At 40.4% G+C, this 72,089-nt stretch overlaps 1 protein-coding gene across 1 annotated transcript; it reads left to right on the forward strand.

The window, feature by feature from the left end:
* The first annotated feature begins 36,500 nt into the window (after positions 1–36,500).
* On the forward strand, positions 36,501–57,137 carry LOC118834276 (wee1-like protein kinase). Its single transcript, XM_036741735.1, is given in 10 exon segments — positions 36,501–36,655; positions 37,453–37,519; positions 37,613–37,789; positions 39,533–39,650; positions 43,485–43,631; positions 45,567–45,659; positions 45,743–45,828; positions 47,337–47,509; positions 54,477–54,620; positions 56,984–57,137. Coding segments are annotated over 10 exon segments (1,299 nt in total). The 5' UTR covers positions 36,501–36,515.
* The last annotated feature ends 14,952 nt before the right edge of the window (positions 57,138–72,089 follow it).

The following is a 72,089-nucleotide window of genomic DNA, read 5'->3' on the forward strand; positions in this document are numbered from 1 at the left end:
TGTTTAATCTGGAGAAGGGAATAGTTTTTTAGGGGTAAAAGAGTTGATAACAGTTTTCAAAAATTCAAAAGGCTGACACATGGAAGAAGGATTAGAATTGCTTCGGTTGGCATTAGAGGATGGGAGTGTGGAAGTTTTGCAGGCACAGATATCCTCTTGGCAGGAATGCATTCCAGTTTTGTTAGCTTTAACGGACAGATTTTTTGTTTTGTTTTGTTTTGTTCTTGAGCTCACAAATACTGAAATGTTGGCAAGCTCTAATCACCTCTGAGGGTAGGAAAACTATATTTGGAAAAAGAGTCCAAATGACATAGGATGCTTCTCCTCTCTGCACTGAATCCCCATGGCTACCTCCTACTGCTTAAGCCCAACATTCTTTCCAGACCTGCCTGTGCCCAGCAGCATCTCCAAACTTGCATCCGGGGACAATCACAGGGTTCACAGTTTGTAGATTTCAGAGGCTATCTGGTCTGGTTCCCTCATTTGGATGGGCCCTGATAGACAGTGACATACCCATGGTCTCAAATGAATGATCTCAAATGTAGCAAGTAGGGAGGAAGAGGGAAAGAATAAGTATTTATATATAACACTTACTATGCTAAATACTTTACAAATATTATCTAATTTGATCCTCACAACAACCCTGAAAGGTAAGTACTGGTGTTATCTTCATTTTACAATTGGGTAAATTGAGGCAAAAGGTTACGTGACTTACTCAGGTTTACACAGCTAATAATTTTTTGGGGCCAGATATGAACTCAGTTCTTGACTCCAGATCCTGTGCTCTATCTACTGCACCACACAGCTGTCTCGGAGTCACCTAGAGCTACATTTGAAAGAGCATTGAAACTGACCTGAGAAGACCTCAGTTCAAATCTCAGTTCTACCACATATCAACTGTGGGGCATGGGATGAGTCACTTCCTTCTCTGGACTTCAACGCGAAAATGATAGAGGTGGATAATTATCTGATCTCTAAGATCTGTTCCAGCTCTAAATCTATGTCCCAGTGACCTTACCCTAGATTCTCTGAATCCCAATTCTTCCCTCTTTCCATTTTGCTATGCAGTGAAATGGAAGCTCTCAAATAGGATTTTAATTTAGATGGGTCTAATGGGGAACCGTGAAGGTTTGTAATAATCAAAGGTATAGAATGTTGACTAAATTACTCTTTGGCCCAAAGTGACAAGTAATACATTACTTTTCTTTGCATGGTTGCCTTTTTGGAGCTGATTCTCTCAGTTTGGGCACTCTCAAGTCCTGAGAAATAGAATTGTACCCCTGGAACATGAAGTATGAACTATCGCAGGGTGGGGGCCAGAGAGAATGTCCAAAGTCAGAGAATTCTAGACTATCAGAGATCTAAGAGACCTTAGAGAACATCTAATCTAGGCTTCACTTTTTATGGAAAACTGAAGACCAGAAAATGGAAGAGGCAGCCCCTCCCCCTGCAAGGTCACACAGCTTGCCAATGGCAGAGCTGGGACCAGGATCATAGAATCTCAACATTAGCAGGGACCTCAATGACCACCCAGCACAATCCCTGCCTTGAAAAGAATCACTGGTATGACCTGCCCCACAAGCGAACATCCAACTTTTGCTTGAAGACCTCCAGGAAAGAGAAATCCATTCACTGCTGGACAATCTACTTTTTATAACCCTCCTTGTTGGGAAGGTCTTCCTTGTATCAAGCCCAAGTCTGCCTTTCAACTTCCTAGTTCTACCTTCAGAGGCCAAGAAAAAGATGTCATAGGGTTAGAGACCTAAAGCTAAAGAGGACCTCAGAGGTCATATATAGCCCAACTCATATGTTTTACAGATAATGAAACAGATGCTCAGAAAGCAGAAATGAATTACTCAAGGTCGCTTCACACAAGTAGTAAACATCAGGTGTAGAATTTGAACCCAGGTCCTCTAAATTTAGAGCCAGTGTCCATTCCACTATTAGTACAGTAATATGCCTAATCCCTCCTCCAGATTTTAATCATTTTTCAGTCGCATTTCTTTGTGATACTATTTGGGGTTTTCTTAGCAAAGATACTGGAATGGTTTGCCATTTCCTTCTCCAGCTTACTTTACAGATGAAGAAACTGATGGTTAAATGACTTTTCCATGGTAACACAGCTAACAAGTGTCTGAGCCTGGATTTGAACTAAAGCAGATGAGTCTTTCTGATTCCCAGTCCAGTGTCCCATCCATTGTGCTACCTAGCTGCCCTTTAAATCCTTGAAGATGGCTATCGTTGCTCCCTTAAATTTCATCTCCAGGCTGAATGTCATCATCATCATCATCATGTGACCACCATCATCATCATATCACCATCATCATCATCAATATTACTAGCATTTATCTAGCACTCTAAGGTTTGCAAAGATTATATATGTTATCTTATTTGATCCTCAGGTAGGTCCTATTATTCTCCCCATTTTATAGATGAAGACACTGAGGCTGAGAGTTAAGTGATTTGCCCAGAGTCACACAACTAGTAAGATTCTGAGGTACAATTTATACTCATTTATTTCTGACTCCATGTGCACTGCTGCACCTGCTGTGGCCTCAATCCCCATCTGCTTTCATTGATCTTGTGGCACAGTCTCAGGACCCTTTACCTGTTTGACCCCCCTTGGGACAATGAAGAGCCCTAAATGGAACCCAGTTATCTCAGTTTCTTTAATCCTTTCTTTAATCCCACACTGCTTCCCTCCACTAAGGAAAAACTGAGAGATCTTTCCCTGCCTTAGCTCTTAGAAGATTTAATCATATTAGTTAATTACTCCTAATAAACTCCTTCCTACCACACACCTGAAATTAGAATGTAGGTTCCCTGAGGACAAGAAACTGCCATTTGTGCCTCTTTTCATTCCCATCAGTTAGCACGCTGCAGCCCACGCAATAGGCACTTAATGATGTTTGAGAAACTGAACTGAATAATTTCCCATCTAACTGGAAATCTAAAGTGCAAGATTGAATCCACTGGGCCAGAGATATTGAACTGGTGGGGGTGAGTGCTGAGCCACTGATGGTGCTATCTGAAAAGTTATAGAGATGAGAGAGATACCACAGGATTGGAGAAGGGCAAACATCCTGATTTTCCAAAGGGAGAAGAGAATAGAATCTGCTAGTGAGCTCGACATAGATTAATGGCAAAGTTTTAGGATATACTTTTTTTTCCAGGAATAGTTAATGAATATCTAGAAAAGCAATCAATGGTTAGAAAGAGCCCTTATGGTTTCAGCAAGAACAGGATAACTCAATTTCATTTTTAGGCAGAGTTTGTAAGCTACTAGACCAGGAGAATGCCTTAGATACAATTTATCCAGATTTTAGCAAATGCTTTTCATCCGTTTTGTGGAGAAGTGGGAAAGAGGTGGGCTAGATAATAGTCCAAATGAATAAACTGGGAATTGGTTGACTCCAAAGAATTGACAGTGGTTGAGGAGAATACTCTGTGTCACTCCCTTCTCCCTTCTCCTCCCCATCTGTACTAAACCTTGTGATGAATAAGAAGGTAAGGGAACAAGCATTTATGTAGTGCCTACTGTATGGCAGGCACTATGCTAAGTGCTTTACAAGTATTCTTTCATTTGATCCTCACAATAATCTTGCAGGGGAAGTATTGCTATTATCCCCATTTTACAACTCAGAACATTGAGGCAGACAGAGGTGACCAGCTTAGGGGCATATAGCTAATAAGCATCTGAGGCTGGATTTGAACTCTAGTCTTCTTGACTCCAGACCTAATGTTCTATCCACTGCACTATCTAGCTGCCTCTAAATAATATTTTTACCAATGACTTGGATAAAAACACAGATTTAGTTCAATTGAATAGCACTTATTGAGTGCCTACTGTTTTCTAGGCGCTATGCTAACTGCTAGGGAGGCAAAGAAAAAAATCAATATAGTCCTTGCCCTCAAAGAGCTTACATCCTATCAGTCATGTTAATAACATTTTGAAGATCATACACAACTTGGAGAAATCATGGATGCATCATATAACAAAGCTGGCATCCAGAAGGAGTTTTTCATGCAAGAACAATGGATTGAAATTAATAAATAAGATTCAGCAGCCAAGAAAGTCATGTGATCTAGGTCTGTGTTGAAAAAGGCGTTAGTTCTAGGAATAAGTAGGTGATAATTCCATTGTGCCTCTGCCCCGGTTAGCACATCTTGGTATGGTGCTCATTTCTGGGCTCCATATTTTAGGAAGTTCTCTGATAAGATGTTGGGCATCCCCCAGATCTAGCTGGGATGGTGAAAGGACTTGAGTTCCTGCTATATGATGATTGGAGGGATTGAGAATGGTTGGCCTGGAGAAAAGGGATGAAGATTCATGGAACTGGAAATGTTTAGATTAGAGAAGACTTAAAGATGACAATGTAGCTGGCTTCAAGTCCTGAAAGCCTACTATGTGAAAGAGGAATCAGCTCTGTTCTGCTTGGTCCCAAAGGACAGAACTGGGGGCTTTGGGCAAAAATTGTCAAGATAGATATTTAGGTTTGATGTTAAGGGAAAAAAAAACCCAACAACTTTCTGACAGCTGGTAGTACCCATTAGTGGAATGAGCTGTCTCAGGACGGGAACAGTTTTTTTAAAAAAAATTAAATTTTAAACTTAAATACAAAATAAGAAAAGAAAAAAGAAACAAACTTAAATACTAAAACTAAAATAATACAAAATAAGAAAAGAACAAAAAAGTATTGCCATGAACACAGCAGAACATGAGAGAGGATTCAAAAGGTACAGCAATAAATTTCCATTTCAAGAAAGCCTGTATAATAAATACTATACTTTGTATTGAGAGCTATCCATCATTTCTTTGATTCCTTGTAAGTTTTCTTTTGTCCTCTGCTGTGTACCTTTTACTTTGTTCTTTTTCCTGTCTACCTCCCCTCCTCTCACCCCGCAGGTTCTTTCTTACTGGAAGTTATCACAGAAAGTCTAAATGACCATCGAATGGGTGTAATCTAAAGACAGTAGAGCTAAATGGTCTCTGGGGTCCTTCCCAACCCTGACATTCTGTGATTCCATGTTCTATCGGAAAAGGAGAATGACTTCTTGGAACAGTACATCAGAAAGATTGATTGAGCATCACTCTAAAGGTTGAGAAGAAGGAAGAAACCTTCATTTAAAGATACCCTATGCTGAATTTTGTAATGTAAAAAAGTGCTTCCTCCCCCAATTTCACTGTTTCATCTGTTCAAATTTTCATACAATATTATTAGTAGCTTATTATGTAATATTAATACCTGATTTCATATAATGGTAAAATTCAGTATATTGAGTTTTCTGCCCCCTATCTCAATTACTTCTAGGTTGTTGATTTTTTTTGAATTTTCTTAAAGTGCAGTCTTAATGTAGTTGGAAAAAAAAACCCTTGCTACTATCTATCTATCTGTCTATCTATCTATCTATCTATCTATCTATCTATCTATCTACCTATCTATCTAAACTCTATGGAGGCATAAATATGTAAGTGGGGTTTCTGGGCAAAAGACTGGGAGTCTATGGATGGTGCTTATAAGGGGATTATGAGAGCATTAAGGAAATACTTGAATACCAATATCCAACCTTTAATAACTAATGCAGTGAACTATTCTGGGACCAGCTAAACACAGCACACCTATGGGGCTGTTTCATTGATATGTAATTCCATCTTTTTTCCATAAATTTTGCATTCTGCTACAGCTGTGAGGTTTAAGCCCCTGGTGGCTGGCTGAAGAGAAATGTGTCTCTGTTCATGGAAGTTCATTTAATTCATAAGCTCCTTATGTCTGCACTGGGAAACCAGGAGTGTAGCATAGGAAAGATGGAGGAGGAGGGGAGAAATCATGTTTAGAATTGAGAAATCAGGTGATTTGTGCAATTCAGATTTCCACTGCACAAAAGGACTGATAATCCCATTAGCATTAGAAAACTTTCCCAAGTATGCCTTTGGGATAATCACACTTTGCCAATTCTCTCCCATCTATCCCTATTCTCTATCCTCATGGCCAGATCCCTATTATAGAAGACCTGGGTTTGAATACCTACCTGGACTGCTGTTCATCCTTTGTTGAAGAGGATCTATGACATCATGGGGTGATGTCTTGACTTGCAGGTGAATTGGATTTAAGGGAGACAGAGTTGCACAAAGACCTCTACTTCATTCTCTCTTCCAGAGTCATTGAAGTCCAGCGGCAAGACAAAAGTCAAGGTGACTGGTGATGGCCTGAGATGCAGTAGATGACTTTGGTGTCTTCACTAAGTGTCAATGTCTGATTAAGCTCTAAACACTCTACCATGCCAGCTTTAGCTGCTTTCATGGCTTTGGAACAAATTGTTCTCATTAACCCATTCCACTGGGAGAAATCTTCATAGGCTTGGGGTAGAAATCCCTCTAACTCACTGATGGTTTGAGGCCCATCAGTTACCCTTAACCCAATTTAGCTCAAATGCTGAGAAGGTTTTTTACCAGGATGTGGCTGCTGCCCATGGAGTCACAGGTAAGAGTTGGGTGGACACCAACGGTGGAAGAGCAGCCCTGAAAATGGCTCAGTAAGCCCTTATCCCAGAGGTGCTAGTTCTCCCTGAACACCCCATACACTCCTATTTTTGGACTATTACAGCAACCTCTCCCTCCTCCACATCATCCCCCCTCCCCGTAATTCCAATGTATCATTCATAACTTCCTTTGTCTCAGTTTCCCTATCCACAAAATACAGATAACAATAAACACTAATAGTAATCTTATAAAAACCTATTGGACTTTGAAGTTTGCAAAGCATAGATAACCTTATGAGGTTTACATATAGTCTCTCATTTATAGCAACCCCACATACTAGGTTCTATTATTATCTTTATTTTACAGATGACGAAATTGAGATTGAGACACGTTAAGTAGCTTGATTAGCACCACAGAGTACGTGCCTGAGGCAGGAAAATTGTATTTAAACTATTGATTGATTTCCTGGGAATATTTCATGAAAAAAACCAACTTTGTAAACCTTAAATCATTGGCTTTGGGTTGGGGAGGGAAGGTTGGATGGGGAACTCTTCAGAGAAACTCCCTCCATGGATACATATCAATCAGGTAATCTATAGCTAATTATCTGTAAGTAATTTGTAATTAATAGATGATTGGAGGAAGTAAGAGGTTAATCAACTTGACCACAGTCATATAAACAGTATGTATCAGAGGCCGGCATGAACCTAGATTTTGAAGACTCCAAGGAAGCACTCTATCCACTAGTCCAAGCTGCTTCTTAAATGTGAGTTCTGATTATTGTGCCTCTGATATCTTCCGTATGGATCTGTTCACACCACTCCTTTGCTCAAAAATCCTTAATGACTTCCCATTGCCTAGAAAATAAAGTTAAGCATTCTCAGAATGGTGGACAAGGCCCTCCAAAACCTCATATACCTTACCTTTCTGTTCCCAGACAATCATATTGCTTTCCACAAAATGCTAACCAACACGGACTACTCTGTCACCTAAGTGTACCCCCTACTTTTCTGACTCTCTACTTTTGATTATCCTATTCTGTATATATTGCCTAGTATAAGAGGTGGACATCTATAGTACCATCTTATACCCTTTTTATCATCATGTGGACATTTACTTTCTACGCTGTTTTGCTCACTCTAACCTGTTCTCGCAGTGACAAAGATTAGGTTCTCAGAAAAAGATCACCACCATGTGGTTATAGTGAAGTTATCTCAGGGTCCTAGTGGTAACTCTGTTGTAGAAGAATGCATTACTCTTTCTTACCGTTTCAGCTCTCTAGTCTCAACAGATGAGTCTCTATTTATACAGACCAGCCACTCACAATGTCTCCACTTTTAAATCTTAAAGTCTCTGCTGACTGCTATCTGCTTGTCCTCACTATTCTCTAGCTAGACAAATCCTATGTTCTGTTCTTAAAGCACTGTAGCATTTCTAAGCTTTTTCAATTTACAGTCAACTTTAAAATAGTGTTGAGAAAGTAGTACACTAATGAATTGGCTGGCATTTACCTTCAAATAAGAGGACAGCCAAGTTCACCTGTCTAGCTCTCTATTATCAATACAGACTAAATTCAGGCAGTTATGAACTTTCTAGGATACTGAGTCATCCTAGTTGATCATCAAGTTGATAGGAAACAGAATTCACAACAAAACATTTCGGGTTGAATCTTGGAATTTCCAGATCTTTACTCACCCAGATTCTGTGTTGTCCAACTCAATGTCAGTGCTTCTTCGAATAGAACAAAGCAGCTGCATAACCTATCTTTCCCCTTTCTGCCTCTACCTCTCAAGCCAGAGAGGAAAAGAAAAGAATAATAAGCACTAGTTCTAAGAGGATTCACAACTTTTAAGCTCTAGAAAGTAATAAGGGAAATATCTGAAACCGAAGCTTTTTATCAGATGAGGGCAAGCCTTTCTCACATCAAACAAGAATAAGGTAGGTAAAGCCTTTTCAAAGTAGAATACTCTAAAATCCCCTTTTCACACACACACACACACACACACACACATTTATGACAGAGATACTTTTTGACCCTTTGCTATTTATTCAATTTTCATTTGACAGGTTCTTTCACTCTTCATCACCAGCCTTGGACTCTCATATCTTTTATTGGCTTAAATAAGAGTCTTCTAGGACTCACTGACTCATTTGTCCCTTTAAAGGTAACAGGTCATCAAATTTCTTCTACACAATGAGCAGTCTTTATTTAATCATAGCTCAGTGTTCAAATGGTTATATAATTTGTCTTTTTTTTTGAAGTTGAAAAGAGTTATAAGCAAATGAGCTAAGGGACCATAACACCCTGCGGTTCTAAATTCTCAACACTGTCCATCTTTTCATTTTACATCCTTGAAACCACATTTCTTCAAACTTACATTTTTCTAGTTTTTAATAAGTAAAAGTTATTTCTCTGCCCTTTTAAGCAATTAAACTATTCATATCCAAATGAGGTATCACCCTCCATTTTTACAAGGTGATATAAGTCTTTATATTTACGCTATAGTTCATTTTCTGTCCCAAACTTCTCATATACCATCTGTTTTTTCTTCACACATATTTTAGCAATTTTTATTAAACCAAAGTTCTTTTCCTGAAGGAATCAAAATGTTCAGCTATGACAGAGGCAATATCTTACATTCTTTCCCAGTAGATATAACTTTTTCTTTACACAAAAGTTTTTTTTAAACTCCTTTTTACCAGTATACGCATCTATATGAAAAGGGCAATGCCTTCAGGGAATAGTACCCGGCACATGCTTTGGATGCCCTCAAAACCATAAAATTTTGAGACTTGGAAGGCAACTCAGCAACCATCCAGTCCAACCTATACATAAAAGGAAACCCAACTATACCTGACAAATTATCATCCAGATTCTACTTGAAGGACTCTAAAAAGGGGAAACCCACAAATCTTGAGGTAGAACATTCCACTGTGGGATAGCTCTAATTTTTAAGAATTTTCCCCTGAACTTAAACCCAAATTTGCCTCTGCATGTTTTTTTTTCCTGTGGGGCCAAGTAGAACAATCATAAACTTTCTTCCACATAACAACCCTTCAAATACTTTAAGACAGAAATTATATCTTTTCTCCAGCCTATTCTCATATGGACCCAAAGCCCTGTACTGCCCTGGTTGTTTTCTCTGGATACTCTCTCAAACGCAATATTTCCAAAGCAAAACTCACTGCATTCTCCTATTAAACACCCTCTTCTTCCATACTCCTCTATTACTGTTGAGGACATCACCATCCTCCCAACACCCAGGTTTATGATCTCACTATTTTCTCAACTCCTCACTTGCACTAATCCTATATATTAAATTCATTGCTCAGTCCTTGTCATTTCTACCTTCATAATATCTCTCATTGCCCTTCTGTCCACACCACATAGATGCCACCCTAGTATATACACTTATTCCACTGTAGTAGTCCATAGTTGGTCTCCTTGCCTTGAATCTCTCTCCACTGTAGTCCATACTCCACTTAGTTTTCAATATGTTCTTCCCAAAGTACAGGTCTGAACATGTGTAGCAACAATTTAGCTAGCAGCTGCTAGCCAACAACAAGACCAACAACAGAAGCTGCCAGCACAGGTTCTTTTGATCTGCTTTACTAAGGAAAGTAACTTTAAGGGGTTAACAGTCTCACTTTAATCACACATACAAATATCATTTACTTAGTTCAGGAGGAAAAGCCAGCAACCTGAACTTCAGACCAAATACAAATAAATTACAAGCATCAACAGACAGACATTGTCTGATTCAAATCTCAATGCATAGTTACCAAGGTTTAACAAAGTCCCAACATCCAGGTTTACAAGCCGGAGGACTCTTAACAGCTGCCCACAGTCTCTTCAAGTCACACACCACTCTTCTAGTGAGTGAGAGCCCCAAGGGAAAACACCAACCCCTGGGTTTTTATATTCTGTTCAGGGTCAAAGAGCATCACAACTTGCAACTCACCCATGTGTCAAAAACATATGACTCAAACCCATGCAAACCAGGCTTTCTGTTGAGGCAAGGAGGTCATCAAAGACTCCTGATCCAATCAAAGAAACAAAGGCCAGACTCTTCAAGGGAACTTGATTAAATAAGTGCTAAAAGACAAAACAGTAAAAGAAAGTCCCACCTTAATCACTGATAGACCATATCACATCCATACTCCATAAACTCTGATGTCAGTCAGTCATCAGTCACCAAGGATTTATCAGATTCCTACTCTATGCTAGGCACTATGCTAAGTCATCCAGTGTCTCCCATTATCTCCAGGATCCAATAAAAATACTTCATCTGGCTTGTAAAGACGTCCACAACCTGACCCCTTCCTGCCTTTCTAGTTTTGTATTTTCCTCCCACATATGTCCTCTACAATGCATCAACATTGACCTTCCACTGTCCCTTACATATATCACCCCCTTTCCTTGTTCTGTGCATTTGTGCGGCCTATCCTCCATGCTAATAATGCCCTCCCTCCACACCCATGACTCCTGCCTTTCTTGGCTTCCACATATCCTGCATTCAGCAGGAGATCTTTCTTTGGGTCCCCCCTCACTTCTCTCTGAGTATCTTTCCTCTGAGTTGACCTCCTATTTAATATATATTTATACCTATAAATATAATTTTTATCTTTATAAAAATAACATAAATCTGTATCTATAAATATATCTATATCTATATAGAGAAGACACACACATATGCATACACATACATACACACATGCATATATGTGTAGGTATATGTATATATATGTACACATATACATTTGAACTCCATTTGTGACCTTTCATTTACTTTATATGTGTATATATATACATACACATTTGACCTCTACACATGACCTCCCATTAATTATATGTGTAAATGAATACACACATATACATGCACACATTTATGTGCACACACATATAGTATGTATATATGTACACACATTATATATACATACATACACACATGCATCTTGTGTGTATAGAATTATTTGGGGGGGGGGAGCCAAGATGGTGGCTGCAAAGCAGGGACTTGCTTAAGGTCTGCACCAGGTCCCTCCAAACACCTATAAAAATGGCTCTGAACAAATTCTAGAGCTGCAAAACCCATGAAAAAGCAAAGGGAAGCAGGGCTCCAGCCCAGGACAGCCTGGATGGTTGCTGGGAAGGATCTATCACATGGAGCTTGGAGCAGAGTGGAGCAGAGCCCAGCAAGGGCCACGCCTAGACCAACCAGACTGGGAGCCAGGTGGAACAGGCATAGCACCCTGAATCAGTGAGCTGTGGCAGTTACCAGACTTCTCAACCCACAAACGCCAAAGACAACAGAGAAGGTTAGTGGGAAAAGCTGCTGGGACAGAGTGAAAGGAGTTCGCGGTTGGCCACCACCCCCGAGGCAGTGGAGGTGGTGCAGCTCTGAGACTGCTTCCAGAGCTACAGCTGCAGTTGCTTGCGGCCCCAGGCCCACCTGGTAGGACGAATTAAGTGGTGGATTAGAGCAGGAGTGCAGAGCCTGCTTGGATTTAAGTCACAGGTCTGGGTTGGCGGTTCTTGGGGGAGGAGGAGCACTGGTGTGGCAGAGCTTGCTGTGTAGAAAAAGCTCTGCAAATAGCAGCACAGCCCCTCAGGGTTAGGACAAAGTACTCTCTACTGGACAAGCAGTCATACCCTGACAAAAAACTCAAGGGCCAAGTAGTTGGCTGGGAACATGAACAGGCAGCGAAAATGGTCTCAGATTCAGACTCAGACCTTGGAATTTTTTTTTTGGTGACAAATAAGACCAAAACATACAGCCAGAAGAAGTCAACAAAGTGAAAGAGCCTACATCAAAAGCCTCCAAGAAAAATATCAATTGGTCTCAGGCCATGGAAGAGCTCAAAAAGGATTTGGAAAAGCAAGTAAGAGAAGTAGAGGAAAAATTGGGAAGAGAAATGACAGTGATGTGAGAAAACCATGAAAAACAAGTCAATGACTTGCTAAAGGAGACCCAAAAAATACTGAAGAAAATAACACCTTAAAAATAGACTAACTCAAATGGCAAAAGAGCCCCAAAAAGCCAATGAGAAGAAGAATTCCTTGAAAGGCAGAATTAGCCAAATGGAAAAGGAGGTCCAAAGGACCACTGAAGAAAATACTACTTTAAAAATTAGATTGGAGCAAGTGGAAGCTAGTGACTTTATGAGAAATCAAGATATTATAAAACAGAACCAAAGGAATGAAAAAATGGAAGACAATGTAAAATATCTCATTGGAAAAACCACTGATCTGGAAAATAGATCCAGGAGAGATAATTTAAAAATTATTGGACTACCTGAAAGCCATGATCAAAAAAAGATCCTAGATATCATCTTTCAAGAAATTACCAAGGAGAACTGCCCTGATATTCTAGAGCCACAGGGCAAAATAGAAATTGAAAGAATCCACCAATCTCTTCCTGAAAAAGATTTCCCCCAAAAAACTCCTAGAAATATTGTTGCCAAATTCCAGAGCTCCCAGATCAAGGAGAAAATATTGCAAGCAGCCAGAAAGAAACAATTTGAGTATTGTGGAAACATAATGAGGATAACAGAAGATCTAGCAGCTTCTACATTAAGGGATAGAAGGGCTTGGAATATGATATTCCAGAGGTCAATGGAGATAAGATTAAGACCAAGAATCACCTACCCAGCAAAACTGAGTATAATGCTCCAAGGCAAAATATGGATTTTCAATAAAATAGAGGACTTTCAAGCTTTCTCAGTGAAAAGACCAGAGCTGAATAGAAAATTTGACTTTCAAATACAAGAATCAAGAGAAGCATGAAAAGGTAAACAAGAAAGAGAAATCACATACTAAAATTGAACTGTTTTGTTTACAATCTTACATGGAGAGATACCGTAATACTGAGACCTCAGTATTACGGTAACTGAAGGGAATATACGTGTGTGTGTGTGTGTGTGTGTGTGTGTGTATGTGTGTGTGTACATATATATATATATATATATATATATATATATATATATATATATAGAGAGAGAGAGAGAGAGAGAGAGAGAGAGAGAGACAGAGGGCACAGGGTGAGTTGAATATGAAGGGATGATATCTAAAAAAATAAAATCAAATTAAGGGATGAGAGGGGAATATATTGAGAGAGGGAGAAAGGGAGAGATAGAATGGGGTAAATTATGTCACATAAAAGTGGCAAGAAAAAGCAATTTGTTGGAAGGGAAGAGGGGCCAGGTGAAGGAGAATGAGTGAATCTTGCTCTCATCAGATTTGACTAGAGGAGGGAATAACATACACACTCAATTGGGTATCTTACCCTACAGGAAAGAAGTAGGAAGTGGATAAAAAAGGGGGTACAATAGAAGGGAGGGCAGATGGGGGAGGAGGTAATCAAAAGCAAACACTCTCAAAAAGGGACAGGGTCAAGGGAGAGAACTGAATAAAGGGGAACTAGATAGGAGGGAGCAAAATATAGTTAGTCTTTCACAACATGAGCATTGTGGAAGGGTTTTACATGATGATACATGTGTGACCTATGTTGAATTGCTTGTCTTCTTAGGGAGGGTGGGTGGGGAGAGAAGAGGGGAAAGAATTTGGAACTCAAAGTTTTAAAAGCAGATGTTAAAAAAAAAGCTGTTTTAGCATGCAACTGGAGAATAAGATATACAGGCAAAGGGGAATAGAAATCTATTTTGCCCTACAAGAAAGTAAGGGAAAAGGAGAATGGGGGGGATTGGGGGGACAGAAGGGAGGGCTGATTGGGGAATGGGGCAACCAGAATATATGCCATCTTGGAGTGGTGGGGGAGGGTAGAAATGGGGAGAAAATTTGTAATTCAAAATCTTGGGGAAATCAATGCTGAAAACTAAAAATATTAAATAAATAATACTAATCAAAAAAAAAGAATTATTTGTATGCTGTCTCCACCTTAGACTGTGAGAGCTCATTGAAGGCAAAACCTGTCTTTTGTCTTCCTTGGTATCTTCATTGTTTAGTTCAGTAAGTGGCACTTAATAAGTGCTTAATAAATTCTTGCTGACCAAGTGTCTGTCCTTAGACTGTAGGACATAGTGTTACAGATGAGGTCTGACAAGAGTAGTATATAGTGTGGCTATCACCTCCCTGTTACTGGAAGCTATACCACTCTTAATCTGGCACAAGATGGCAGGGACTCTCTTTTGCTTTTCTTTATATTCACGGCACTTATCACTGTACCTGGCACATAGTAGGTGTTCAATAGGTATTTGTTGACTGACTGACAGTGCCAAATCATATATAGCTCACTAACCACTACAATCCCTAGATTTTTTTGTCATATCAGCTCTTGTTCAACATGTTGTGCTTGTTATATTTGTGAAGGTGGTTTTTAGACCTAAGTAGAAGACTTTGCTTTTATCCTTACTAATGTAAAATTACTGGATTCACTCCAGTACTCTAGCTTGCCAAGATCCTTTAGGATCCTGGCTCAATTATTCAAAAGGGTGATAGCTCACCCTTCCCTCTAAGTGTCATCTGCATATTTGATAAGTATATCTTCCATGCCTTTATCTAAGGCATGGCGCCAAGCACTGATGCCTGGGACCCTCCACTGGAGATCTGCCACACTGATATTGAACCTTTGAGTATGGTCATCCCAATGGTTCTGAATCCTTCAAATTGTACTATCATCATCTAATCCTCATCTCTCCATGTTGTCAACAAAATAGGACGTGATCCTTTACCAAAAACTTGACTAAAATCTAGGCTGACCATATCCATGTCATTACCCTCCTCTATAATTTTAATGATCCAGTTGAAAAGGGGAATGAGCTTAGTATGGCATGATTATTCTTGCTGAAAAACAAAAACTGGCTATTTTAAATCATTCCCTTCTCTTTATGGATGTTTGGCAACTATTTTCTCCCAATGTTATTTTAGAATTTTTCCAGGAATCAAAGTAAAGCTAATTGATCTATAATGTTCACACTCTGTTCTTTTTCCTGTCATGAAAATTGAGGAATTTGTCCTCCTCTGATCTTGTGCTTATTCTTCCATTCTTCATGATCTTTCAAATATCCCTGACAGTGGCTCAGCAATCACATCTACTTGTTCTTTCAGGACTGGAGGAAATTGTTAATCTGGGTCAGGTGATTTGAATTTATGAAGGGCTGTCATGTATATTCTTATTATCTCCTTACCTGCCTTGGTATCTCCTTGTTAGTTACTTTTTATTTTGTCATTTCCAGGGTAAAGGTCATTCTCCTTTTCAAAAAAAGAGAAACAAAATGAATTAAGCAGCTCTGTCTCTTCTCTCTTGTCAGTTAATATCATCCCATCTACTCTAAGCAAAGGTCCCATCTACTCTTTGATCTTCCTTTACTCCCAATGTAACTAAAATATTCTTTTATTGCCTTTTGTTTTCCTTGCCAGACTCAGTTAACTCTGATTTTCCTTGCCAGAGTCAATTAATTCTGAACTTTCCATTCCTAAAACTATTTTCAAAAGACCAGGATACATTCATATATTTACTTTCTGTCACCTGGCTTTGCTTTCATCTTTGGTACATTTCTTTTCAAAATTTAAGTTAGTGACTTCTCTGTATACGCACACCAGTCTCTTCAGCAAATCTCATATTTCCTCCTCATTGGAATGATTTCTTCTTGTGTCTTTAGTACTTTATTCTTGAGTATCCCCTTGCCTTTCTAAGTTTTTTTTCTCCAAGCAATCCACAGGACTTGCCTCTCTTTTCTCTGAATCTAGTGAAATCAGTGTTCCTACAATTTATACTGTATATCAGGAAATGTCACAGATTTACTCCTCTTCATGAAATGCTGTAGGATGGAGGGGTCACTTCCCTTCCTAGTGGCCATCATTGCCACCCAAGCAACCAGTTTTTTGTGAGAATAATACACAGAATATAATCTATAAACTGTTTTGCTTGTTTTTTAGGGGGGGAGGGGGTTGGAAGAGACAAAGAGACAGAAAGAGACAGAGACAGAGAGACAGAGAGATCACTTTCAGCTGCGGTGATCAGGGAAGGATATATTTAACAAGCTAATGCCTGAGATTGTCCATGTAATTGGTATTTTAAAGAGAACTTTGGATAGAAAAGGTTCATTATCTTGAGTCACATGGTATTATGGAAAGAATACTGGTTTGGAGTCAGAGGACCCTGGTGCATATCCTAGTTTTGCTAGTTACTATAGATGTGATTTGGGACAAATGACCATGCTCCATGGTCCTCAGTTTCCACATATGCAAAATGAGAGGAGTCAGACTAGATGATTTCTAAGATTTCAAACCACATACCATATATATTACAGTGGAGTGCCTTTAATGTACAGGTTGAATTGGCTAATAAGGATCTTCCAACCCTCAAAATGTTTGATTCTGTGGTCTCTTCCAGCTTTAATTCCTATGGTTAGTTTTAAAACATCATGATGAGATCAGATCTTTCCAAAATACATCATTCCATTCTCTGTGTTCTTACATAGAAAACAGTGAATATAATGCAAAAAGCTTTTTAAGGATCGGCTGTGTACAGAGCACAAAATTAAATCGAACCTTTCCTGGTTGAGTCAGGTTCATTGAATAATACAACTGGGAGGACCATATGAGATCATCTAATCAATAAATTAATAAACATTTATTAAGCATCTACTATGTGCCAGGCATTCCTCTAAGCACCAGGAACAAAAAAAGACAATCCCTGCCCTCAAGGGGATTACAATATAATCTAGTCCAGGAGTGCTAAACAGGGATCCATGAACTTGTTTTTTAAAATACTTTGATAAATGTATTTTGTTATAATTTCTTTCCTTTGTAATCCTAAGTATTTTATTTTATGCATCTAAAAATATTTTTCTAAGGAGGAGTCCATAGACTTCACCACACTACCAATGAGAGAGGACCATGACACAAAAAGATTAAGAACCCATAATCTAGTCTAATCTCCTATTATATAGATGGGGAAACCGAGTCCCAGAGAGGCCAAATGACTGGTCCAAAGTCGCAAAGGCAGACCTTTGATGTGGAGCCTGGCAAAGATCGTAGAGTAAGAGGCAGCAAGACAGCCCAGCTCTCTCACACAATTCAATTCCTCTAATAGAGATTGAGGAAGAGCACTAAACAGAGGTTTTATATGCAAATTCAAGGAAAAACTCTAGTAAGTACCATTTTCCAGCACAAGACTGTGTAGAAAGATAGTCAGAGGTCTGAGGACACTGAAAATGAGGGTCCTGCTAGGAAGGCCCACACTCAGTCTAGCTCTGGGGTCTATAATCTTATATGGGGGCAGGGAGCTTGAATTGGATTTAAGCATGTAGTTCTGATGGTCTGATCCCAGGGATCCTTACAGAAAGCTGCCGGGGGCTGGGGCTAGCCATTGTCTAATAGAGCCAGGGGTGTGCAGGAGCCAGCTCATATTGAGAGTCAATTATTACATTTTCATTGTGAGCATTTATACCTCCAAAATCTGCATGTACTACCTATCAATGCTTGGTTTGTTTATGTATTTTACTTCAAGACTTAAGGAAGTGATGAAGAGAATGTTAATGATGCAGATGAAACTCAAAAGTGTGACTTGAATACATTTTTTTCCCCAGAGAGCCTGTCATGAAACATTTACCAGCTCCTTGATGACTGCCACTCTTAGAAGCAACTCTTCAGCTGGGCCAGGCAGACCCCAAACCACCGTTGGGAGACTGAAAAGTTCTGACTAGAAAGGTGGTGATCAGATTGCACCCTAGGGCAAAGTTTGCAGCTCATTGGTCTGAGACTTTTCTAAGGTTCTTGATGAATTCAGCACTCCATACCTACAAGAACCAGAAGTAGGGCTCCAGGTAATACAGATCAAAGCCAAACAAGGCTTCATCATTTCCCTCTAGAACTGCAAAAAAGCCCGGTCCCAACATAAAGTGCCAGTTCAGGAAGTAAAACTAAAAAAATAAATTAAGAAAATATAAAGAAACATTATATATCCAAGGATCTTAAAATAAATAATATTCAATTTGGGAGGGACCTAAGAACACAGAATGTCAGAGCTGGGAGAATCCTTAGAACATGGAAAGTCAGAACTGGAAAGGGCTTAGAACATGTAACGTCAGAGCTAGGAGAATTCTTAGAACATGGAATGTCAGAGCTAGGAGGGTCCTTATTAGAACATGGAACATCAGAGCTGGGAGGGGGCATAGAACAGAGGATGATAGATTTTAAGATTTTAAGAGCTGGTAGAGCTCCTAAAATAAAGAATGTAAGAATGTGTAATATAATTGCTTGAAGAAACCTTTGACATCATCTATTCCAAACTCCCAGTTTTACAGAAGAAGAAAATAAGGCCCAAAGTGAATAAGTTTTTCCAGCGTCACACAGTAGTTGGGCTGGGGTTTTAATTTTAAATTTAGTACTCTCTCCCTCTATATCTTGTTCAACTTCCCTCAGTTTAGTTTTGGATGTTGGTATGGAATATTTGGCACCATATCAGACAAACTAGTGAGCCGTCCATCCTGGACAGTCAACAGGCTTTCGACTGTCTGTGCCAATGGAGAAATACTACTGGTTAATAGATTTCCCAATGACCCATAGTGTCATAGTATTAGAGCTAATATGATCTTAGAGATCATCTAACCTTATCTCATTTTGCTGATGGAGAAAATGAGGCCTAAGTACATTAAATTACTTGCCCAAGCTCATACAGGCAACATATACCAGAGCTAAGATTCAAATGGAGGTCTTCTGACCCCAAATCTAGGGTTCCTTCTACCACACTTTAACCCCCAATTCACTACTACTTCTTCTACAAACACTATTTTTATTATGTCAGTTCTCTTCTCAAAAACCTCCTCTGGTTCCCTATTATTGCTAGGATAAAGTTTAACCTCTTCCCTTCCTTTATCTGAGTCACAATATGAACATCCATCTTGTGTTGGACTGTGATCCAGTGATGACCTCCTGGCACATCGTAAGTACTCAACATTGACTTAACCTCAGGGTAAGTGTGCTGGTGTTTGTCTTTGTTTTGTTTTGTTTTTGAGGGAGGAAGGCAGGGCAATTGGGGTTAAGTGACTTGCCCAAGGTCCCACAGCTAGTAAGGGTGTCAAGTGTCTGAGGCTGGATTTGAACTCAGGTCCTCCTGACTCCAGGGCCAGTGCTCTAAGGTGTTTGTCTCTAGACTAGATCCAAAGGTGCTGCTGGCTTTTTAAGTTCTTTTCTCTACTCGATAATTGGTCTGTGTCCTCCCTTGCTGCCATTTGGCACCTCTCTCTATCAGTGCCTGCCTGTAACAACCCCAGTTCCTTTTAATTTGTGGCAACAAACCTTCTTGGACTCAGGAAACTGGGTCACCAACCTTGGAACTATGTACAGAATAAAAGAAGCTGTGCTCTGAGATAGGGCCTGAGGGGATCTCTGGTAAGTAAAGTGCTCCAGAGGCAGGCTAGTAGGAAATGGAATGTAGGTGGGTCAGGTTAGAGTGCACATGGTGTACCAGCATCCTCTTCTCCATCAGAGTGCTGATGCTGTACCAGCCTCCTTTGTTCCTTCTTAGGGCTGCCCACAGTCAGAACTTTAACATAGGAGTTGAGCTTTTGTTTTTCTTTTTCATTAGGAACTTAACCAACAACAAACAACATTTCTCTACACAAAGTGCAAAAGGGATTATGTGGGAACCCATGAACATCTGTTACATTTAGTATGTGTTTTTAAAATGTGGATTGAATTTATCCAGGTAGTAGCTAAAGTGCCTCGCTTAATTGCATGTTTTCTTTTATTTGGAAAATATTTAATAGATGTCCTTTCTTTCTTTTTTTCTTTTTATGTGTGTACCCTCTCATCTTACAAATATGAATAGGAAAGCAAATACGTTAATGTGTCGATCATGTCTGAAAAATGTATGCATCATTCTGTACTTCTAATCTATCACCTTTCTGCCAAGATACAGGAGGCATTAAGCTGGGTCTTCCTTGTTGGTTTGTTCAAATGGGCCCATATATCATTGTTATTGTAGCAGGAGATTTAGGGAGAGAGTACCATGGGCAGGATCCAGGTTGGACTCTTGGGAGAAGTACAGATGGTATGGTTTGACACTCATGGCTGTTTCTTCATACCATGTGTACAAACAGATTGAGGCAGGATTGGGGGTTGGGTCTGGTAGTGCATGCCTGTAATCCCTACTACTGAGGCTGAGGCCTGTAGAACACTTAAGCTCTGGAATTCTGTGCTATAGAACACAATGTCAGAGCTGGAAACGACCTTAGAAAACAGAATGTCAGACCTGGAAGAGGACTTAGAATAGGAAATGTCAGAGCTTGGAGGGTGCTTAGAACATAGAATAACAAATTTGGAAGGGTCCTTAGAATAGAGAATGTCAGAGCTGGGGGAGTCCTTAGAACAGGGACTGTCAGAGTTGGGAGGGCCAATAGGGCATCAATATGGTGGGCCTCCAGAAGCAGGGAACTACCAACCTGCATAAGGAGGAGCAAACTGGCCCTTGTCAGAGGGTGAGCATTTCAAAGCTTCAGTGAAAATAAGAAGTGGGATTTGCCCCTCAATGGCTGATGTACCTGCATCAAAATAATCAACAAAACAAACAAATAAACAAGCAAGCAAACAGACAAACAAAACAGATAGTGTTGGTCTTTAATCCTTAGAAAGGAGGCTGGGAGCATACCAGGTGTTTATGTCCATTTGGTTTTCTATGACCATGCAGAGAGTGACAGAGATACCATTTATGGAAGAGCTAGAAGCTGGGGAATTCTACCCCAAGTTCAACTCAGAATTTTTCCCTGGACTTTTCCAGCAGAGTTCACTCCATCAATCTTAAGAAGGAAGCCCTTCTCAGGCATAATTAGATTTAATAGATTTTTAAACAAAGGCTGGTGGAGAAGGAAGAGTCTAGATGTGAGATCTGAAAACCTAGTTTCTAATTAGGGTTCTGCTACTTATTAGAATAACAGTGCAGCACCTCCTGCAATTGTTGCTAACAAGATGACTTTGGACAACTCATCTAAGCACCTAGGACTCAGTTTCCTCATCTGTAAAATAAGGGGGCTGAAATAGGTAGCATCTGAGGTCTCTTCTAGGTCTATATCTCTAGTCTTATAGGTGATAGGGAGCCCCCGGTGATTATTGAATGGGTACATTCATGTGTGCATGCATGCAAGTGTGTATGTGTGTGTGTGTGTGTGTGTGTGACATGGTCACACCTGCACTTTGAGATGATCAATTTGACAGCTGAGTGGAAGATAACCTGAAGTGCCAAGAAATTTGAAGAAGGGAGACTAGGCAGGAGGTTATTTCCACTTTCTGGGTATGAAATAATAATAATCTGAACCAAGATGGTGGCATTGTCAGAAGGGATAAGGGGATGAAAAGATGTTACAAAGGTAATATTAACAGGACTTGACAAAAGATTGGATATGAGGAGTGAGAGAGAGTAAGAAGTCAAGAATGACACCTGGGTTGTGAGTTCGGGTGGCTAGGAGGACAGTAGGGCCCCAGAAACACTAACGGGGAAGTTCAGGAGTGTAGACTGCTAGGAGGGAAAGACAGCGAGTTCAGTTTGGGACATAGTTTGAGCTTGAGATGTCTATGGCACATCCAGTTTGAGATGTCTAATATGCAGTTGGAGATACATGTCTGGAGATTTGGGCTAGATAAATAAATCTGAGACTCATCTGTACAGAAGCAATGATTGAAACCATAGGGACTGATGGGATCACCAAGTGAAATGGTATAGAGAGAGGAGAGAAGAGAGCCTAGGGTGCGCCCTGGAGGACATCCAGAATTAGTGGGCAAGACTTAGATGAAGATCCAGCAAAGAAGATTGAGAAGGAACAGACAGACAGGTAGGTAAACTAAGATGGTTTCACAGAAACCTAGGGATGATAAGGTATCAAAAAGAAGAGGGTGATCAAAGGTGTTGAAGGCTGCAAAGAGGTCAAAAAAGGAAGAGTATCAAAAAAAAGGATCAGAAAACTGAATCAGAGAGAGGTTAAGTGAATTGCCTGAGTCACATAGCTAATAAATGCCTGAAGTCAGATTTGAACTCTGGTCTTCTCAGCTTGAAGACTGGTGCTCTATACACTATGCTATCTACCTGTCCAAGTTCCTTCCATGATCTTTGTGTATCACAAAGGGATACTTCTATACCCTGGTTGCTCCTCTCTAGATCCTCTCCAATGTCCTTCATAAAATAGCCAGAATTGAACAGAACATTCTAGTTGTCATCTGACTAGAGCAGGGGATCTCTTTGTATGGAAACTAGGCTTGACTAAAGGCAAGCAATCCCTTCCCCTCTGGAGTGTGGCTAAAGGGCCCAAATGGGAGCCTCTCCCTGGTCAGTGTGACAGAGTAAAAGATGAGAAGACAAATAGCATTGCTACAACCATCCGCTGATCCTAGCCAGGCAAGTCTCTTTCCCTCTCTGGGTCTCAGTGTTTTCTGTAAAATTAGGAATACACAACATAAATTCCCACATTGTCTACAATTGTAAACATATGTCTTATTCTTCACTGAGCCCATTGCCTCTTTGATCAGAGGTGGGTAGCTTTCTTCATCGTTGGTTCTCAAGAATCACGACGGGCCATTGAATTGATCTGAGATCTTAAGTCTTTCAGAGTTGTTTTGTATTAACAAAATTGTATTATTTTGGGTAGTAAATAGCTACAAAGAGAAAAAGGACTCCTACTGAAAATCCTTCCACTCACTGACTTGTGACTCTTTATTGTCATATTGTGTATCAATAAAAAAAATCTTAAAAGCAAATAAAATAAAACCAAACCTTCAAAACAAAATACACTAAATGATCATAGAGTTATCGACTTAAAGCTGGAGGGAAATCTAGAGAGCATCTCTTCTATTTCTCCTTTTTACCGATGAGGAAATAGGTCTAGAAAGAGGGAAAGAGGCTACAGTGATTTGCCCAAGATCACCCAGTTAGTATGTGGCAATTCTGGGACTTCTAAGCTCTTGTCTAGCTTTGCCACTCCACAGCTATGGTAATTTGATTCCTCAAAGGGCTTTTTGGCTTGTGTTCTGATTCTCAAGAAATATCTAAGTATAGTGTACACACATAGCCATCCTTGGGGATCAGGACCCTTTCTCTGAAACATTGTTTATGTGACCTTGGGCAAGTCAATATCAGTTTCAAAGAAGATGACCTGCACTGGTAGAGGGAGCTTCCATATTGAAGAATCCTCTACCTCCATGAAATCATAGGTCCAATCTCTCTTCCCCTTGACTTCTTCCTCCTTCCCTTTTTTGTTCCTCTTGCTTTTTTGGAATGTCCTATCTAGGTGAGGTGGCCATGTAAGTGAGCCATTGCAATAAAAGGACCTTAGGTCTTTTTTTGGATGTATTTGGGTTTGCTGGGGGCAGCAGGAGGATGGAGTAGGGGTTCCCAGAGTATGCTTTCCTTCAAAACTGCATGGATATCTTGAACAGTGAGAAGCCTCCCAAAGCATGGAGCCCATCTTCACTTAAGAAGGCTTTGTCAATGTCAAAGTGCAAGTGGTTTCAAAGGCCTAAAAAGAAGGTAGAACATAGACCTTTACTTGTAAAAGCTAGAAAGTCATTTATATACACAAAGCTTTTGGAGGCGAAGACACCTAGTTGTCCTAGGCAAATTACCACCCAAGGAGAGGAAAGAGAGAAGCTTTGTGGTTGTCGTTAAGTTGTTTCAGTCTTGTCCAACTCTTTGTGACCCCATTTGGGGTTTTCTTGGCAAAGATACTAGAGTGGTTTGCCATTTCCTTCTGCAAAGAGAGAAGCAAACTTCGTAATTCACATTTCCCACTTCCCTTGGTCAGGCTGAACTTGAAAGGAATGTAGTTTTGACTGGTCAATATCCCCGGGTTCTCATTCTCTGGCCTTTGAACAAGCTGACACTTTTTTCCATGAGAATGTCTCGATTCTGGCAGGAGAAGAGTAAAGAGGTATAATATATTTAGAATGTCATAGAGGTGGTGCATATGTGCTTGTGTGTGTGTGTGTGTGTGTGTGTGTATGTGTGTGTGTGTATGTGTGTGTGTATGTGTGTGTGTGTGTATGTGTGTGTGTGTGTTACTTTCCAATGACTGAGCTTTGCCAAACACAGCAAAAGGAAGCAATGCCTGCCTACCACAAACTTGCTTGATGGGAAAGGGGAAACAAAAAACAGTGGGTTCAGACCATTAGAAATGTCCTCCAGGGTCAGATACAGCTTTTTTTCCAATCTAAGATTCTGACCCAGTTGAGGGCATCAGGGGAAAGTCTGAGATAATCTACTGACTCAAAGCTCTCCCAAAAGACCAGCTTTCCTTAACAGATAACTGGATTTGTTACTCATAAATTTATCTAATCTCTTTAATTTGTCTTTTTTTGGGGGTGGTGGTGGTGTGGGGTGAGTACTGAATTTCTAAACTGAATTCTAGCCTTGCTCACTGCCTTCTGGACATTTCCACCTGGATGTCCCATACATATACCGAATTCAACACGTCCAAAACAGAACTCACTGCAACCTCCTCCAGTAAGCATAAGCTCCTTATGGGCAGGGTCTGTTTCATTCGTTGTCTTTATATGCCCAAATCCTAGCACAGTGCTGGCACATAGTACGAACTATCTATTTAAATGCTCATTTATTGGTTATCTTTCTCCTGAAATTCCTAACTTCATAATTTGTGTTTTCCAAATGGAACGACAAGTTTTGGGGATAAAAATCCTGATAAAAATTGTTGGGAAAACTGAAGAGCAGTCTGGCAGAAACTAGGCATAGACCAATATCTTTCCTGCTCCCTTGTTTCTTTCAAGTCACCCATATCTGCAACTTTAGAGACATTCTCATCTCTTCGGTCTCACTCAATATGCATCCATTCCCAAGTCTTCTTGATTCTATTCCACCAATGATTTGCATAATTTCTTCCTTCTGCCCATTCACACAATCAGCGCCCTAATTTATGGCCTCATCAACCCTCACTAGAATTGCTGCAATAGCTTCCTATTTAGTCTCCTCATATCCAGCCTCTTCCTTGTCCTTTCTCTGCACAGCTGTCACTCCCTGCTTAAGGAGTTTCAGTGACTCCCTGTCATCTCTGCTGTGTGCAAAGTTTTGGCATCAGCGTTAGAGTCCCAAAGCCAAAAGCAAAACAGTTCCTCTCCTCAAGAAACTGACATTCTAGAAGGGGAAGGGGAAAAAACATGGAAACAGAGAAGTAAGTGGGATCAAATACTAATTCCTCTTTTTGGCACTGAAAGTCTTCCATATTCTGACTCCAGCCTATCTCTTCTGGCTAAGAGATAGCCACCCTATACTCCATGTTCATATATACACACACACACACACACACACACACACACATATAGATACACACATACATACATATGTGCATATGTATATACGTGTATGTGTGTATATATACATATACATACACATATGTGTGTATGTATATTCCAGCTATAGAGGCCAATTTGCTGTTCCCCATAATCCCACCTTCATGCCTTTGCACAGGATGTCCTGACTGCCTGGAATGCTCTCCTTCCTCAAACTGGTAACTTAGAATGCCTGGGTCTCAGTTTCCCCATCTACAAAATGACCTGGAGAAGGAAATGGTTGCTAAGAAAACCCCAAATGGAATCCCAAAGAGTTGGGCATGACTGAAAAATGACTGGACACGATGAAATAACAGATCCAGAGGGAGAAAACAAAATCACATGTATTTATGTGTCCATGTTGATCCTCCCTAGTTTGCTAGAATGTAAGCTTCTTGAGGGCAGGGTGTATTTAATTTTGGTCTTTGAATCTCCAGTCCTAAGTAAGAAGCCTACAACACAGGAGGTACTTAAATGCTTGATGAACCGAATGAACTTTTCTGCCTCCATCTTGGTAGGAATGTAATAATTGAAACTCCTTCGTTTTAGTTGCCCTGCAATGGTATTATAGAATGACAGTATGTCAGAACTGAGTGGGACTGACTTTAGACTGAGTGAGGAACATCCTCAAAACAGGGCTTGTAGACTTAAAAAGACTGGGGTCTGTGGACTTAAAAGTTTTTTTGGTAACTATATTTTAATATAATTGGTTTCTTTTATAATCCTATGTATTTTATGCACTTAAGAACATGATTCTGAGAAGGGGTCCATAGGCTTTACAAGCCTGCCAAAGGGTTCCAAGATGGTTAAGAATTCCAGCCTTAGAATACAGAAAATATACAAGGTACCCAGAAGTCTTTTGCAGTCAGCCTCACAAGTATGAGTATACATTTGTCTTTTCTAACTCTCTCAAGGTTGTTAACTTTGTCTCTTTGACTAGTGACTCTCAGGTTTCCTCAAGAGCAGGGACAAGATTCTATGCTTCTTTGTATGACCCTTCCTTCCCGCCACTACCTCTTTGATGACTCAGTGGCAGCAATCCTGGGTCCTTGAAGGCTATGTCAGCTAAGAACAAACTTGGTCTGCTGCTATCATGGTGGGCACACTTTGATTATGGCCCTGGAAAACAAAATTGCTACTGGTTTCTGAGGATACCCCTAAGTATGGAGGGGCTTATCACAAATGGATGGGTCATCTGGGGATGAATTCTGTGGTCAGGATCACTCATGAAACAAAGAAAAAACACAGTAAGCCCCAAAGTGGTTTTGCATTGAATAGGTTTAAATAAATGCATATTGAATAAATAACTAATTAGTGAGAAAGTTAGGGGTGTAGTGGATAGAGCATTGGACCTGGATTCAGGAAATTCTGAATTTGAATCCAGCCTCAGACACTTACTAGTTGTGTGACCCTGGTCAAGTCATTTACTCTCTTTGAGCCTGGCTTTCCTCATTTATAAAATAGGCTATAGGGGCGGAGCCAAGATGGCAGCTGGCAGCAGGGAATAGTGTGAGCTCTGTACCGAGTCCCTCTAAAACCTTATAAAAAATGGCTCTGAACCAATTCTAGAACGGCAGAACCCACAAAACAGCAGAGGGAAGCAGGGCTCCAGCCCAGGACAGCCTGGATGGTCTCTGGGTGAGGTCTATCCCACACGGAGCTGGGAGCTGGGAACGGAGTGGAGCAGAGCCCAGCCTGAGCAGCATGGGCCATCCAGACCAGAAGCCGGGCGGAGGGGGCCCTAGCGCCCTGAATCAGTGAGCTGCGGCAATTACGAGACTTCTCAACCCACAAACACCAAAGACTGCTGAGAAGGTTAGTGGGAAAAGCTGCGGGAGTGGAAGGAGTTCGCGGTTCGGCTTCCAGCCCCGGGGGCAGCGGAGGTGGGGCAGCTAGAGCTGTTGCTGCTTCTGGCTCCAGGCCCACCTGGTGGGAGGAATTAAGTGGCGGATCAGAGCAGGGGTGCACAGCCTGCCAAGGATCCAAGCCCAGTTCGGGTTGGGGGCTCTTGGGGAAGGAGCAGTGCTGGTGTGGCAGAGCTGGCACCTCCCCCCCAAACGTGGAACATTGAACTCTGTAGTCTACAAGCAGTCATACCCCACTGAAAAACTCAAAGGTCAAGTTAGTTGGTTGGGAATATGGCCAGGCAGTGAAAACGCACCCAGATTCAGTCTCAGACTTTGCATTCTTTCTTTGCTGACAAAGAAGACCAAAACGTACAGACAGAAGAAAATAATAAAGTCAAAGAGCCTACAACAGAAACCTCCAAGAAAAACATGAACTGGTCCCAGGCCATGGAAGAGCTCAAAAAGGATTTGGAAAAGCAAGTTAGAGAAGTAGAGGAAAAATTGGGAAGAGAAATGAGAAGGATGAGAGAAAACCATGAAAAACAAGCCAATGACTTGCTAAAGGAGACCCCAAAAGATACGGAAAAATACACTGAAGAAAACAACACCCTAAAAAATAGACTAGCTCAAATGGCAAAAGAGCTCCAAGAAGCCAATGAGGAGAAGAATGCCTTGAAAGGCAGAATTGCCAAATGGAAAAGGAGGTCCAAAAGACCACTGAAGAAAATACTACTTTAAAAATTAGATTGGAGCAAGTGGAAGCTAGTGACTTTATGAGAAATCAAGATATTGTAAAACAGAACCAAAGGAATGAAAAAATGGAAGACAATGTGAAATATCTCATTGGAAAAACCACTGACCTGGAAAACAGATCCAGGAGAGATAATTTAAAAATTATTGGACTACCTGAAAGCCATGATCAAAAAAAGAGCCTAGATATCATCTTTCAAGAAATTATCAAGGAGAACTGCCCTGATATTCTAGAGCCACAGGGCAAAATAGAAATTGAAAGAATTCATCGATCGCCTCCTCAAATAGATCCCAAAAAGAAATCTCCTAGGAATATTGTTGCCAAATCCCAGAATTCCCAGATCAAGGAGAAAATACTGCAAGCAGCCAGAAAGAAACAATTTGAGTATTGTGGAAACCCAATCAGAATAATCCAAGATCTGGCAGCCTCTACATTAAGAGATCAAAGGGCTTGGAATACGATATTCCGGGAGGTCAATGGAGCTAGGATTAAAACCTAGAATCACCTACCTAGCAAAACTGAGTATCATGCTCCAAGGCAAAATATGGATTTTCAATAAAATAGACGACTTTCAAGCTTTCTCAGTGAAAAGACCAGAACTGAATAGAAAATTTGACTTTCAAACACAAGAATCAAGAGAAGCATAAAAAGGTAATCAAGAAAAAAGAACAAGAAAAAGAAATTGCAAGGAACATACTAAAGGTGAACTGTTTTGTTGACATTCCTACATGGAAAGATAATGAGTATGATTCATGAGACCTCGGTATTAGGGGAGCAGAAAGGAATATGCATACATATATGTTTATGTATATATATGGATGAATGTGTATGTATGTATATATCTATGTGTGTGTGTGTGTGTGTATATATATATACATATATATATACATATATATATATATACATATATATATATATATATATATAGAGAGAGAGAGAGAGAGAGAGAGAGAAGACACAGGGTGAGTTGAAGCTGAAGGGAAGATATCTAAAAGAAATAAAATCAAATTAAGGGATGAGAGAGGAACATACTGAGAGAGGGAGATAAGGAGAGATAGAATGGGGTGGATTATCTCGCTTAAAGGAGGCAAGAGCAAGCAGTTCTGTGGGAGGAGGGGAGAGGGCAGGTGAGAGGGGAATGAGTGAACATTGCTCTCATCAGATTTGGCCTAAGGAGGGAATACCATACATACCCAATGGGGAATCTTACCCCACAGGAAAGAAGAGGGAAGAAGATAAAAATAAATGGGGGGGATGATGGAGGGGAGGGCTGATGGAGGTGGAGGTAGTCAAAAACAAACACTTTCGAAAGGGGACAGGGTCAAGGGAGAAAATTCAATAAAGGGTGATGGGTTGGGAAGGAGCAAAATATAGTTAGTCTTTTACAACATGAGTATTGTGGAAGAGTTATACATAATGATACACATGTGGCCTAGGTTGAATTGCTTGACTTCTTAGGGAGGGTGAGTGGGAAGGGAAGAGGGGAGAGAATTTGGAACTCAAAGTTTTAAAAACAGATGTTCAAAAACAAACAAAAATGATTTTGCATGCAACTAGAAAATAAGATACACAGGCAACGGGGTGTAGAAATTTATCTTGCCCTACAAGAAAGGAAGGGAAAAGGGGATGGGAGGGGAGTGGGATGACAGAGGGCAGTGCTGACTGGGGAACAGGGCAACCAGAATATATGCTATCTTGGAGTGGGTGGGAGCGTAGAAATGGGGAAAAAATTTGTAATTCAAACTCTTGTGAAAATCAATGCTGAAAACTAAATATGTTAAATAAATTGAAAAAAAAATAAAAATAAAAATAAATGGGCTATAATAGTAGCACTTTCCTTCTTGAGTGCACATAAAAAGAGACAATAGATGTAGAATGCTTTAAAGCACTATAGAAATGTTAGATATTATTATTTTTTTAGATATTATTTTTAATGGTGACACTCCCTTCCCTAATCTTTCCCTGATACTATCAGAGAAAAATTCTTAGCTGGAACCTTTTTTGTTGCCTTAGAGCCAGCTGGTCAAAAGCTCTCCTCAAGGACTACCTTGAGGACTCCCAAGTGAGGATTTTACTTGGGAAACCATCCATTTTGTCTTCCCATCTTTTCTCCACTTAGTGGCCTGCACAGAATCTCATTACCTCTTACCTGCACTGATATAACAGTCTTTTAACTGACCATCCTTGTTTCCAGCTTCTCCATTCTTGAGTTCTTTTTCTCTACACCTCCCCAGATAATGTTCCTAAACCACAATTTTCATTTTGACTGTGACACTCCCATGCTCAAAAACCATTAGCAGCTCTCTCTCATCAATTAAAAATACAACAACCCAGGAACTGAAATACTACCCTAGGAAGGGGAATTCACAGAAGAATGTGAACAATAGTCTTGAAAAGTGTTGCTTCAGAATTTCTGGGTGTATTTGGCCAACCGATCTTCCGCTAAGAGGCAGCTACAGCTATGTCTCCAGTGGATTAATTATGTTATCCAATTTTGATCCTTTTTGAGTCTTCCTCATATCAAACTTCTCTGCAGATTTTGAATACTCATGCCTTTAAGATGGGAAAAAAGCAAATAACCATCTTCCCTCTTCCCCCTTTACTTATCCAAAGAAGCTAGCTTCCCTTGAAGCAGCTGCTGGCAATTCCTGGGATATTGAGGCTTGTGCAAGTGTTCCATAGTCAACAAGTGATTAGTCACTTCTTTAAGTCCCTCTTTAATAAAGCTTCTATGTTACCCTAGCTGGTTATGTGGAGTGAGTTTTAATCACCCAGGTGTATAGCATGTGAATAATTCTCCTAGTAGAGGAATTGTGTGTTTTTCATCCCTATTAAATGCATTTATTTGAATGTTATGAACATTTAATTTGCATTAAGCTGGGTGTCTATCAACTCTGGGATCATGCAGAAGAGATGAAAGATGGCAGACAATGGGTAAAGAGCTTCTGATTATTTATAATTCACGGTAATTGCAACGTTAGTTCATAAAGTGCATTGTGTGCTCAAAAATTGAAATTGACTTTGATATCTTCTGAGAGTCTTAATGCATTTTTAATTTACGCAGCACAGCCTTTTTTATTTTCATTTCCCCCCCACTGAGGCCATTACTAAAGGTGATGTTTTTGTAAGAGAGAAGAGAAGGTTTCTGATGTCTTACAACAATATGGTACTGTTTCTCAAAGTTCAGCAGTGAAGTGGGGAAGAAAAGGCAGAAGAATGGCATTTTCTGAGGAAATATTGACAGCTTAAATGATAGTCTGGACATAAGAGTGCCCTGCCCCTGTGATTTATAGGCAGACAGTAAAATCTCCTGTCTAGCCATGGGCTATGGTGATCAGTCGTCATCCATCTTGGCTGTAAGTACAGTGGAAAGAAGTGGAGACTAACCATGGACTTGAAATGTGGCTCCAAAGGACCCCCAGACAGTCACGGGCATTGTTTTCCTCCTGGGGAAGCTCAACTTAAGACATGACAAAGACTAAAAAACGAACTTCAATAAAACATTTTAAAATGTCCAGAAGAAAATGAAAATAAATTCAGAAGGGGCACAATAATTTTGTTACTACCTTGTTAATTTGAATGTATACTCTCAAAAACCAACTGTATACAATAGAACTCTAGTTGACACACAAACCTCTTAGTTCACCTTTTGAATAGATTGAAATGTTTGTTGATGATTATTAAGCCTATAATAAAGAAAATTTTGAAAGAGAAAAGTAGGACTGAAATTGGCTTGGTGCAGTTATCACAATTGCTTAGCTTGTTTTCTTTCTGACCTGCCCAGTAGACTGTAAGCTTCATGAGGGTAGTTCTCACAGCTTTCTAAATGTTTTGTTCCATCATAGGCAAAATTTGTGGAAAGTAACAAAAACTAGCTAAAAGACTGGTGCAGTAGAAAGAGAGCCAACCTGGGAGCCAGGAGGATCTGAGTTCAAGTCTTCCCTGTACCAATAGTAGGTGGTGAGTTCAAGTCTTCCCTGTACCAATACTGGGTGGTATACCTGATTGAATCACTTGATCTTCTCCTAGTACCCTAAGGGACTCTCTAAGACCTTAATCTAGTATCCAATGAATTTAAAAATAAACGTTCAAATCCTGTGCTGTTGTTCAGTCGATTCAGTAGTGTCTGACCCCATTTGGGTTTTTCTTAGCAAAGACAATGGAGTGGTGTGTCATTTTCTTCTCCAGATAATTTTACAGATGAGGAAACTGAGGCAAACAGGGCTAAGTGACTTGCCCAGGGTCATACAGCAAGTAAGTGTCTGAGGCCGCGTTTGAACTCATGAGCGTGAGTCTTCCTGACTGTAGGCCGGGTACTCTATGTACTGTGGCACCAACTAGCTACCCTTTCATCCAAATACTTGGCACCAGGTAGACCCATCATCACAAGACAGAAAGGCAGGTTGTGCACAAATACACAATGAATGATAAAATGTGTATTAAGCACTTCCTCTGGTAGTAGTACAATGGCTATATAAATACAAAGTAGATAGATAGAAAGATAGAGAGAGACGTAGATAATGTGCAGAGCTGTTGTACTGCTCTGATTCTGAGCAGAATGTAAGCTCCTTGAGGGTAGGGACTTTTTGAAGAGGAGAGGAGAGAAGAGGAGAGGAGAGGGGAGGGGAGGGGAAGGGAAGGGAGGGGAGGGAGGGGAAGGGAGGGGAAGGGAAGGGAGGGGAAGGGAGGGTAAGGGAAGGGAGGGGAGGGGAAGGGAGGGGAGGGGAAAGGACAGGACAGGAGGGGAGGGGAGGGGAGGGCAAGGGAAGGGAGGGGAAGGGAGGGTAAGGGAAGGGAGGGGAGGGGAAGGGAGGGGAGGGGAAAGGACAGGACAGGAGGGGAGGGGAGGGGAGGGCAAGGGAAAGGAGAGGAGGGGAGAGGAGAGGGAGAAAACAAAGAACTGAGTTAGGAGAAATCAGGAAAGATCTCATGCAGGAAGTGGCCTCCAAGATAGGAGGGACAACTCATGCAAAGGGGCACGAAGGCCGCACTTGGGGACCAGCTGGTTTGGCTCAGATCGATAGCCTTATCCACCCTCCAACAAGACTTTATTAAGCACCTCTCCTGTGCCAGGCACTGCTAGATGCAGAGATGTTCTGAAGGTTCCTAGGAAATGAGGCACACTTGCCCCTGACATGTTGAACCATCCTGGTGGGACATCTGTGCTCGGGGATTTTTCCACATCAACACGAAGCTCCAAACTCCTCCACTTTGGTGAGAGAGGAAACTTCTGCAAATGGTTCTTGGCAGCAGGATGTAACTTGGGAAGATTCATGAAGCAAGTCAGAGCATGAGCTTCCATTTAACCTTGTTTTAAAGCAAAAGAGATAACAGTTTCATTGCAGAATATTTACAACACCCATGAAGCAGGGCAAAGGTGATCAATGCACGAGGGCAATTTTATTTAAACCATCTTGATATTCTTGGCTCTGTGGCTCAGAATTGAATGAAAATAATTTAAAACTGGGCCTCCCTGTGAGAAGAGTGATCAGGCAGCCACCATAGTGCACCGATTTAATATTGGTGTCTTAGAACAAAGCACTGAATCATATCTGCCACCCCCATCTCTCTCTCCATCTACTCTTTGTTTCAAAACTCAAGGTCTTGTACGTCTTCCATCCCTGGCCCTACATTGGGAGGCTGCCTACCTCTGTCTGGTGACTAAATATAGAACATAGATCCTTAGGATGTCTGAGTGTAAAGAGAACTCATAGACCAAACTCTGTATGCTACAAATGAGAAAAGTGATGATTCACTTAAAGTTGTACAGCAAGTGAGAGAAACTGAACTAGAACGCAAATCCTTTGAGCCGCTAATCCAGTGACTTTTTACCATGTCACATTAGTAGGTAGTCTCTATAGAATTGGGAGAATAGGATTCAGAGCTGGGAGGGATATAAGAGGACACCAAATCTGAGCCCCTCATTTTATAAATGAGGAAATTGAGGACCAAGGAAGGGAAGGAACTTGTTTCAACACTACACATTCTCTGAACAAATCAGAGGATTCTAGACTTAGAGCTGAAAAGATCTTAGATGCCTTAGATCTAGACCAACCCCATCACTGTGCAGATGAGTCAATTGAGGAGGGAGGAGAGGTAGAAGGATCTTTCCCAAGGCCATATGTTCTCTTAGCAAGTCATAGGATCATCAATCTAGAGCTGAACAGGACATTGGAGACCACCAAGTTCAAACATCTCATTTTACAGATGAGGAAACTGAGGCTGAGCGACGGAAAGGAACTTATCCATCATACATTCTTTTAGGAATTGTCTCCTATTTTTTTTCTCCTCTGATCTGATAGCGTTTTATGGTGTGGTATACTGTTATATATCTCTGGTGTTTTAGCTTTATTATATTCATTAGTGTATGTGTTCTGTCTTCTCCTACTAGACGATTGGCTATTGAGTGCAAGACCCTCATTCAGCACAGAACCTGGCACATAGTAGGTAAGCAAAATGGCCTTTCTTTTCTTTGAGTAATCCTTACTAGGTGCTAAGCCCCAGGCCCAAACCCCATTAGGTGTGGAACCTATGTGGGTGTGGATTGGTGACTGGGGTGGGGCCCAAGGTAGGGCTGGCTAAGGGGAGGTGCTAACTCCAGAGCCATGCCTTACTATTAGGTGTTAACCTAATCTATGTGGATGTGAACCTCCCAAGGTCCTAAGCAGAGGGGCCAACTCAAGAACCAATCACCAGAGCCTAAGCTCTGGTCATGCAGAAGATGTCCAAAACTCTACAAGAGGAGAGAAGACAGCTTGAAGATTGATTTTTTTTTTTTTGTTGGAGCCAGAGACAGCTACAGCCGAAGCTGAAGATAAAGCCAAAGCAGGAGCTGCCGGTAGCAGAGCCAACCCACGTGTGGACCAAGGAGTGCTGAGCAAGGACTTGAGGCCAGTGGGTAATCTCACCGGAGAGGGGAAGCATGAATATGATTTGGTTTAATGCCATCATGTTTTTCTGTGGCCTCCTGGATACTCTTGTGAGGCAGACTTATTGGGCCTGGAAGCTCTTGACCAAGATATCAAAATGGATCTGCTACTTTGGAACTTGAATAAATGCTTTGATTCTTCTGCCTTCTACTTATATCCTGCGATTCTGAACTGTTCAGACATGTATATGATTCTCTTTGAAATCATAAATTCTGCCTTCCTTATAGAACAGTATATATTTAAAGATACATACATGTATATGCACATATGTATGCACATAGAATGTCAAAGCTTCCAAACTAAAGTCTACATAATGATGTCTTCTAACTTCAAAACCTTTATTTTAGCACCCCAGTATTTCTCTTTAACCCAGTGCATGCAGTATAATACCTATCAGTCATTTAGCAAACGTTTGTAGAATGAATGGATGTCTCCTTTGTCCAGCCAGTGTGAAAGTTAGTCTTTTGAAATTTTAAATGATTCCAGAAAGAAGTTAACAGAAATATTTAACATTATAAAAGCTGAATCACATACATTCTTCTTTGGGTTTGCTTCCTTGTTTTTGCAGCTGTAAAGATGGTGGTAGTATGAGCCTCCAAGTAGTCCTTGTTATTGGCTGCTTGGCCCATCCCACATCTCCTGGAGTCTGAGAGGGTTGGGGGAGGGAAACAGTCACCAAGAGGAGGAGGTTTCTGGCTGCCTGCCCCTCCTATCCATTGCTTTAGGCATCGAAAGGGTTTGTTTAGGAGCTCACCACCAGCCGGTTGGATTTCTTCTTTTGATCTCAGTTTTTACTGAAAAATGAATTTTTGCTGAAAAATGAAGGGCTCATTTCAGCTTCCTTTATGTATGACTTCAGAGGAACCATGTTTTAACTAGTTTACTTTTTCAAAAAGTAGGCCAAACTTGAGAAATCCTGAACCCAGGTATACAGCCTTGTTTGTCTAGGAACTAGACAGGCTTATGAGCGGTTTTTTTTTTTTTTTGGTCTGCTTGTTCATTTGTTTTGTTTAGTTTTTTGTTTTGCTATCAGCAGATTTAGCAGTATTAACTAATTCCTACTCTTCAAGCAAACTCAATCGGCCAAGTGGAAGTGCAGGAGGACTTTGTTGATCATCTTAGATACTGACAAAATTTCCTTGTCACAATCTAGAGTTTGCTATCCAAAGCTCGAGGAATAGATTCCAGCTCTGTTAAACTCCGAGGTGGTTCTTTGTTCATGAGCTCAGGAAGATCAGAAAAACAAGGATTTGATGTGAGACAAACCCCTCAAGTGAATATTAATCCCTTCACTCCAGATTCAATGTTGCTTCATTCTTCGGAACAGTGTCATTGAAGGAAGAGAACACACTGGAATGAGTATGTCATTTGATATTGTTATCCAATCTTATTTTCAAGTCTTGCTTTTTATACATTTGATTGAAATAAAAATTTGTACTTAATGGTCCTATTTACAGTGAGTTTCTAGACTATGTTGTGTTCTAGAGGTTTTTAAGAGGTAGAAGTGTGTTTAGCTCTAAATGATGAGGGCGATATTTCCTGTTGAAAAGGGACCTTTGTAGAGCTGGAAGAAATAAAAGATTGCCTGCCCATCTTGGAGGAAGGTGTTTAGAGCCTGGAAATAAGAAGTGGTACTGAATACTGTTATAATAGGGGAAAGTTAGAGAGATGGAGTGCTTCATGAGGTACTGAGACCCTCTTCATTGGAAGTATTCAAGCAGAATTGAGACACTTTCAAGGAGGTGTTTTTTGTCAAGCGAAGGGGTTATAGCTGTTAGATGAGGGGGCTTCTTCCAACCCAGGTTCTATTACTAAGTTCTAGGTTGAGAGAGTTAACTTAGAAGGGCTTTGGGAGATAGTTGTAGTAGGATTAGGGAATTATGGTCCAGGTCATTGTTCTGGGACAAATACAATATTTGATAGTCATAGAATCTGGAAAACAAATGTGGGGTGAAGGCCTTCACCCTAAACTAAGTTGATTAGTAATCTCACCTTAAAAACCTTTGAAGGAGAAATCCCTGGTTATATTTTCACCGCATCGTCCTATTAAAATCCCACTAGTAATCTGAATATACTTTCCAGATAAAGTTTAGAGCAAGGGTTGGAATATGTCTTCCCAGTATATTTGGTGAAGAGAGCTCCAATTCTTATTTCAGTTCCTGTGATGAAGACATGGAAGTGAGTGATGGGGTGCTTGAAGATGAGACTACCAGGCCTGCCAAGGTAGGTTGTCACATAACTTCCTCCTTCTTTGTGCCTTCTTCTGTCGACTTGACTTTTATACTTTTGAAACAGTTAATTTTTTTTTTGTTACAGAGAATTACACTTACAGAAAGTAACATGAAATCAAGATATGAAAGTGAATTTCATGAACTAGAGAAGATTGGATCAGGAGAATTTGGTTCGGTATTTAAGAGTGTAAAGAGGCTGGATGGCTGTATCTATGCCATAAAGCAATCAAAGAAGCCATTGGCTGGTTCTGTCAAAGAGCGAGTATTTTTTTTAACCCTAGTCTTTGTTTCTATGCTCCTTTGTCAGAGGCAGCTTGTTAAACTCTTGAGTTCTGGCAGCATTCAGATTCTAAACTTAAAAGGCATTGAAATTGGAAAGGTTCTTTAAAATTAGAAAAAATGTTGTTCTGGTCAGTTTTGCTTGCTTTTATTTGGACCTGGGAGTATTTGAAGTCTAGCCTGAATTTGACGCATAATTGTACTGCCCTTACCTTTACAAAATACGTATTTCTGTGGGTATCTTTTGTTTTCACCCAGCCCACATTTCCTTTGTCCCTTCTTCCCTTCCCACAAAGCCATCTCTTATAACAAATAGTTTTTTTAAAAGAAGATGAGAAAAAACCTGATCAAAAGAAATCAACACACAAATCCAACATTAGATGCAATGCTTCAAACTGGACCTCCCATCTCTGCAAAGGAATTGGGGGATGTGTCTTCTCTTGCCTCTCCTTTGAGGCCATGCTTATTCTTTGTAATTTTGTAACCTTCACTTTCATTTATTTTATGATGTTCTTAACATTTGTATTGTTGTAGTCATTGTATATGTTGTTTTCCTGGCTCTGCTTACTTCTTTCGCATCAGTTCATATAGATCTTCCCATGTGTCTCTGTATTCATTATCTATATCAGGGCTGTCCAAAACATGGGCTATGCGCCCCCTTGAGGCCCACCTGTGTTCAACACAAGCACAGAAATCAACACAGATGCTTTAGTTAAAGCATTTATGTCGGTTTCCATGCCTGTAGTAAACACAGGCGGGCCACATAAAATCGCTAAAATGGCATAAAATCGCACTGTGGCCTTGTGGGCCGCACTTTGGACAGCCCTGGCCTACATCATTTCTTAAAGCACAGAAATATTCCATTGCACTCATATGCCACAGTTTGTTTATCCATTCACCAACTGAAGGGCATCTACTTTGTTTCTAATTCTTTGCTACCACAAAAAGTACTGCCATAAAATTTTCTTTTATGTGGGACACGTGTGTGTGTGTGTGTGTGTGTGTGTGTGTGTGTGTGTGTGATCAAATGGTATGGACAGTTTACAGAATTCCAAATTACTTTCCAGAATTGTATCAGTGCATATCTCTACTAACTAGGCCATTAATGTGTCTGTCTTTGTACAACCCCTTTAGCATTGACTAGCCCTTCTTTTATCATCTTTACCAGTTTGCTGGGGGTAAGGTGAAACCCTCAGGGTTGTCTTGATTTGCATTTCTCTTATTACTTACAAGTGATTTAGAAATTTTTCATATGGTTATTTTTTTATTTATTTAGTATTTAATTTTTCCCCAGTTATATGTAAAAATTCTCTCCCTTCCTTCCCCCCTCCCAACCCCCATTGAGAAGGCAAGCAATTCCATATAGCTTATACATGTGTAGCCATGCTAAACGTATCCATAATAGTCACTTTCTTATGGTTGTTAACAGTTTCCAACACTCTCGAGAACTGTCTTGGTCTTACATGTTTTTATTAGTTCTCTTTATGTCTTGGATATCAAACCCTTCTCAGAGGTATTTATGCCCTTACCTCTTAATCAAGTTCGCCACTAAGCTTTCCTGCATTGTAGGACTCGAAGTGGCTATTGTCCCTTAACCAAACCTCTGTCCTATATAAAAGGTCCCTGAAGGAATAGAGACTGATAGAGTTTATCAGATGATCTATGATGAGGTGAAGTTGCCTGGTTTATGTTGGTACTGATCTCCAAACTTCTTATAAACAGACAGAATGTTTTAAGAGAAGTCTATGCCCATGCAGTACTTGGACAACATTCTCATGTGGTTCGATACTTCTCTGCATGGGCATAAGATGATCACCTGCTGATACAGAATGACTATTGTAATGGTAAGCCAGACTTTTGTGGGGGGGGGATTGTTTTAAAACATTTTGTTTTCCTATCTCTTCCCAGACGAGGAAGCATGAGTGAAGCAGCAACAGACTTTAGAGTTCCAACACCAGCATTCTAGTCCTAACTGCTATTTGCTGAGTCACTTTAGGTGTCTCCATTTTCTTTAAAATGTGGAATCCTCCTTGTGCTGCTTATCTTCTGTGGTTCTTTTAAGAGTTAAGAGATTATGACTGTGAAAGGCTTTATTGTAAACTGTAAAGTTCTGAATGAGTGTCAGCTGTTGCTGATACTGTTATTCTAAACAAAGTGAATACTGAAAGTAATTATTCTTAAGGTCACTTAAAGTCTTAACTTTATTGATGTGTTTTCTATATAAATTGAGTTTAATAAGCGTTTATCATCAGTTGCCTGTTTAAAGAGAAACTAACAAGGCTAGGAAGAATCCATTTTACTTCCAGCTAAAACCTCTACCAAGTTTTTTTCTTAGTAAGTTGAGTATATTTCCAGCCAGCTGCACTTTGAGGTTCACGTGGCCTGTGAGCTGCAAGTGCAGAATGGCGCCTCCTTATGCTCTTTTCACTGTCTTGCTGCTTTACTAAGTAGAAAGCACCACAGCAGGCACCTAGTCACCTCTTCAATACAAACAAAACCTACATCATGCTTTTGGGCTGTGCAGCATAGGTAACGCGAAGCAATTTTTTTTTGTTTTTTGTTTTTGATAGGGAAAAATATGTGAGAAGTATTCTCAAAGCAAGTCATTGTATCAGAGAAAACTATCTACATGTATATATTCTACTTTCTCACTGTTTGTTTGCATCTCAGATGCATGTAATCTAGCTTCTAATCCCACTGACATGAAATGGCTCTCCGAAGTTATCAAAGATCTTGTAATTACTAAAGCTGATGGCCTGGTCTTGGTCCTCTTCCTTCCTGACTTCTCTGTAGTTTGTGATACTGTTGACCATTCCCTCCTAGTTCGTTTCTTTTCTGCTTGTCTTATGTTACTTTTTGTGTTTCTTATTCTACCTATCTGTTCTATCTCTGTTGATGAATCATTATCCTCCATCTCGCCCCTTAACTGTACATCCCCTAAGATTCTGGGGCTTTTCTTCTTCTTGACAGCTCCTTGGTGAACTCTTCAGCTCCTATGTGTTCATGTATCATCTCGTTGCCAGATGACTCACAGATTTATATATCCAAACTTCATCTTTTTTGAGCTCCTTTCTTGTATTGCCTGATGCCTAGTAGTCTTCTTCTAGGATGTCCCATAGGCAATTCAAACTCAGCATGTCCCAAGTAGTACTCATAACTCCCCCACTCTGTCCCTTGCCCCGACCCCAACTTCACTGCTTCTCTTAAGACCATGACTATCTTCCCAGTTAGCCAGGTGTACAAACTCAGTTATTCTTGACCCTTCCCTCCCTCACCCCATCTTCCCTATGTCTGGTCAGTTGCCGTGGTTATACATTTTACCTCCACAGCATCTGCAGGTGCCTTTTCTCTCCGCTCACATGGCCGCTACCCCATGGACTATTGTAATAGTTTCCTAGTTAGTCTCCATGCTTCCAGGATCTCTCTTCAGTTTATCTTCCTCAGAGCTGCCAAAATAATCCATCTAAAAAAAAGTCTGACCTTATCTTTCCATGCCTGTGAATTTTCAATGGCTTGCCATTTAAAGCCCTGCTCACCTGTCTAGAGGAAGTCTTTCCTGATCTCTAGGTAGGAGAGTTCTCTCTCCTCACATTCTTATTTACTTGTGTGCGTATAGCATCCCCCCAAGTAGACTGTAAGTTCCTTGAGGAGAGGGGCTGTTTTTCAATTGGTCCTCCTTTCCCCAACACTTAGCAATAAGGCCTTGAACATAATAAAACTTGGAAGTTTATTGAATTAAGTCAAGCTGTGTGAGCCAAGAGTTTTTCTTGATCCATTTGAGACTTCCCTTTCCAATTAGGATTTAGAAGATAGGAATTCAGTTGTCTCGCCCCCCTTTCATGGCTAAACTCTTCTATATAAAGCCGTCTACAATTGGTGCCTCACCTTCTTCTACTCTTACTGTTTTGTAAACCTTTTGCAGTCTGGCTTTTGGCCTCATGCTGCTTGAAACTGCACTTTCCAAAGTTACCATTGATCTTCTGATGACCAAATCTAGTAGTATATTCTTGATCCTCATCCTTCTTAATCTCTTTCTACCTTGTGACACTGCAGATGGCTCTCTTCTTGGTTTTTGTGACATTGCTCTGTACTGGTTCTCCTTCTACCTGTCTGACTGCTCCTTCTGGGTCTCTTTGCTGGATCCTCCTTCAGGTCATGCCTGCCAAAGTGGGTGTCACCCAAAGACTCTGACCTGGGCTTTTTTTCCCTTCTTCCTCATCATTATCTTATTTGGTGATCTTATCAGCTACTTTTGAGTTCAATTATTTCTAATCAGGTGATCCTCAGATCTATTTATCCAACTTTAATCTCTCCCTGACCTCTAGAATTATATTACCTACTGCCTGTTGGACACCTCAGACTGGATGCCTATAGGCATCTCAAATACAACTCATTCTTCCCACCAAATGTAGGCCCTTATCTCCTTAGGCTTTAACCATGGTAATAACCTTCTGATGGGGCTCCCTGCCTCAAGTCTCACCATTCCAGTCCATTCTCCATTCAGCTGCCACATCTGAAGCCTAGGTCAGACCATATCACCACCCTAGGCAATAAACTGAAGAAGTATCATACTGCCTTTAAGATCAAAGACAAAATACTCTGTTTGGCTTTTCAAGTCCTTCACAGTTTGCTCCCTTCCTTTCCAGTTTTCTTATGTTTCACTTCCTTCCATGTACTCTATGATCTGTTGACGCTGGCCTCTTTGTGCCTCATTGAACAAGACCCCCCATCTCTCAAATTTGTGCCATTTCACTGGCTATACCGGATGCAGGGAATTCTTTCTCTTTTTACCTCAGCCTTCTGGCTTCCTTCAAGAACCACCTCAAATCCTACCTTTTACAAAAGTCCTGTCCCGATTTTCCCCCTAATGTTAATGCCTTCCCTCTGATAGTCCCTCTCATTCACACTGCATGTATATGTATATAAATAGCTGGTAGCATATTGTTTCCCCATTAGGATGTGAGGGGCTCTTGAGGGCAGGGACTGTATCCCCAGCCCTTAGCCCAGGCCCTGCCACTTGGTAGGTGCCACTTAATAAATGTTTGTTGAATGACTGAATGCGACAAACGTTCATTAAATTCTGAATCTGCAGTGTACTAGGGGAGAAGCCAGGGACACAAAATTGAAGTAAGTCATGATTCTCGACCTTCTGGAAGCTTTTAATCCAGTAGGGGCAATGAGATGTGAACAGGGCAAAGCAAGTACTCGTGGGATTTTGTAAGAATAGTGAAAGATCATTGCTGACTGAAGGTGTCAGGCAAAGATGTCATTTGGCCTGTGTAAAGAATTTATATAGCTTTGGTATAAATATCTGTGAAGGGCTCAAGCTGAGTATCAGAGCCAGGAAACAATCAATTGTATAGTCTCCCTGGAACAGAAGGAATGGGCCAGATAGTTAAAGGGGCTAGCTAAGAGGAATGGAGGATTCTGACTCCAGAGCTGGCATCTGTTCCAGCCACAGAGAACATGGAGAAGGTGTTCCATTAGGTTGGGATCTCATAAAGGCCAGGGACCAAGGTGTAATGCAATAATGTCTTACTTCAGAGTTAATTACAAGGAAGAAGTTTTCAAAACATACTTTGTGCTTAATTAAATAAGCATAGCTTCACTCTAAAAATCAAGGGATTTGATTCCAAATATTTCAGAAAGGAAAAGCTAATTTGTCTTTTCTTTGTCAGGTGGAAGCTTAGGGGATGCCATAAGTGAAAACTACAGAAGCATGAATTATTTTTTGGAAACAGAACTTAAAGATCTCCTCATACAAGTTGCTCGTGGCTTGAAATATATTAATTCAATGTCATTGGTACACATGGATATTAAGCCCAGTGAGTATGGTATAAAAGTTTTGTTCTTCTGGAGGTCACATTACCTGATCTTAGATGAAAGGACCTATGTAGCTTCAGAGTAAATTTTCTTTGGTTAGCTTTGGGTGCCTCGCTTCTGATGGGTCCTCCTCTAAAGCATCATCATGGTAGGGAGGTGCCCCTGGATTTTCAAAAACCTGTGCCAGCAGGGCCTAATAAACTGGGAAGATAGACTCATCGCCAGAGGGCTGGCCACCAGGCCATGAATGTTTTCACCTATGGTGACTCCCAGAGATGTCTATGAAGGGGTGCGGGGCACTGCCCATGTTAGTGAAATCACAGGTGTACACCGGTAATGTCACCAATCCTTCAAATACTGATGTAAAATAGCTTTGTATGTCCTTTAATAGCTAACATTTATGTAGCACTTTAAAGTTTGCAAAGTGCTTTATACTTACTACATTTATTTAAAAGTTTGAACAACTTATTCTATTAAAGTTGGAAAAGTATTGGGCAATTAAAAATGTCTTACAGTTCTTGGCTCAAAATATAGGTTATTTTAGAAATTATAGTACTGGGAGCACTTAGTTTTGGGATAGCCTGTGCTTATTTTCATTAAACCTACATGAGTTTATTTTGAGTATTTTATTGAAAGTTTTTAACTACTTTATAATAAACATACATCCTGACATCAGGGGAAATTTAAAATGAATATGTAACTTTTCCCAGTCCTTATGGTGGAAGAGATACTGAGAGAAATGAATATTCATGGAGAAACATGGTAATGTAGTTAAGTGGCAGTCTGTGGTCCTTTAAGATACCGTTTTAAAGACTTAGAAGGTGGTGGTAGTTTCACTGCTGTTGCTAGAAATGCTACTTGGGGCTTGCTTTTCAAGATGAGATTATGGGGGGCAGAAATTGACTCTATCCCTTTTCTAGAACAGTATAAGTCATTATAGAATTACATGTGCGGAAACAGGTCCTGAAAAGGGGCAGCACACCAGGTCACACAGGTAATGACAGAGCTGGGACCCAAAGGATTCTGCTCCAATATTGTGCTTTACAAGTTTATTGCACATGGTATTGGCTTCCTTGATCAATGTAAGCAGGTGTATGTATTGATTAGATAATTCTCAGAACCCACGCCTTACCTTGTGGCATTATTGTTGTTCAGTCATATCTGACTGTATGTGACCCCATGGACTGTATCCATGGCTTTTCTTCACAAGAGATGCTGGAGTGGTTTGCCATTTCCTTCCCCATTTTATATGTGAGGAACTGAGGCAAATAGGGATTAAGTGACTGACCCAGGGTCACCCAGGTGGTAAAGTGTCTGAATCCACATTTGAACTCATTTCTTTCTGACTCCAGGCCCAGTGCCCCACTGTGGCACACAAGTAGCTAATTCAGCTTTAGAGACTCAAGCTCTTTGGGAAGCTATGACTAAAGAGCAAGGAAGAATGTGTGTCTTTGGCAAGGTCTAGAAATCATGCGTTTTGCATCTGTGTGTGTTTGTGCCTGTTGATCTTGCATTTCTAGAAATATAAAGGGACGTTTATAACAGATCACCTTAGTTTAGACTTCTAATTTGAATTATTCACCTTTTGTTTCTACGTGTAATGGTAAATTGGCACTCTACTAGGGTCAAGCCTTGGCTCTGCCACTTACAGCCATGTGACATAAGTCACTTAACACCTGAACCTTGCTCAGGTCCCTCCTCATCTGCAAAATGAGATGGTAGTCATAGGTCTCAAACAAGCATCTGTTTAATAATAAGCTAATAAAGTCCCTGATAAAGCCCTATGCCTATGTAGGCTGTCATTAATTCAAGCCTACCCTTAATATTCCAGTTAGTCTGAAATTAATGGAGTTTGACTAAACTTTGAAACTTGTATTATGTAATTTTTTAAATGGAATTTTTATTTCTACTTATAGTTTTTTTTTTCCCTTCAGCAGGTAATATTTTCATATCTAGGGTGTCAATCCCAGGTACAGCTGAGGAAGGGGATGAAGATGATTGGACAGCCAATAAAGTTCTTTTTAAGATAGGTAAGATAATAGAAGATTATTCTTTGTATTAGTATAATAAAACAAGCTTCTGTTTTGTTTGACTTGACTTTTGTTTTCCTTAGGTGATCTTGGGCATGTAACTAGGATATCTAGTCCTCTGGTAAAAGAAGGTGATAGCCGTTTCCTTGCCAATGAAGTCTTACAAGAGGTAACTTGAGCTGCCAGTGCTGAATCAGACTAAGTTACAGCCAGTACTAATTGTGGGCCTTTGTGGTTTCCTACAGGGCATCTCCTGGTAAGATGAAAACTCCTTGAGGGTAGAGATTGTTTTGCTTTTTTGTCTTTGTTCTTCCCTCGCATATAATAGGTGCTTAATGATGTTTGTTTAATTAAATTCAACAAACCAGTCTGTGCCAACTATATGAAAGACATTGTGGCTTAGATAATATTGCCCCAGCCCTGTCAACCTTGTAGTAATATCATTTTCGACCCTATAACCAAACCCTAGAGTAACATTGTAGAGCTTGGGGGAACTAACTGCCCTCCAGTGTTTTACATAATGCTGGGTTTCTCTGAAACCATCGAGTAGTATGAAGTTAGGTATGTCTATATTAAAATGCTTGGCGATTAGAAGACTTAGGAAGTGATCTTATCAGTTGTAAAATATTGGAGCATTTTCACAAGGAAGAACAGGTTAGACTTGTTATGCTTGGCCGCAGCAGGGAGAAGTACTACGGGGAAGCAGGTTTTGGCTCAGTCGCTGTGTAAGGAAAAACTTCTGAGAAATTAGTATTGTTTAAGGGGTAATGAAAGGACTGTTGAGCTCTCTCTCCTTTCTCAACCCTTTGATATTTATTTATTTATTTATTATGATGTATTTCAGAAATACATTTATTACCTCTCCTTCCACCTTGCCATAAATATAATAATAATAAAATAATAAAATTTTTAAAAACTGTCCGTCCAACAAAACATTGTAACCTCAAAAACTTCAGCTTCATTCCACATTTTTAATTCATCACTTCTCTGGCAGGAGGTAAAATGGTGTGTTTCATCTTCAGTTCTCTGGGTTTGGGGTTTTATCATTGCATCGATCAAAGTACTAGAGTCTTTCAGAGTTGTTTTTCCTTATAATGCTGTCGTTATGGCATAAATAGTTCTCCTAGTTCTTCTCACTTAACTCTGCATCGACTCTTAGAATTTCCTCACTGTTCCCTCTGAAACTGTCCATTTAATCATTTCTTATGGCACAGTAATATTCCATTACATTCATATGCCATAGTTTGTTTAGTCTTTCCCTAACAATAGGTGGGCACTCTTTTAGTTTTTCTTTCTTTCTTCTTTCCTTTTTCTCTTTCTCCCTTCCTTCCTTTCTTCCTTCCTCCCTCCCTCCCTCCCTTCTTTTTTCTCTTTTTCTCTTCATTCTTCCCTTCCTTCCTGCTACTGTAAAAAAAAAAACCTACTAAAAATATGTTTGTGTGTATCCTTTCTTTTACCTCTCTGGCTAGGTGACCATGTGTTGGGTCTAAGGTTCTGGCCAATTTCTTGTTGCTTAGAGAGAGGCTAGTCCAGCCTAAGTCTGAGAACCCTGCCTTAATACTCCGAACCTGTGGCACCTTAGCAGCATTTTTATCGCATCCCATATGTAAACAAAGTTGGTCTTTATTTGAGTTGAGAGCATTCCATTCTGAGACCATATTCTTCTCTGACTTTTAGAATTACACTTCCTCGCCAAAGGCAGATATTTTTGCTCTGGCCCTCACCGTGGTGTGTGCTGCTGGTGCTGAACCGCTCCCCACAAACGGAGACCAGTGGCATGAAATAAGACAAGGAAAGCTGCCCCGGATACCACAAGTTCTTTCACAAGAACTGACAGATTTGTTGACAGTAAGTGTTGGATATTCTTGGTAGTTCTGCCTTGTCCTGCTCTGTTCACCAGGGTGATCACCAAGGCACCTTCCATTTCCTGTACCATTAAGTTGCAGGTCTCTTCCTTTTTGTTCAAAAAGGTCATGATTCTGTGGTACTGGAAAAATCAGTTATTGCTAAGGAGAACCCTGCCCCCAGCCCCTAACTAAAACCCCAGTTTGCATAATAAAGAATGCACTCAGACCTTTTTCAGTTCAGCAAATGTCCCTGGGACTCCATGACTCCTCCAAGGAATGTCAATAGATAAGATTATCCCACTTAACAATAACCTGTCAGAATCTTTTGATCTGTCAGGACCTTTGTTCCTGTTCCCCGGGACCACCCACCACCCTGTGACCAGACCTGTAAAATTCCAAGAGATGATTCACTGCTGTACCCTGTTTTTTCTATATAAGCCACTTCTTTACCAAACTCGGGGCTATTTTGATTTGGGTAGCAAACCCCGAATGGTCGCCAGCTAATAAATTCTCCACTTGAAACTTAAACTCTGTGGCGTGTCCCACTCGCTTCTGGTACAACATTTTGGAGGCCCCGGAGAGATTAGGTGGTATTTCGTGTTACTGTCCCGGAGACAAACACAGAATTTCAGACCTCAACAGGGAGCCTCTGCTCCGTTCCACCTTCTCTCACTTCAGAAAGCCGGCACCTGGGGTTTCTTTTCCTAGGACTCTGATGTTGTGTGTGGGTCTCGGACAACAGGCTTCCTGCTGACCTGTTCCTTTTTGGCCTACGGAGAATTCTGGTTTTCAGACCTCTAGAGGTAAGGTTTCTGTTCTGGGCTAGCCATCTGGTCTCTGTTAACACGATAACACTGACGAGGAGTGTGCAGAGTTGGGGGGAGAGCATGGGATGCCTGCTTCTCCCTGTTGGGGTGTGAGAAGATTGGAGGTCATTATCCTTAAGGAGGAAACCTGGTTTACTTTCTTTCCTCTGAGAGGAATTTGTTTAGTCTTCAGTTAACTCACGCTATTGGTTTGCTGTTCTGTATTGAGGTGTGAGAGGGATTGGAGGCCCTATCTCTGAGGAGGAAATCTTTCCTCTGAGGGGACTCGTTTAGCCTTCAATTTCACACACACTGTATGGTTCTCTGTTCTGTATTGAGGTGTGAGAGGGATTGGAGGCACTATCTCTGAGGAGGAAATCTTTCCTCTGAGGGGACTCGTTTAGCCTTCGATTTCACCCACACTGTATGGTTCTCTGTTCTATGTTCTGTATGTTTTGAATTTGTCTATGTCCATGTGTCTGTGTCCAAAAAATGTGAAATGTCTATATTTTGGTAAAAAAAAGGAAAAAAAATCTGAAACGCAGGCAGCCAGAGATTTCCGGCTGCAACTAGAAGAAACAAAGACTCCTTTCCTTGTGATTCCTTGTCTGGCCAAACTTGGAATTACAACGGAAATAGGGTTAAAATTTTGGCAAATTCTGGGTTTTAATTGTTAAAAAGTTTGGAAATTGGTTAGTTGAATTTTGGGAGAAAGGACTCCTGAAATTGTAAATTCATTCCAGGAGCTCACTCTTACTAAAACACCTCCTCCCAATGAATGCCTTCTGGCTAAAACCTCTGTTAAAGTCTTCAGTGGGATTCTTGAATTTGTCTTTGTCCCTGATCACAGTTAGGAGGGAATCTTTTCCCTTAGATTCAAGTGCAAAAAAGGTTTTTAAGGAGTAAGCAAAAGGTGAAGTTGCTTGAATTACAATCATTGGGATCTTTTCACTATTGTTGTCCTGTCTTTAGCCAGGGCTGCAGTAAAAGTTAGAGCAGTTAAAACAAACTCCTCTCTTCCCAGATCAGATTAGAAGAGAATGCAGGAGAACTGTGGGGAAAGCTTAAATCACCCTCCCCACTGGGCAAAAGGAGGAGGAGGACAGAAATTCACAGACTGACAGACGGTCCTGTGCCCCTGGGTACCTTTGTAGCCCATCCTTTTGGCAAAGTTTAAAAAAAAAGTAAAATTTGGGCAAGAGAGAGATAGAAACTTGTTTAAAGGAATTTAGGGGGGTTGTAGAATAGCAGCTTGAGACCACCTGGCTAGCCAGGAGTCCATGTGCTGCTCTTAGCTGCCATGTGCTCCTGGCCACACCCTTCCTCCACCCTCCACATTGAAAGACTATGGGAGCTGAAGCTAAAAGAAACTTGTAAAGAAACAGGGCTGATTAGCTAGTGCTTGGAAAGGTAGGCTCCTTTGCCCTCAAGGGGCTGCCAGGCCCCACCTAGGGAGGAGCCCTTAGAAAACTGAAAGGGATTTTTCCCTTTATCTGAGACAGTAGGTTGAAGGGGAAACTGAGAAATATTTTAGCTTGATATAAAAGAATGAGTGGAGGAGTTGCAACCCATGTACTCTTAAGGACCACTCCCTCTTATCTTCCTTAAGAGTCCAAAAGGTTTTTGGAAGAGAAGTGTCTGCACCCCTTTCCCCCTTCAAAAAAATCCTTTTAGGCATTTTGTTAAATACCAGTAGGTATAGGATGAAGCTTGGAGAAAGCAGGGAGCAAATAAAGTTTCTCCTTCTTTTATAAGTTCATTCATGGCCAGGCAAATATTCCTAATACTTCGGCCAGAGGTAGTGGGTGCTGAAGAATATACAGCTAAAAATAAAGTGTATTAAAGATATTAATGTATTGATATATGTTATGCATGTATTTATATATTAACGTATTAATATAGAAATACCAGAAGTAATAGGATCAACAATTTTTATATGTGATAATCTGGAAATACAATTGATGTCATCTGAAATTTATTGTTTTTGTATTTCTAAAATTATATTGCATTTCTAAAATTCTCTTAGATTTTGTAATTTGAGAAGACCATTATGTGATTTTAATCTGAGTTTGATAGATGTGAATTGGGTGCTTTTAAAGGATGTGATGAAAATTTGGTAATTTTAAACTGTCATATTTGGTTTAGAAATGTATTAATTCCTATGAAAAGTTTTTAAAGTCCTCGTAAACTTTGTTATTGTGATAAGGTAAATTGAATTGGGTATGTAATTATAGAAATTAAGTGTCCTCTACATTACAACACCTTTTGACTAGGGAACTTTGTAATATCTAGGAATTCTGTGCAATATTTGAGAATGGGGACATTTTCCACCAACTTAGTTAATGAATTCCAGTTTTTAAGGGTTAATTTGCTTTAAGGAAAGAGAGGGAGATGTCTATCATTCTAAAACCTTCTAAATAATTCTTGTCAGAAAGGTTTAGTGAGTATTCCTTTTAACATCAGGATAAAATTTAAAACTGTTTTAAAGAAGGGAAAATACTTTTGAAAATGTTCTGTAAAATCTGGTAAGGAGGTTCGAAACAGTAGCCTGCATTCCTTACTCCTCCCTGCCCTTAGTTTAGATAAGAAGAAAGAATTTAGACCCTAGCCCACCTGTCAGAAGGGAAGGAAGGGGGAGGAGCAGCAATTACTGGGATTTGAGTTTTACTGAAAATAAGAAAACGGTAGGGGTCATAAAACCTCCAAACCTGGTTTCTTAAAGTCAACAGAACTGATAAGATTAGACTAAGACTTGAGATGGGTTTGGTTTGGTAGTTTTATTAGTGAAGTCTGCCATCTGATGGAGAAGACCCACCCTCAGGGGGAGATGAGATGGCAGATCTCTTTAATAAGTATCCCTTTTCCTCTAGAATGAGTTAACACGGAACACAAATCCATCAACCTGTTGACATCAGTCATTAACCTCTTTGGTTTGTTTAAGAAGCTGGAATGGAATTCCAGTATACACAGTTACAACAGTAAAAAGTACCAACTTATGAATTGTTTTGTCTTATGGTTGAAATGTAAAGGAATACTGAGTAATGGGTTTGAAAGATTTGGAAAGGTGAATTAAAGTTTGAGGGAAAATAGGAAAGGCAGATAAGAAAGTTTGGGAAAAATGGGCATTAGCTAAGCCTCTTCTGTCCGGAGAATGATAGTTTCAGATGGTTTAAGTAAGTTGGGAATGAGTGTGAGGAAGTATTTAGAAGATGGAAAAGTTATGTAGCTTGATTTGATAATTATTAGCTCAATGAAATTTGGACAGTCTTATCTGAAGGATATTTATTTGCTATTTAAGATTTGATGGGACTACAATTTAATATTGTTTTAAGCTCTGATTACAGGAAGAGGTCACATGAAGCCAGTAGTAGTATAGCAGGCATTACAAGCTGAGAACTTTAAAGGTGGATGTCTGTGCCTGGGAAAACAGTTTTGAAGATGACCTTGGACCCGGCCTAGGTAGGATCTTCCTGACTCTATTTCCCAATTCTGCTATTTCCTTTCTGAAAAAGAAAGTCCCCACCTGGTTACTCCTAAGCCCTGCTTTCAGCACCTGGTGACTATATGATTGGCTATCAGATATGACTCACGCCTGGAATCAAACAGAGCTAAGGAAATTCTTTCCTTCTGTTAAGATATATGACATTGTCCCTCTTTTCTTTCATAGCAAATTTCTATTATCAAGAAGTTTTGTAAGCACTATGCTAAATCTGTTAGGTAATAGATGAATATTGAAATATCTCTGAGTTATTATAATAGGATACAGGTATGAATAGCTTACAATTTTAACCTATGTTCATGGCCAAATAAAACATTGAAATAATATAGGGATAACATCCTCCAAAAGGGGGAAATGATTAGACAAAGCAAATAAGGCAAAGATGTAATGTGATAAATGTCTAATAAAAGGAAAGGGAATAGAGAATTTTTTTTAAAAAATGGCAATAGGATCAGATTGATTCCCCTAAGAATTATATATAGATGTGTATGATTGGCTCCAAATTTATCAATTCTGGAAATTCGGGCTGATAAGTGTGTTTCGGTAATAAGATCTTAAATTTGGATGTTAGCACAAGAAAATTATATAAGATAGTGGTACAAGTGAAAATATATCCCCTTTGTAAAGTATCTGTAAGTTATATTAAGTTAGAATTGTCTGAGAATTTCTAGATCTGAACCAGAGAAGCAGAACTCTCTTTTACTATCAAGGGACCAGATAACTACAATCAGGCATCTGGGATTTAAAAGTGCTGCTTTGAATGGACATTGTGAATTTTTAACTATAATTTCAAGTTGCTTTGCATACAAAATGTGCAATTAAGTGCTGGAATTAAATCAGAAACATTTTTAGTTTTGTTAAGAATGGTTTGTGGATTATTTTGTAAATGCCATCAAAGAGACATGGCATGGCTAAAAGTTTATGATGTTATATATGATGTTATATGTACTGTGCTACTGGAATATGAGGAATTTAATGCTAGTCAACGTTGTTAATAATGATTGCATTACTTTGTATGGTTCATGTTTAAGTTTTCTTGGTTATCTAATGTGTAAATGTAAAACATGTGACATGCAAATTTCCCCCTCTATTGTGCACCATCTAAGTAGTTTGGTCTGTACCTGACTCAATGTAATTGTGCAGTTTTGTGAATTATGGGAAAAACTTTATTGTAATTGTTTGAACTCAGCCCTGTGTGGCTGGGATACTGAACCATTTATTGTGTTTGTTTGAACTCAGCCCTGCGTGGCTGGGACCTATCTTGCACTTTTTTTCTCTCAATCATCAAATCATATGTGTGTCACATCTGAGGACTGCCCCTGCTCCCGAAGTGGACATCTGAGCCTATAGGAGACCTTGTCCTGTGGTTCCAACCAGCCTGAGAACGACAGCATCAGATGCAGACGGCTTTCTCACAGGATCCAGAACCAGAATGTGAGCAAGGACCTGCTTTTTCCCTTTCTGAGTCCTTGTGTTCCCAAGACTGTTTTCCTGAATTTTAATATTGTGTTCCCTCTGCTTGATTAAAATTAGTTTACAATTTCTGCCCATCCCTGGGGATGTCCAAACACAGAAAAGGAAAAAACCTGACTCCACCTAGATAAGGATTTTTAGAACTTCACCCCTGAGGAAGGTAGAGGTTTTGCCATACCTTAGTTGGTCTTCAGGCGAAACCTTCAGTTTGCCTTTGACCAAAAGGGGGAAATGTGGAACATTTTATACCATTTTGTATCATTTTTAATTTAAACCAGACCCAGAACCTGAATTAATGAGTAACTGGAAGAAGATCCAGGACCTGGGCTTCTTTGCTCAGACTGTGTAGCCCCTGAACTGAACCCATCAAGGCAGGGACAGCTCTACGCCCCTTGCCAGCAGGGAACTGAGACCTTTGTCCCTGACCCCAAAAGAATTTGGGTCCTATTTGTTTGAGGGAATATGATGAGGGCACGGTCCCTGGGAACCCTCTTGAATCTGGAGTGCAGTCCCTGGGAGGCTCCTTGGGCTCTCCTTGAGTCTTCCAACTAGGTGTGGCCTTCCCCTGGGGCCATTGGCCCAGCGTTATCATTGGGCCAGGATCTCTGCCTGTGCCTTGCCCTTTATTGTTACTATCAAAATGCATGCCTTCCCCAGGCTCACCCCTGCTTAACGTTTTGGTTGGCCCCCTCATTTTATTGCTATGTCCCATCAGGTCATTCCTCTTTCAAAGGTTTGAATAGCTCCATAAAAAGAAGTGGGGAATGTGGTACTGGAAAAATCAGTTATTGCTAAGGAGAACCCTGCCCCCAGCCCCTAACTAAAACCCCAGTTTGCATAATAAAGAATGCACTCAGACCTTTTTCAGTTTAGCAAATGTCCCTGGGACCCCATGACTCCTCCAAGGAATGTCAATAGATAGGATTATTCCACTTAACGATAACCTGTCAGAATCTTTTTATCTGTCAGGACCTTTGTTCCTGTTCCCCGGGACCACCCACCACCCTGTGACCGGGCCTGTAAAATTCCAAGAGATGATTCACTGCTGTACCCCGTGTTTTCTACATAAGCCACTTCTTTATCCGAACTCGGAGCCATTTTGATTTGGGTAGCAAACTCCAAATGGTTGCCGGCTAATAAATTCTTCATTTAAAACTTATACTCTGTTGTGTGTCTCACTTGCTTCTGGTACAACAATTCATCCTGACCCTGAGAGGAGACCACCAGTGGTGGCACTGGTCAAGCACTCAGTGTTACTCTCTGCCTCCAGGAAGAGTGCAGAGCAGTTACGCATAGAGCTGAATGCAGAAAAATTCAAGAACTCCCTCCTGCAGAAGTAAGTCCTTGGGTGTTGTCACAGCATTGGGAGCCTCTGTCTTGCTTTGGGATGAATTTATACACTTTGTGTTTTGTGTCACTCCTTTCTGAATGGATCCCTCGACATTCCTTATAACAGATTTTAAAGGCGGAAACCAGTTCAGCAGAACTAACCAAACTGCTGATAGAATCTGGCAGTGTAGCCAGTGTTCCACAGCTATGGTCTCCCAACTCTGCCAAGAAGAGAAATACTTTTTCTTTTTTCTGGGGCCAACCTTGGCCCTTATGATCGCACGGTATACAGTTCCTTTTTGGTCTTCTCACCTAGGTGGCTGTGATCATTGTGTAGATTGTTGTCCTAGCTCCACTTCCTTTATCTCTGGATCAATTCATTTAACTTTTCCCAAGCTTCCCTGCATTGTTCCGAGTAATTGTTTTTGTTTTTGTTTTTTTACAATGCACTACTATTCTGCTGCATTCGTTACCATAATTTATTTAGCTATTCCTCTCTTGAATGAGTACTGTTTCAGTTACAATTCTTTGCTGCTATGAATATTTTGGTGTATTTGAGACCTTTCTATTTTTTTTGTCTCCATAATACTATGTTACAGAGCAGCTAAGTAGAATAAACTCCTTTGATCCAAATATAGGCTCCATTCCCCTAATGTTCTCTTTGAAAATAAAAACAAATGGGTAGATGCTAAAAGACTTCTAGGTTGGTAGGTCATGCTCAGGTTGTATAAGAAAGCTAGGTTGGAGGGAAAAGTGCAGGCTGTATTAAGACCAGAAACAGTACCATTGGTCTGAGCTCTGTACTATAGGAATATAATCTAGACTTCATGGCCATCATTCTAAACTGGTTTTCAGTGGGAGAGAGCTTTGCTACCATACTACATTGTTGGCTTGTAGGTGTTGGTGTCCCGCCCACTGAAGGAGATCCCAGCACCTTCTTCCATGCTTTCTCATGATTGTACCTTTCTATCAGTCTTCTGCAGAGGAGCTGCCCAACATCCCAGAGGTCTTCCTCTGATTCTGTAAAGGGACTAGACAAATGTGTAACACTTAAGTGGTTGATCTGCTGTCTCTTTCTCCTTCTGTTTCTACCATCCCCTTCACTCTTTCAGTAATGGTTGTGCTTCAGCTGCTCTGTATGAGGGTAATAACTTGATGGTTTTTGGATAAGGAGCACATATGTCAGAATTGTATGGTTCTGAAAGGGCCCTTTCCATTCTTTGCCTCCTTGAAACAGAAGGAGAAAGAGACTCTATAGGACTGGCTAAAGAATTTTGTGTTTTTGTCAGTCTTATGAGTTATCTGGCTGAAAAGACACCATGGAAGTTAACTTTTAATAATGGACTCTCTGATGTTGGCTACGCTGCCTCTCAAACAGCAGGCCACAAGAGCCATATTCAAAGCTGGAAGACCCTCCATGGCTTGTCTGTCTCCACTGGTCCAGCCTTTGAGGACTTGGGGTCACCCCTATGCCAACGCAAGGCATTAAAGGAGGTATTTTGTGAAGACAGACATGCTTTCCAAGAGAGAAGTAGGAACAAAAACTGCTCGGCAGTATTGCCTTAATGGCTCTCTAGTTACCTATGAGAAACAGGGTTTGGCAATTGCCAACTGTCTCCAGAGGTAGAGAACCTGCAAGTGGACTTCTAGGTCCTTGGGTGCAGCCCTTTGACTGAATCCAAGTTTTACAGAACAAATCCTTGTATTAAGGGGGAATTTGTTTTGTGAAGTTTGGATTCAATCAAAGGGCCTCCCTTATGATCTGGAGGACCTAGAGGGCCACGTGTGGTCCCCTGGCTGCAGGTTCCCCACCCCTGAGCTAACCTTTGTCTCACAGGAATTGCATTCTTTTAGGGAATTGATTTGTCTTGAGTCGTTCACTTGAGACATACAGGGTGTGAGCCTAATCAGCATTCACAGGTCAGCCAGCAGGATGCATGTGAAAGCTATGACAACAGATTTCAGGCTGTGAATTGCCTAGAGCACAGTGTGTTTTGTATGTCCTTGATTGAGACCAGAAGTGTTGCAGGCATCTTTAGGATTTATCCAAAATGATGATGCAGGCAAGTACTTGTTGGAGGGGTTTTAAAAGGAAGCCCCAAACTGGGTGGGGATTGGGATGATTTGACTGCTGCAGTGCATTTCCAACTTTGGAATTCCAGAGCTCTGTCAAGATGTGCTTGAATAGGTGTGAAGCAAACAGCTTAAAAATGTTAAGCCTGTCTTCATGTTTTCACCTAGGGATAATGGCAGTAAATTGAGACCTGCATTTTCTGCCATTTGCTCCTCAGAATTTTGCCCTCACTTGAATGAATTTGCTAAGGATAGCATTTGAATTCCTGCCTCCTCATTCATTCTTTCTCCTCATAGAGAACTGAAGAAAGCGCAGATGGCAAAAGCAGCTACAGAGGAGCGAGCTCTGTTCACACACAGAATGGCCACATGGTCCAGCACACAAGGCAACAGAACAGCCCGGCTCATTGGGAAGAAGATGAACCATTCCGTCAGCCTGACCATATACTGAACTGAACCTGTGACAAGAAGTTGCAAAGATCCATCTTCCATGTCTACAGTTTTACTGAAGTCTCTTTGATGGGTTTTACTGGTGAATTACAATTGGAAGCTGTATTTTGACCATTGGTATTTATCTTGAACTTGGTACCAGGTCTTCTGGTCCGTTTGCTGAGACCCGCACCCTCAGTTAGGTTTCACCAGCTGTCCCAGGGTTAACCACTATTGTGGTGTGCTGCTTTGAAATTGCTGTCTCATTGTATGATAGAAGGCATCGATCTCTCCCTTATACCGGTCAGGAGGACTGTATGGCCTTACTGCAAATTAGATGCTGCCTTTTTAAGAAGGAAAACAAGTGTTGAGATGACTCGACACCAACTACCCTTAATGTACCTGGTGTCAAACTTTTGTTGTTTAATTGTGAATTTTACTTATATATCCAACTGGGAGCACTTTGTAGGCATTACAGAAACCATGGGAGGATGGTCCTGTGGGAGTATTTGCCTTGTGAATTTATTGCTATCTTAGTTTTGTCTTTGCTGTAAAATTGTAGCATTAAAACAATCATTGTTAATAGGCTTTCTGTTGAAACAATTATGTGACACAATATAAGCTGCTAAGGAAAAAGCAGCTTTCTTCCCTTTTTTTTTCTTGGAAGCTAGTGCATTAGAAAGATGCACCTTTGTCTCTTTTTGGAACTCTGTATTAATGTAGTATAATTATTACTGGTTTTGTAATTCTTCCCAATAATGGCCTTCCTTCTTACTCTCCAATTTTTAAGATGTTTTCTTCTTTTCCTTTTCCCTCCTTCCAAGCATTTGAACTGGGCTGTACTGTTAGTCTGTTTTTAAATGTTTTGCCTGTTTCTTTGATATTCATGTATATAAATTGATTTTTGCTGATACTGTACAGACCTACAATCTGAAATACCCAAATGACTTCTCACTATTCCGAGTTCTTTGTGAAACATAGTTTGACTGTAAATTAGCCTTTTGAACTAATAATACAGACTGTTAGTGAATTTAGTGGATCTTGCCCCAAATAGAATTGACTATTACTGGTTTGTTTGTCATTAATTTGGTTTTAAATGTTTACATTTGTCTGGGTTCGACTTATATTTTTATTAGTGTTAATGAGCATATTAAAAGTCATTCGGAGCTTAGTAATTGTCTCCGAATGCTGTTGTGCTCTGTCGAGTTGGATCTTGCATTTTGTATAGCCAGAGTATGGTATCATTTGAAGGAGAACTACACTAGAGAAGAAAATCTGGACTTGTGTCCTAGAACTTTCATTTAATCTCTGTGTAACCGTGCATGGATCATTTGACCTTTGGCCCCAGTTTCCTGTAAAAGTATAAAATCTCTATTTGTAATTATTAATTATATTATCTCTAGTCATAAAATAGAAATGATACTTAATGCCTTATATTCCTCAAAGAGATTTTGGGTGGCAAGCACTTTGTAAATTGTTAAATGCCATAAATAATATTTTGTGCCATGCCGTGACAAGTTTGAAGACCATTGCTACACTGGAAATATTGATGGGAACAGAGATGATTAGCATTTTGGCTTCACTGGGCACTTCATCAGTTCATAAAGGGTTTGATTCTCAAAGCTTATATGATTTTCTTTAACCCTAGAAAAATTTTTGTTTGCCAGAATAATTGCAACCATTCAGTTTATGGTCCTTAATTCAGAAATCCCAGAAATCTTAGGTTCTTGGGAATCTTGGGCGTCAAGAGGATTTTTAATCACAACTGTAAATGTTTGAAACAGTGTTTTTATGTGGCTCTTGATACACTAAATATTTTACTTCCTGTCTACTGAAGAGGTTGCAATTCTTTTCTGTAGCTTCAGTTTGGGAACATTCTAGTTACCACTTCTGGCTTTCTTGTTGCATCTAAACCATTTGAAAGAGATCTTTTAATTTGGATAAAGATTGGACTTGATATCAGACTTAATGGTTTCAGAACTTGGATGTGCAAACTGAAATGCTGATCAAAAGTGAGGCAGGTGGAAAGAAATTCCCCACAGTCAGGGAGAATGTATTTAAAACAAGAAAAAGGAATCTGATCCTCAAATACTTTTAAAGAAATGTTTGTTTGACTTACATTGGTTTTCTCTTGAGGTTGTCTCATCCATAGAATGATAGACCTGGAGCTGGACAAGCCAAAGAGAAACTTTACAGATAAAAGCAGTTGAGTTTCCAGGGGCTTGTGATAGCTGAGGTGGCAGAGCTGAGGCTTGTACTCAAAGACTCTGGACAGTCCTAGGATCCCTCTATTACACTTTTGTACTATTATACTTTTTCCGTTAGTATAGGTTCAAATACATTTGACCAGGGTCTGATCATTTGAACCTCAAACCTTTGCAATCTGATATCACTCTACTGAAATTTCTATCAAAGATTGCTGGGTATATTTGATAACTAAATGGCCTTTTGTCAGTCTTGTAACTTTAGTTGCTGTTGGTAACTGCCCTTTGGGTGGATGCTCTCCAGGGTTCCCTGGGCCATCTCTTTAAGGTATATACTCTCTTGGTGATCTAATCCTCTTCCCCTGGACTTAGTTATGACCTCTACAAAGATGATACCTAAATCTATACTTCCAGGCCTAATCTCATATTTTTTTTAAATCTTATTTTTTTTAAACTCCAGGCTTACATCTCCAGCTTTCTGTTGGACATTACCCAAAAACCCTATTACCTCAAATTCAGCATGTCTAAAACTAAGCTTACCTGCTTCCTCATTAAACCTTTCCCAACTTTCTTATTCCATTTTTAAAAATTAAATTTATTTACTTTGTTGCATTTTAAGTTACAAACTGTCTCTCTCCCCACCATGCGGTAGAGAAGGCTACCATTTGACACATTTGTAAGTATATGTAAAACCATACTATACATACTTTTATTGGTTCTTTTTCTGGAGGTGGATAGCATCTTCCTTCATAGGTCCTTTGTAGTTGGTTTGAGTATTTATAATACTCATAATAACTTGGGTTGTTCACAATTATTCTTCAAACAATACTGCTGTTACTGTATATATAATATTCTCTTGGTTCTGCTCATTGCACTTTTTATCATTTCATGCAAATCTTTCCATGTTTTTCTAAAATTGTCTTTTAAAGCACAGTAGTATTCCATCACAATCACATACCACAACTTGTTTAGCCATTCAAATCCCAGTTGGGCATCCCCTAAATTTCCAGATCTTTGCCACCCACTTTCTTATTCCTGTTGCACCACTGTCCTGCTAATTGCTTCAATTTAATAACCTTTGAATCATCTTTCACGCTCCTCCCTCAGTCCCCATTTCACTTCTCTCACAACATCCAATAAATTTCCACATCCCAACAGTCCTGCCTTTATAATGTTTCTCAATTCCGTTCCCCTTTACACTCACCCTATTTTAGGCCCCCATAACCTCTAGCCTGAACTAATACAGTAACCTTCCCATTGCTTTTCTTGACTCTGTCTCTTTTCCAGTCTTTTCTTCCATAAGGCTACCAAAATAAATAGGTCTGGTTGTGCCCGATCGGAAGATTATAGATGGAATATTTGTTGACTGACTGATCTCCTCTAGACAGACAGCCTGACGTAGTGGAAATTGTGCTAGGCTTGGAATCTGGAGACCTAGGTTCAAATAATATTTCTTACACTTACTAGCTGGGTGACTGAGAAAGTCACTTAAACTCTATAAAATAAAAATAATATCCATAGTGCCTACCTCATATCATGAGGCAGGCTGAGAGGGCAGAAAGAAGTTGAAATAAATAGTTCAAACCTTACCTCTGCCACACATTCAACTTCTATGACCTTGGTCAAGTCACTTAAACTCTCCGTTCCTCAGTTTCCTTATCTATAAAATGAGCTGGTTAACTGAGACAACCTCTAAATTCCTCCCAGCTTCCACAGGCCCCAAGTGCAACTCTCACATTTTACAGATGAGGAAACTGAGGCACAAAGGAGTTATGTGACTTAGCCAGGGTCATACAGCTACTGAGTGTTTGAGGAGGGATTCAAACTTTGACCTTTGAAACTCCAAACCTTGAGCTCTATTCTCTACAACAAGCTGCCTCACACTGAAACCTTTCCTAACTCACCTCTCAGCTTCTTTTGGCTTACCTCCCAAAATTACCCTGGAACAATCAACAAGCCTCTATTGAAGGCCTCCTCTGTACCAGGCTATTTTGAGTGCTGGAACTACAAGCACAATGAAATGTTCTCAGTGTTTTTACATAGTAACAGGGAAAATAAGTAAAGATACCACTATATACAGAAAAGCTTTGAAGACAATGATACAAAATAGTTCTATACATTGTAGCTTGGGAGGTAGGGCACTGATGGCTTAGGGGGTAGGGAAAGAGGATTAGGAAAAGCTTCCTGTAGAAGGTGGTGCTTGAGTGGTATCCTGAAGGAAGAGAATGATTCTAGGCGTTGGGATGAAGACAGAGTCCATTCCAGTTATTGGGGCCAGCCAGCATAAAGACACAGGGAAACAAGATGGGGAGCCTTGTGTCAGGAATAGTGAGGTGACCAATTTGGCTGGAACCTAGAGTGTGGGAGAGGGAGTGATGTTCAGGGAGGCTGGAAAGATCGATAAACCAAGGCTATAAAGGGCTTGAAAAACAGGAGGTGGCAACAGGGAGTCACTAGAGTTGATGGAGTAAGGGAAGAACATGTTTAGATCTAAAGTTAAGGAAAATTACTTTGGCAGCACCACGTAGGATGAACCAGAGTGAGGAGAGACTTGAGGCAGGGAGACCAATTATGAGGCTGCTACAATAATTTGGATGAGGTGACAGGTTCTGACATCAAATAGATAGATATGTGAATGGAGAGAAGGGGAGTGAGAGTTTATGTGGTAGAAATGGAAAGATTTGGCAACCGAATGGATATGTAGGGTGAGGGAGATGTTGCTGAGTACTGATAAAACTGAAATTACAAACCTGGGAGATTGGATGGATGCTGGTCCCTTTGACAGAGAGTGAAATTTACAAGAAGGGGGGTGCAGGGGGTGGGGATAATGAGTTCGGTTTTGGTCATGTTGCATTTGAGATCTTTCCTGGATATCCACTGTGAAATGTTCAATAGGCGATTGGTGATGCAGAACTAAAATTCAAGGGAGAAACTTGGACTGGATACATAGATCAGTGAGGCCTCCGTAAAGGGATGATAATTAAGGTCACAGTTCCTGATGCTGAGAAAAAGTAAATAAAGAGAAGAGGCCCTAGGACAGAACATTGGGATGTTCCTGCACTTATATATCATGATATGGAAAATGAGCGTGCGCATGTGCACACCTGGGCACACACATACATATGCACACACCATCCTCTTCTGAGAAAGAACAGAAAAATGCTAATGGCCCTGTGCTTTGATAGCCAAGGAGGCAATCATGCTTGTTATTTATGGACGGTATGCTATCTCCTTTTCCAGCTTCTCTATAATTCATGTTCCTTAAAGTCATGTCTTTGGGAATTTGAAAATTTTTAAAAAGTCGTGTGTGCATGCATGTGTGTGTGTGCGTGTGTGTGTTTGTGTATGTGTTCAGCATAGAGATTTATGACTTTTGTATCGTCTACATATAGGGAGCATTTTAAATTGGGAAGATCTCAAAGTTGCTCAACGCTTTTTGAATCTTTAAGCTAAATACCTGTAACATGAAAGGAGAACTACACAAATCATTTGCAAACAAGCTAAGCATATCCAACCTATGTCAGGATGTACTTGGGAAGAACTACATTACTTCTATGATTTTTCTGCTTGGTTTGGCAGTGATCCAGAAAAAGTGATTTTACAAAAACAGAGGCTTTTTAAAAACGTAAACAGGGTTGTTGTAGTTTTTTCAAAGTCATTAGTAATGAAACTTTCTAAGAAATAGGGCCCAACATCCCCAGAAATGAACCCGTTAATATCACATGCTCAGGGGCTAAGATAAGGATGTTTCCTATCCCAGAATGCTTTGACAGCTCTGCTCTTAAGGAGGAAGTCTGCACAAGAATGCTCTGCAACAAGCAGAGTCTATCTGTGCAGATCACCACCATCCAGACTAAGAGATAGTCACTCAGGAAGGAGGAAGAAATTCACCTTGCCCTCTGCAAATAAGATTCATGCTTTTCCCTTAGCTACAATCTTGCCCAGCTCACAAGTGGTCCATTTGGCGGGGGGGGGGGGCGGTGTGGAAAACAGGCCTTCCATCTCCCCCCATGTACCTTCTCCCATGTGCCCACGTCTGGATCCTCGGCTTCCCGGTGAAGGAGGTAGGAACCCAAATCTAGGAAGGTTCTGCCTGCAGTGTTCCCTGATTTATAGCACTCAACTAGCTCTTAATCCACCTGCCTTCTAAATGGTGCTTCTTCATCTTGTCTGTCAGCATAAAATAAGAGGCTTTGTCAGCTCATCGTGCTCTCATTTCTATCATGGTTTTCTGGTTACAGCTAAGGGTGGCTTTGTGGTGCAATGGATGGGGTATTGGAGTCAGGAAGACCTGAGATCATCCTGCTTTAGACACTTAGTTCTGTAACCCTGGGCAAGTGAGTTAATCTTGTGATGCTTCAGTTTTCTCATCTGTAAAATGGAGATGATAATAACATCTACCTCCCAGGGTTGTGAGGATCGACTGAAATAACATAGGTCCAAATCTCTGTAAACCTTAAAGCACTATATAAACACTAGCTATGACTATCGTAATGACATTTATTATTATGCCTGTATTAGCCTGAATTTCCCCCAAAGGAGGAACACACAGGGCCTAGTAAATAGGGAATTCTCAATAAGGCTACCATGTTGAGAATCTCTCCTCACTCTATATTTTGTGTCTTCCTGTTGATATACATGCTGTCTGCCCCATGACAATGGAAGTTTCTTGAAGGCAGCCACTGTTTTTGCTTTGTTAATTTGCATCTGCCTTGCAAATTGTAAGCATTTAATAAATGCCTATCGGCCAATGATTAAACGATATCGTCCTTGGGTAGGTTGACCTTGAACATCAGAGAGAAGAGCTAAGATGAGAAGACAGGAGCAGCTAATCACTGATTTTCCTGGCCAAGCTGTGTGATCTTCACTTGGGATTTGGAATGATGGGAACATGGGATGTATGAAAGCACGCCACTCGCAGAAGTCCATGTAAGCTCCATGAGAACCTGGGACCCTATCATAATTATCCACATTACCTCTTCCAAAGGTGGAGAACAAGCCTTATATAGAGTAGTTCCTCAAGCAATGTTTGTTTATTAAGTGGAATTGTCTGTGCATGGGAAGGAATTGAAAGTCAGATATGATGATCACCAGCATGTCTATAAAAACAGATAATGGCATCATGGGATGGTGGTAGGAGGTGATGGAGGAGTATTGTTATAAAACTCATTGGCATGACTTGGAACCCCAGAAGGGAATAGATTAACTATTTAAAAATTGAAATTTCTTCGGGAGACCCAACATAGAAACGACAAATGGACTGAATCTGAATTGAGTCGTGCTATACCTCAAGTCAATTCCATAGTCTACAGACGATGATTAATTATACCAATATTACATCAACATTAAATAATCAAATCACATTAATAATAACCACAATAATTAAAATCATTAAGATGTGTGTAGTACTGATGTTTGCAAAGTGCTTTACAAATATTATCTGCTTTGATCCTCACCACAACCATGTGAGGTAGGAGCTATCATTACCCCCAATTTAATGAGGAAACTGAAGTTGAGAGAGAGGTTTGGTGGCTTGCCCAGAGTCACACAGCTAATGTTGTAAATGTCTGAGGCAGATTTGAATTCAGGTTTTCCTAACTCTAAGCCCAGTGTTCTATCTACTACACTGACAAAAACTCCTAGAGAAGAGAAGTCCTTTTTGGCAGACAGCTACAATGTCCCAATCCATCTTTGGCCATCCCTTGTCATGGACTTCTAGTGAGGAAGATGGTGCTCATATTCCCAGGCCTAGGCAAGAGTTTAACACATCCAGCAAGGGGCTGTCTGTCACCTAGGTTGTGCAGAGAAGGATGACCTGACCACAGTTTTTAACTCATCTGAGAAATGCCCCAAGAATTTCAGATTGAATGTTACTCTGCCCTTCTCAGTGTAGAACCTGGGCAGCATTGTCTCACTTCATCTCTCCCTTGCACGTGAAGAGCTGCCAATAGGGGCAGCCAGACAACCTTCACTATCAGAATTTTCCTTGACATTTCTTCATCCTTCTCCCAGATTCCCCTCCAGCCAGTGACTGAATTTTCAGCCTTTTCCCATGCCATTCTTCTCCTATTTTCTCACCACTCAAAAAAAGGATTTGCTTTGTGCATGGCCAGATAACCTCACATGGAGATGTCAGGGACCTGCTTCTGGGAGAAGATATTCTGAATTCCCCTACCACGTGGGTGGAAGCAACCTCTCTTTATTGGCTATCTCACTGTGTCTCTACAAATACCAGAATGGGACAGTCCTTCTCTTCCTTTTTAGTGACATTGTGGCTTGGAGGTGGGGGAAGATCTCATTCACTCCCATCATGGGCATTATACACTAAGCAGGGTGTGGGGGAGAAAGGTCCACCTTTCTTTTTTGCTCTGATTAGGCCTTGTGGTCCTGAGAAACAGACTTAGCATTTGTGGTAGTTTTGTTTGTCCTATTCAGGTCAGGTCAGATCCTGGAGGTAGAGCCTTAAGGATCTTGGAGGCAAGATTCCAGGCTTAATGTTGCTTCTATCCCATCAAGGAATCTCTGAGAAGCCATGATACCATGACACCAGCCCAGGGAGCTTTTGACTTAGAACCTGGTGGGAATAATGCTATATGGGAACTGTGCTAAACTAAACTGGAAGCCTAATCTCCCTCCTTTCTCCAGGCACTTGGTTTCCAGGCAGTGAGGGGCTCCTTTTACATTTCACATTTACAAGGGCCAAGGTGTTTACTCTTACATAAGCAATCCCTATCTTGGTATCTTAGATATTTCACCCAAGGCTATTGAGACACTTGTTCAATGTTAGTAGAAATTAACTTGGGAAAAAAATCTCCTTTGGAAAATGTCAATTACAAATACATATCATCTATGACAAACCAACCAACCAACATTTATTAAGAGCCTACCATGTGTCAGACACCAAGCTGGTGGCTGGGCTACAAATACAATGAATGAAACAATCCTGGTCTCAAAGAGATGACATTCTATTGGAGGATATGAAATGTGTTTATACATATAGACACATATATGTGTATGTATATGTATATATGTGTAGGGAATCAACAAATACAGAATACATACAGAATAAACACAAGATAACCAGGGAGAGAAGGCACTAGTACTTGGACAGCAGGGAGGGCTTAGGGTAAAAGATAGTACTTGGATTGTATGTATAGACTTAATTTGACCTGAATATATGCCTAATGGATGTTTCTTGAGTGAAGTTGAGAACAATCAGTTGAGAACAATCAAAGTGAGGAAATAATGTTAGGGAACCCAGGGGTTTTGTGGCCAGGATAACAAAACTCTCTCCTTTGGCAGAAGCGTGTATCTTTGGGTACTGAGCTTGCCCAGCATTTCAATAACTCTTGTGAATTGATTTTCCTTGTCAGTAAATTGAAGATCCATTTGGTTTGCTAGTCATCCTGTGATTTTGCTGATGTCCATGTGACAGATAACATGCCATCCATGACTGCTCATCCTGGGTGGCTTCTGTCCCAGCGGGTCAACTCAACTTGCCAGGGGATTTCCCCTAATTTTCTTAGTGTTGTGTGGAAACCAGTGGAGCCTACATGCTACTCATCCATGATACCTCACTCTTTTCACATGACTGAGCCATCTTCTTTTCTGATCATATGTTTCTATGATGACATTCTCAAGGTTCATCTCCTGTGAAGTTGGTAATAATTTGAAACCTCCTCCCTTCACTTCCTTTCCTTTCACTCTCTTCTTAACTTTTTACAATCTGACTTGTGACCTCATCATTTAACTGTAACTGCTTTAGCCAAAGTTACCCACAATCTTCTAGTTAATTAGTTACTTAATTATCTCCAATCAACCTTCAGTTTTCTTGACCTCTCTACAGGCCTTGACACTGTGGATCACCTTGATACTCTCTTTAGGTTTTGGGGATACTAATCTCTCCTAGTTCTTCCATTTGAACCCTCCTTCCCATTCTCCTTTGTTGTGTCTTTATTGCCTACTCACCATGAGTATCCCACAAGACTCTGTTCTGGCCCCTCTTCTCTGTCTATACTATTTTACTTAGTTATCTCATTAGCTCTCATGGATTCAATAATCATTTATATGCTTATGATTCTCGAGTCGACTTATCCAGCCCCAATGTCTTTGTTGATTTCCAGTGTCATATCATCAACTGCCTCTTAGACATCTCACACTGAATGTCCTGTAGATATATTAAACTTAACATGTCTGAAACTGAACTCATTATCTTTCCCCCCTAGACCCATACCCCTTCTTAACTTCTCCATTACTGTTGAGGGTACCCCCATCTTCCCAATCATCTAGGCTTACAACCTAGGTATTATCCTCAACTCTTCACTCTCATCCCCTGTAACCAATCTGTTGCCAAGAGCTGTTGATTTTATCCTTATAACATTTCCCCTCTACACCCTCTTCTCCCCTATGACACTGCCATCACCATGGTGCATTTTGTCATCACCTCCTACTTGGACTATTGCTAAAATCTTCTAAATGGTCTCTTTGCTTCAAGTGTTTCCCCACTATAGTCCATTTTCCACTTAGCTACCAAAGTCATCTTCCTAAAACTTGACTATTCTCACTACCCTACCCAGTAAATTTCAGTGGCTCTCTGTCACCTTCAAGGTCAAGTATAAAGCCCTGTTTGGCATTCAAAATCTTCAGAACCTCCTTCTTCCTTCCAGTCTTCTTACATCTTACACTGTATAGTAGTAAGATCCAGTAATACTATCCTCCTGGCTATTCCTTTTGCAAGACACTATATCTCCCAAATCCAGGGGTTTTCACACATTTTCCATACTTTCAATTCTTTCCTTCCCCATCTCTGCCACTCAACTTTCTTGAGTCCCTTTAAGTCCCAGTTGAAATCCCAACTTCTAACAAAGGCCTTCTGTGATTCTTTTTTTAGTACTTTCCCTCACTTGATATTCTCCAATTTAACCTGTACATAGATTATTTGTACATGATTGGGAGTTGTCTTTATCATTAGATCATTAACTTTTTGAGAGAAGGGACCACTTTTTGTCTATCTCCAGCACTTAGCACAGTGCTTGGCACATGATAGGTGCTTGATAACTGTATATTAACTGATTGACTCACCTCCATTATTACCCTTCGGGTAACACTAAATTTTAATTGACTGGTATTTCATGACTTGCATTCAGGCACTGTGCATATGATCTGGACTGGCACCAGAAGGGTGGAAGAGAGCAAGCTGGACTTGCTTTGGGAAATAATTCATTGCTTTGAATGACCCTAAGTGTTTACTTCAGTTTCCTCACCTGTAAAATGAGCAGGAGAAGGGAATGGCAAACGATTTGTAATAGCAATTTAGATTTGAAGATCTTTCCCACCCATTGATGGGTCATGTGACCTGCTTGTGTTGCAGGAGGCCTGAGACATATGTGATGGGAGGAGCTTCCTGACTGGAAAGAGAAGTTATGTCGCAGGAAATGGAGAGAGACAGAGAGAGAGAGAGAGAGAGAGCAGTTATGGTTGCTAATGGCCTCCCTTGTGGTGGTTAGAACTGAATAGGTTGACTTAGCTGTACTGTGAGTTTGTTTTGGGGAAGACCCCAGTGGGGGGTCAGAGGGGTTTTGGGATGGAGAGGCTCCATGTTGTGATATGGTGTTTTAAGTTCCTTGCTGTTATGATAAAGTGGGTTGGCTGGCTATGGGAGTTGAACATTTGGTCACGGGATATGATTTTCTGGTGTCTGAATAAATGTTATACTTCTTTTACCTTCTATATAGAGAGTCTCTTGTACCTTGTGATATAGAACTACACAAGCATTTTGACAATTATCATCTACATTGTTATTCTTGTGTTACTGTTACACCATTTTATTATCTTCACCAAGAAAACCCTAAATGGGATCATGAAGAGCCAGAGACAACACAACAACAACAACAACAACAAGCAACAAGCTTCTCCTTGGAGCAAAGGGCCATTTTTCTAAAGAACAACTGTCTTATAGTGATGCTGTAATCCACTTCACAGGATTAGAAAAAACATTCACTTAGCTCTTTAGCACCTGTTGGCAATGAGCTCTTCCTACAGGAAAGCTGGTCCATTTCTCAAGTATCTGACATTGTCCAGGAAACAATTTCATTAGGAAGCCTATTTTCGCTTGTGTGAGACTTTATTAAAAACTTCCACTCGGGGATAGGATTTCTCTCACTTGGTTTCTTCCTGACGCCAAATTTGTTGTTGTCTGTTAAATCTAGGCCAGTCTTTTGTGAGCTGGTAGAGTGAATGTTTCCTACTAGAAAACAGGTTATAGAAGTGTTTTTTATGGCCCCTTGTGACTGTGAAAAGATTGTCTACTTGAAAAAGCTTCTGTTTTCCAAGTGTGCTTGCACATGCATACACACCTGTGTAGCATTTGTGAGTGCTACTATAAAACAATCAACTGGATGCTGGAAATCTGTAAAACCCAGGACCATTATGGATCCAGTCCAAAGTGTCACAAGGATTATACAGACCTCTACATTTTAAATGGCTTTATTTATAAAATATTCCACTTCTTCTGAATGCCAGGGATGTCATAATGAATATTATAGGATTTGCAGGAGAAGGAACTTTAGTGGTTATATTATCTAATCCCCTAGTTTTACAGTTGAGGAAACTGAGAACCAAAGAGACTGCCTAAAGTCATATGCATAGTAACAGAGCCAAGATTCAAACCTGGGTCTTATGATTTCAAATTCATTTCTCCCCCATTTCACCAGTTTCTCTCTTGTATATTTGACTGGAGAGTAATTAATGTCCACGTCAAAGAAGAAATAGATTTTGTTCCTTTTTGTACTTTTGTCATCAAAGAGAGTCATTGGTTTATTTTCATAAGATGTTTTATTGTAACTCAGTTGATAGAGAGCTGGTCCAGGAAAACCTATGTTCAAGTCCTTCCCTCCCCTCTACATACAGGTTGACTATTTAGCTCTGGCAGATGGCTGCAGCTCCCAGTGTTGAAGGCAACTCTCTGAAAACTAAGCTGTACAGAATTTACTGGCCTGCCTTGGTAGAAGGGGTTTCTTACCAAGAGTTGCCTTACTAATGAAATTATAGGCCTGGTCATTATATCTTTTAAATTAATTGACACCGATAGATAGCTAGATAGCTAGCTAGCTAGCTAGCTAGATGGATTAATAGACAGATGGGTAGATAGATAGATAGATAGATAAACAGATAGATAGATAGATAGATAGATAGATAGATAGATAGATGGATACGAAGATAGATAGACAGACAGATGGATAGATAGATATATGGATGGATGGATGGATGGATGGATGGATGAACAGATTGACAGAGAAAGATAGATAGATAGATAGATAGATAGATAGACAGATGGACAGATAGATAGACAGGCAGATGGACAGATAGGCAATTTGTGAAGTGCGCGCAATATTTCAGATAATTTCTACCCTTAAGTAACTTACATTCTACTGGGGAGAGTTAACACATGAATGGGTGAGAGAAGGAATGTGGAGGCATACCCATGTTGTCATGGTATGGAGATGAGTAGGTCCTTGAAAGCTTTGGCCAGCAAGATAAGACAAACCCTCAGCAATCAGAGCTGGGCAGCCAAGGAGAGACAGTAAGATACCGGTGGGAGGGAGATGTATGTGAATGTTGGCTGGAGAGCAGAAGGCATGGTATGCAGGTGGTATGGAGATCTTAGGCCCTGGCGAGATGTAAATAAGTGACAATGTGTCTAAGTTTTTATAGTAGGGCTCCAGCAATAGTCAATACTTTCAGGTACTAACTTGTACATTCAATGCCAAACATTGCATTTTATCCAAGAATGGAAGAGAGCCATTTGGTAAGAGTAGAGACGATTGATGGCTTCAGCCATTTTCTGGGTTCAACAAAATTAAATGCACAAGTATGAGATGGAAGGGGAAAATACAGTTGAACAGTAATGTGTCTGAGCAAAGATCTAGAGCTTTCAGTGTACTACAAGCTTAATATGAGTCAACCATGCGATATGGTAGCCAAAAAAGCAAATGGAATCTCAGTCTGCTTTATAAGAAGAATAGTGTCTAGGACTAGGGTGGTGATAGTTCCACTGTCTCCTGCTCCATTTATATCATATCTGAAATAGTCTGTTCAGTTCCGGAACTCTAAGATGCAGGGGATTGGAGATATTATTATTATTTTTCTACACATAAAATGTTCAGCAGTACTAGAGACTGATTTGGTAAATTCGGGCACCCCTATTTGTTTTGTGAAGAATCCTAACATGTCTCCAGTCAATTCACAAATAGGGTCTAGAGAAATACGGAATAGGGTGGTTCAGGTCATGACCATAGCTGATCTGGAGTCCATCTTGTTAAATCTGTGCACTATATTTTAAGAAGCGCATTGATAAGCTAGGCAATGTCCAGAGGAAGAGCATTAGAAGGGTGTGGGCCTCAAAATCATCCCCTATGAGGATCACTTGAAGAAGTTATAAGAGAAAGGAAAGGAACAAGCCTTTATTGAGTGCCTATGATGTTCCAGGCACCGTGCTAAGCACTTTACAAATGTTATTTCATTTGATGCTCAGAACAACCCTGGGAGGTAGATGTTGTTATTATCCCCATTTTATGGTTGAGAAAACTGAGGCACACAGAGGTTAAGTGTCTTGCCCAGGGTCAGGTAACATGGCTAGTAAATGCCTGAGGCCAATTTTGAAGTCATGGTTTCCTGATTCCATGCCCAGTGTCTTATCTACTGAGCCACCTAGTGGCCTGATGGGGAATGCTTAGCCTGGAGATGAGAAATTTTGGGATGAAAGGATGGGG

Source organism: Trichosurus vulpecula, chromosome 1 (assembly GCF_011100635.1).
Source record: "Trichosurus vulpecula isolate mTriVul1 chromosome 1, mTriVul1.pri, whole genome shotgun sequence".
Lineage (NCBI taxonomy): Eukaryota > Metazoa > Chordata > Mammalia > Diprotodontia > Phalangeridae > Trichosurus > Trichosurus vulpecula.